Source organism: Eleutherodactylus coqui, chromosome 5 (assembly GCF_035609145.1).
Source record: "Eleutherodactylus coqui strain aEleCoq1 chromosome 5, aEleCoq1.hap1, whole genome shotgun sequence".
In the NCBI taxonomy this organism is placed as follows: Eukaryota; Metazoa; Chordata; class Amphibia; order Anura; family Eleutherodactylidae; genus Eleutherodactylus; species Eleutherodactylus coqui.
Genome location: NC_089841.1, coordinates 248,910,833 through 248,982,921, shown reverse-complemented (window position 1 = coordinate 248,982,921; position 72,089 = coordinate 248,910,833). Strand labels below are relative to the sequence as shown.

The window sequence follows — 72,089 nt, the reverse complement described above, 5'->3', positions numbered from 1 at the left end:
AATTTTGATCGGATCTGCGCCAACAACTGCCATGTCTGAATGCGCTTTTAGTCTGCTGTCAGACAAGCGTATTTTAACTCCGTATTTGGTCCGTGTTTTGCAGAATGTAACAGTGAAAAAAAAACTAATTGAAATAAAAAGCTAAAATAAAACTGCGCGACGTTTGAAGCATTTGGAAATATATACCGCTACGTGATTTTTAGATACGGCCTCTGAAATATTACCGTATACAGACCCGGCGCTCGCTTTGAATCCATAGGAAAGATGAATTCTTTGCAAGATCTGCAAATGTCACATGCATTTTTCCTCCGTCTTCCCTTTCCTCTCTGGTCTTGACGATCCCCCGCTGATTTCAGCTTCAAGCAGCTAATTTCCAGCCGCCACCATCTTTCTAGATATCCCTATGTAGTATTTTACCAGCGGTCTAGTGTGAGACCTTTAACAATCTGGCATGGGGCTACGTTTACTGTCTTATCGGCGCCGGAGCAACACGTTGTCATGGCAACCCCGACGCTCCAGCAGTCCAAACTTCCCTGCAGCTTAAACGCTCTCCTCCCGGCTCCGGTGCCACCAAGTAAGAACATTAGTCTTCCACTGCGAGAAGCGCAGTCACAAAATAATCAGAGCAGACATATTAGTCCCAACGTAATGTAATGAGGAGCGCGGCGACTGCAATAGGAAGGACATGGAAAAGGCAATAGAATGTTCTAGAGTAACGGCGTCACCGAGTCATTATAGTAGATACTTAGCATAATTGGGCTGGGCTCACACAGGCGGATCTGAATTGCAGATTCCGCGATTGGGGTCTGCGTGGGCGATACGCTGTAATACGCCGGCATTGAAAGGCATGAACTTTCGCCGGTTCACTTAGATTCTGCGAATGAAAGAAAAATTGCAGCGCGCTCTGTTGTAGCACAGAATTTACACAAATTGGCTCCATTGAGGTCTACAGGTGCCAGGGAAGCGAAACTAAAAAAGAGAGAGAACTAGAGAAAAAAGAGGGCAGCGCTTATCTTCCAGCGTTTTTTTTTTAAACTCCTTTGCTCTGGCGCTGAGTTTCAAAAGCGGGCGAAGGGGAAGACATTTCCCTCATTCAGGCGCAACTATGCTCCGTGCCGGCGAGGGTAGCTGCCCCTATGGCAGTGTGTTTTCACCCTCAAAGATATTGGCTGCAGATATAAGATTTACATTGGTGTGACTCCGATGTATTTGTGCAGCAATTTCACAAACAATATATCGCCTATATAATGCGAGATGAGCAGGACTGTCTTCTTATATAGCTAGTATGTCTGTTTTAGCCTAAAGAACACAGTGCCACATGATGCCAACAATACAGTGCCACGTGACACAGAGAATACAAGGCCACGTGATGCTGAGAATACTCTCACAGTTTTGAAGCACAATCAAACAACTAACAACCACTTGACCGTGAGTATGTATGTTTGTGTGTGGATGCTTCTCATGCTCCACCCATGGTAATGTTATTGCTCCACCGCTGGTGACATCTTTGCAAGTCCTACAACATATATAAAACACAGACCCTGACCGACAGAAGAACAACAAAGTTAGGGGAGTACAAAATAACAAAATGAGAATACAACTTAGCCATTATTATCTCAGACACAACTCAGTGGTCCTGACAGAAGACACCGACCTACTGCCATTATAGAGATCCGGTGGGCTGAAGGACCTGCAGTGATGTCATTGCTGGGGGAGAAGCCATTGTTCAGTTTGGTAGAAAGTACTGTATACTGGATAAGCCAACAGCAGCCACCAGGACCTGTGATGACATCACAGTCATGTGATCAAATGTGTGGGTGGAGTCAGGGATCACATGACGATGGGGCTGATCACTGTATCCAGGAGTCTGCTGAGCTGGTGATGTCTGGAAATCAGTATGGATGTACCACAGCTATGTGTGTGTGATGTGTGTGAATCAGAATGCATGTAGTAGAGCTCTGTGTGTAATGTGTGAGAATCAGGATCTACGTCGTAGAGCTGTGTGTGTAATGTGATGTGTGTGAACCAGGATGCATGCAGTGGAGCTGAGTGTGTGTGATGTGTGGGGATCATAATGGATGTACCATGTAGTACAGCTGTACTATAATTTCCCAATAATTACTAGTCAAAATACTAACGACCACTTGTCTGTTAATGATAAGTGACTGTGTGAGTTACATGTGATGATGTCTGTGATATAGAGATATTGATAAAGTGTCCCCCATCTATCCATAGCAACTTGCCGTTCAAGATACCGGGAAAGATGAATTCAATGTTTTAATCTCCCCTACCTCCCTCACACCTGAGAGGCCTCTGATATGCATTGGGCCTCAGGAAGTCTTTTGATCATGATAGCAATAAAATTAGTCAGTGACAGATAGATGTTATTTGACCCCCCTGACAGTGATGATCGACACCTCTGTTATTTCCCATAGACCAGCTGACGCAGAGGCACATTAATGGGAAAATCTTTTCATAAGGGTCTTAGTCGTGCAAAGATCCTATCCCAATATAAGTTATATTTCTGGAGTCGGGTGGGCCAGCTGAATGAAACACACCTACCTATGTTGCAGTACAAGCTCAGTATCACCCCCGAATGGTGTATCCATGTATCTAGTTATAATTTACGTGTTATGCTTGATGTCGCTGAATAGATAAAATCATGACCAGAAATATGCCGGGCCAATTTTCTAGATCAAAGGGCTTCCTTCTGAGATATGTGGAATTATGATTTTTTCAAAAGAGACGCATACCCCCACCCCAACCTCCTGAATGACATCAGAGAGGGCAAGGGAAGGTGTGTTCTGAGGAATCTTTTATTATTTAGGGTTCCATGGACCCCTATTGTTAGACTTCACAGATACGCCTTGGCATAAGGCTGCTCCCATTGCTTCAGTGACTCTGCACGGATCAGAATCTTGGGCAAAAGAAATCCTTGTTTTACTTTAAAATACTGTCTTGTTGTGTAAGCTTTTTGTATATCCTTTGTGTGTGTGTATATATATATATATATATATATATATATATATATATAGAGAGAGAGAGAGAGAGAGAGAGAGAGAGAGAGAGATATAGATATTATAGGCAGTTAAAGGGTGAAGTTGTGGATGGAGTATATCTCCCTCCCAGGCTTTTAGTCTGGACAGGGTGGCGGTCCAGTCCACAACTTCACCCTAGTTCTCAGGAAGCTTAGCTGTAGGCACTGACCCCGTTACTGGAGCATAAAAGACTGCAGCTCCAGGGAGTCAGTGCCTGACAAGCTGAGGAGAGAGCAAAATCCTGCTATGTGGACCTGAGCACCATGCGTGGTGCACCTTTTCGCTTATTACGTTGAAATGGACTTTTTCGGTTTGTCTTTTGAAATAAAATGAAGTAAGTTTATCAAATGTCTAGTCCAGAGTGTCTGTGCCGCCCCCACTCCCTGAAGGACTGTCTCACATATGGTACTCCGATGCGGGCAGCTAACTCCTAAGGGCAACAGCGCCCGGTGAATGTCCTGGATAAAGCCTACAATGGAAACGCCCACCCCAGCTAGGAGGAGCTGTTGGCACGGATGGACCATCTGACGGATGTCCTCCTCAAACATCCAGCCTTGAGGAAGGACGGAGCTCAAACTACAGCCAGGCCCAAAGAGACTGTGCAGAAATTTCTGCAAAAGATGACTCCTGAGGACGATATTGAGGCCTAGCTGACTGTGTTTGAAAGAACCACTGAACGAGAGAAGCTCCCCAAGGCTGAGTGGGTCGAGGTTCTAGTACCGTTCCTCACGGCGGAATCACAGAAGGCATACCACGACCTCAATAGTCACGAGGTAAACGACTACGCCAGGTTAAAAGCAGAGATCCTGGCTCGTCTGGGTGTTACAGCGGCGGTCCAGGCTTTGAGAGTGCATAATTGGAGCTACAGGTCCGACCAATCAGCCAGGTCGCAAATGTTTGACCGGAAGTTTGCACACACCGAGTGGTGCACCTTTTCGTTTTTTACGTTGAAATAGACCATTTCTGTTTGTCTTCTGAAATAAACTGAAATAAGTTTATCAACTGTCTAGTCCAGAGTGTCTGTGCCGCCCCCACCCCCTGAAGGACAGGACACATGAAATACCCAAGAAACAGACAAAAGTTTGCTCTCTGTGATCCAGTATTATATACAGCTGCAATGTCTCCTGTAACACAGCTGTATTATGGATCCGAATTATAGACGTGTTACACCCGTGTGAAGGAGCTCTTTAACTGGTTTCATGCAGATTATTTTGACAAAAAAAAATGCAAAGTCCAGATGTTAGCTGTAGGTCAATAGTGAAATATGAAATGCCCTAAAAAATATTGCATTCTGTGAAGTGGTGTTTTTTTCCCCCTCAATTTTGGTGCGTTTTGTGGGTCCATGTCATTGCTTGAAAATTGCACCTCAGTATGAAAAAAACCCAGCAAAGCAGAAACACTATAGAAAACACGCACAAGTAAAAAAATGGAGGCATCATAAAAAATGTTGCGTGCGCAATATGCAGAGAATAGAACCTATTGATGTTAGAAGGATTGTACACATTACCCTTTTTCTCGCATGCCTGGAAAAAAACATAGCATGCTCTACTATTGCCCTCATTTGCACACCAAAGGTCCCCATAGAAGCCTAAGTTTGGTGTGTAAATGTGCACGTATTACGTAACATGATGTGCAATACACTGCGCAATTCCCTTGGGAAAAAACACATCTGGAACTAATTAAGTTAAATGGCCATTTAAATCGACTGACGGGCAAAAAACATGATATGCAGGCTCAAAATTACAGTGAAATAGTTCCTGGTGCAAATACGATGCGCTGAGGCACACATACAAATCATGCACCCATGCGAAGGAGCCTTAAGACAAGCTATTAAGTGGCCTTCTGTTCTCGCTTCTAGAGAAGGTTCTTGATTAGAGGAACCCCCTCTGTGATGTCACTATGCCCAAACAGGGTATCTGAACAGGGATGGCCTTCTTAAGACAGCCCATCTAAACTGGTGGCACGTTGAGAGACTCGCCACAGTATAATTTTAGCTCCTGCATTTGTTCTCTGCTTTTATTAAGACAATTTTGCACAGATCAGAAGCCGTGCATACATTACTATCGAAATGATAAAAGTAAACAGGAAAAGATATAATTAGTTTAACGGTACATAATTAAGATCTGAGAGAGATATGACTTGGGAACCATCTTCTATAATTGCTTCTGGCTTGATTAGATGAACGACCCCCCCGCCCTGTTCTTTGCAAGGACTCTATCAGGATTTTTGCAGTTAGGTCTGGGACCCCATGGTCAATGAGACAGGGAGCGATGCCATTTGACTTTCAGAAGGGCATCATTCGAAGAGGACATGATATGGTGACAACTAGAAGGGCATAATTGGAAGAGGATATGATATGGGGATAACTAGAAGGGCATAATTCGAAGAGGACATGATATGGTGATAACCAGAAGGGCATCATTCGAAAAGGGCATGATTTGGTGACAACTAGAAGGGCATCATTCAAAGAGGGCATGATATGATGATAACAAGAAGGGCATCATTCGAAGAGGACACGATATGGTGACAACTAGAAGGGCATCATTCGAAGAGGACATGATATGGTGACAACTAGAAGGGCATAACTCGAAGAGGACATGATATGGTGATAACTAGAAGGGCATCATTCAAAGAGGGCATGATATGATGATAACAAGAAGAGCATCATTCGAAGAGGGCACGATATGGTGACAACTAGAAGGGCATCATTCGAAGAGGACATGATATGGTGACAACTAGAAGGGCATAATTCGAAGAGGACATGATATGGCGATAACTAGAAGGGCATCATTCAAAGAGGACATGATATGATGACAACTAGAAGGGCATCGTTCGTAGAGGAAATTATATGGTGACAACTAGAAGGGCATCATTCAAAGAGGAAATGATATGGTGACAACTTGAAGGGAATCATTCGAAGAGGAAATTATATGGTGACAACTAGAAGGGAATTATTCAAAGAGGACATGATATGGTGATAACTAAAAGGTTATCATTCAAAGAGGACATGACATGATGATAACTAGAAGGGCATCATTCAAAGAGGACACGATATGATGATAACTAGAAGGGCATAATTCGAAGAGGACATGATATGGCGATAACTAGAAGGGCATCATTCGAAGAGGACATGATATGGTGATAACTAGAAGGGCATCATTCAAAGAGGACATGATATGGTGATAACTAGAAGGGCATCATTCGAAGAGGACATGATATAGCGACAACTAGGAGTGTCATGTAAAGAAGATATAAAAGACTTAAAACAATTTCCTATGAAGGTGAAAGTTTGGATAACCAAAATTAACGCCTTGAAATAGGAAACAGTAAAGAAACTTAGTTGTTGTGTGCTGTTAGCTGTGACGTGTTCCTCTGATTTCGCATCTCAACATGATACCCAATTATGCAGTCTTTAAGTTGGTTATTATTTGTATGATTGAGAAATCTTTTTAGGATTGACATTTAGAGTGCTGTATAATCAGTGTCCTCTCTTAGTACAATTCCACATGTTCCTGTCAACCTGCTCTTGACTGTTAGTTGACAGTTCCTAGAACTATAGTGCTTTTACAGGGATTCCTGCATCTTTAGCGCGCACACTGTGTTAAAGAGTAGATTACAGAGGCTTAAAAGTTATTTGTTGCCAACAAAAGAGAACCAAAAGGATAACCCATATTTCCTCCTGCTCAAAAAGTAAAGCCAGTCTCACACAACCGGATTTGAATTACGGATTTCGTGGGCTCCATCCGACCGGGATAGTACGCTGTAGCACGCAGGCTATCAATTGCATTGCCTTATGCAGTTCCAGTCACATTAGCATGTCGGAATTGCATAACCCCCAGCGGAAAATAAAACGCAACATGTTCTATTTTACCACAGATATACGTGACATAGAGCGAATTATTCTCTATGGTCACATATATAATCACAGCCCATACACAATGACATTGCATATGGGCTGCGCGTATGTGCGTCATCACTGAGCAATGGAAATAAATACAAAAAACAGAAGACAGAAGATGTAGTCAGTGTGGATCCTGTGGTCCAAAATGAAAAAGAAAATGAACAGTTGCTCAGAGTTCAGGAGAAACTTTTGCAGATACGAGCTTGCACGTTTTTTCTTCTAGAGGCCCAGATGTGCAAAGAAGAATACTGTCAAGCTGAAATAGAAGATATGATGCACATATGGAAAAGGAAATTGCTAACCTGTGTCTACTTGGAGAAGAGGCCAAGAGACAAAGGCTACCGGTAGAAGAGGAAATAGGGAGACTCCAGAGGGAAAGAGAGAATGCTCTCAAAGAAACCACTGAGTTGAAAACAGAAAGTGTGATTGTTTTAAAGGAGAATGAGGTTGTTGCTGGAAGAGCAAACCACTCAGTGTGAACAAGACTCGAAAGAACTCAGACGTGGGAAGAAATATAAGACCTTTAGAAATGTAGCCAGAGATGAAGCTGATTGATGATTACGTCTGGAAGCGCAAGCTGGGCAGTGTGAACAGTGCTTTAAGAAAATGCAAATGATGATGCATTACAAGTCAGAAGAAGATTCTACAGATTTGTGTAATAGAATTGCAGAGTAACACTATGGAAAGCTTCAGACAGCGTGATTCGCCGGCGAATTACCGCTGGTGGAATCACGCCCGTGGACAGGGGGCCTAAAAATCACTGAAGATGACAGTGTAAAGGCAGAGCTGTCTGAAAAGGTGAACAGACTGCAGATGGAACTGGAAGCTCTGATTGAAGATTCCCAGAAATTGTTGCAAGAATTACCAAGAACTGGATGTTCCTTTAAAAATTGCCGTGGTCTTGTCGGGAGACATGGGAGTGAGTGCTTCAATCTTGGCTTTGCCACACTGCCCCCACTGATGGTGTGATGGTCTGGGGGGCCATCGCATACAGCATTAGGTCATAACTAGTAGTGATACGAGGGACAAAGGCAGCCCAGCGATATGTTCAGGACATCCTGCAGCTGTAAGTGCGGTCTCTCATGGCAGAGATTCTAAGAAGCATTTTCTGTTAGGGTAACACTTGGCCGCACACAAGGGTGTCACATGAATGTCCCCACAACATTGTCACACTACCGTGGCCGCCCGGTCCCCAGATTTATCACCAGTAGAACATTTATGGGACCATCTGGGGTGCCAACTTCTACAGCCTATGAGTTTGCACAATCTAGAGGCTCAGTTACAGCAAATGCTGAGCGATATGTTGCAGGATACCATATGGAACCTGTATGCCTCCATACCTGCATGTATCACATCTTGTATCCAAGCTAGAGGCAGTACAACAGGGTACTAGAGCCTCCATGTCCCCCATATCACACCTTGTATCCAAGCTAGAGGCGGTACAACAGGGTACTAGAGCCTCAATGCCCCCCCATATCAGATCTTGTATCCAAGCTAGATGCAGTACAATAAAGTACTAGAGCCTCCATGCCCACCCGTATCACATCTTGTATCCAAGCTAGAGGTGGTACAACAGAGTACTAGAGCCTCCATGCCTGCCTGTTCACATGTTGTATCCAAGCTAGAGGTGGTACAACAGGGTACTAGAGCCTCCATGCCCCCTGTATCACATCTTGTATCCAAGCTAGAGGTGGAACAACAGAGTACTAGAGCCTCCATACCTGCATGTATCACATCTTGTATCCAAGCTAGAGGCAGTACAACAGGGTACTAGAGCCTCCATGTCCCCCATATCACACCTTGTATCCAAGCTAGAGGCGGTACAACAGGGTACTAGAGCCTCAATGCCCCCCCATATCAGATCTTGTATCCAAGCTAGATGCAGTACAATAAAGTACTAGAGCCTCCATGCCCACCCGTATCACATCTTGTATACAAGCTAGAGGTGGTACAACAGAGTACTAGAGCCTCCATGCCTGCCTGTTCACATGTTGTATCCAAGCTAGAGGTGGTACAACAGGGTACTAGAGCCTCCATGCCCCCTGTATCACATCTTGTATCCAAGCTAGAGGTGGTACAACAGAGTACTAGAGCCTCCATGCCCACCCGTATCACATCTTGTATCCAAGCTAGAGGCAGTACAACAGGGTACTCGATTCTTCATGCCCACTCGTGTCACATCTTGTATCCAAGCTAGAGGTGGTACAACACGGTACTAGAGCCTCCCTTCAAGTAGTCAGTTGTCTGCATGAATTATCCTTTTGCTCTGATATTGTAATCAGTTACTTAAATTAACGTTACAATCACACAGAGGAAATTTCATCTGATTCCAACAACTCCTTCTGGTGATGGACTTTTTTTTGACAATGAGTGTAATTATATGTATATATATATATATATATATATATATATATATATATATATATATACACTAACGACTACTTGTCTGTTTGTATGTATGTGTGTGTGTGCTTCTCATGCTCTGCCCCTGGTGATGTCATCGCTCTGTCCTACAGTATATATAAAACACAGGGCCTGACCGACAGAAGAAAGAACAAAGTTAGGGATCTTGGAAGAGGAGGACAAAAATAACACAATGAGAATACAACTAAGCTGTTATTATGTCAGACACAACTCAGCGGTCCTGACAGGAGACACCGACCTACCTACACCACAGAGATCCAGCGGGCTGAAGGACCTGCGGTGACGTCACTGCTGTTGGAGGAGCCATTTTGGAGTTTGGTAAAAAGTACTATATACTGGATAAGCCGACAGAAACTATCAGGACCTATGATGATGTCTCCGCCATGTGATCACCTGTGTGGGTGGAGTCAGGGATCACATAACCAGAGGCTCATCACTGTATCCAAGAGCTGTGTGTGTCATGTGTGGGAAAGAGGATGGATGTAGTAGAGCTGTGTGTGTATGTGTATAGTCAGCATGGATGTATGTAATGTAGCAGAGCTGTGTCTGTGCCATGCATTTAATATAGCTGAGCTATGTCTGTGCCACACATGTTATGTAGCAGAGCTGTGTCTGTGCCACCCATGTCACGTAGCAGAGCTGTGTCTGTACCGCGCATGTCACGTAGCAGAGCTGTATTTGTGCCCTGTATGTAATGTAGCAGAGATGGGTCTGTGCCATGCATGTCACAAAGCAGAGCTGTCTCTGTGCCGCGCAGGTCATGTAGCAGAGCTGTGTTTGTGTCGCGCATGTCATGTAGAAGAGCTGTGTCTGTGCCCTACATGTAATGTAGCAGAGCTGGGTCTGTGCCGCGCATGTCATGTAGCACAGCTGGGTCTGTGCAGCGCATGTCATGTAGCAGAGCTGTGTCTCTGCCGCTCATGTCATGTAGCAGAGCTGTGTGTGTCTGTCACACACCCATGTACCAGAGCTGTGCGTTTGACATGCATGTAGCAAAGCTGTGTGTGTGTGATGTGCATATAGCAGAGCTATATATATATAATGTGTGTGTGTGTGATTGGGTTGGTTAATACATTTTATGCTTCTGTAGAAAGCAGTATACGAAGTATGAGAAGATAAAAGACAATACACACATTAATGCATTAGTCTTAACTCTCCAGCCATTCTTCCTAACCTCAGTGCATTTCATTACTTGACTTGAACACTGTGTATCTTGCTTTTAATTATCCCTCTGCTGCTCTGCAATCCATTGAAAACCCTCCCGGCAGAGATCATTGTGATCTTCTATATCAATGTCTACAGTGACATTCTTTCCAACAGACAGCATAGTGAGATACAGTATCCAGCGCGGCTCATTCAGCGGATCATCTCACATCCTTACTCTCCAACTAGTTCTCCTTTTATGTAAGTTTCAGTAAAATGCACAAGGTCAACATTGCTATTCTCTCATTTGCCTCAATGGTTCCCTATAGCCGCTTTACTTGGATCTCATTTCATGTATAATGAATTGCCCACATTAGAAGAAATCCATCTGTGCAGTCAGTGATAAAAGACATTTATTATGGAAAGTCTGCATATAAAGATGGTCACATGATCAGAACGGAGTGTCGGTCTAGTAGGTGACCTGCTGCTGGAGGCAACACAGCAAGTCCCCGACCTCAGGAGGGGCAACATGTGACAGTAATGAGGGGACTGGAGGAGGATGTGGGGGCCGCAAACAACAGACATAACTAGTCGCAGAGCTTTCAATGCAAATCTGCGTCAGAAGTGCAAGCTTAAACACGCAGATTTCTGCCACGGTTTTCCTTTGACATTCATGGCAGATTTTTTGCAATGTTGATTTCCCGTGTGAATGTAGCCTAAGGCCGGGGTCACACGGGGGGATTTGTATTCCAGATTCTGCAATCGCCGTCCACATGGGCAATCTGCAGTAAAATGCAAACATTGAAAGGCATGCATTTTCATTTTTTTGTTCACACCTGCAAATACGAATTGCGTATTTCGTGAGCGGAAGATAAATCACAGCATGCTCTATTTTGCCATGGAATCTGCGTGGACGGCAACCATTGATGTCAATAGAGGCCATACGTACCCACATCATTGCTAAGCGACGGCGCAGGAAATACAAATAAAAAGAGAAAAAAATCTGTGCTACGCATGACCGGCTGCAAGCCTCCGCGGTCATCCAATGTCCAGTTAATAGAGGTACGCAGGGTGACTGGCCAGGCTTATAGCCGGAATTAACTGCGGACCTCCCACATGCATAATCTGACCAATTCGTGTTACAGTACTTTTTGTGATAGCAAATTGTGTGCATTTGCGTGGACAAAAACATGCAAGTATGTTCCCATTCATTGAAGTGAGCGCAAAATACGCTTATGTGAACACACCCATTGAAATCAATAGTATCTATTCATATGCAAAACACTGCGCAATACATTCATGTGACACAGGCGTAAGGGTAAAATTTCCATGTTAACCTAATCAAACTGGGTGCTTGTGCATCTTGTCTCCACCAGAAGTATGGGTGGAGACATAATGAGTGACTGTATCTGCCCTTTAACACCCACAAGCTCCTGATTGGTTAGGGTAGCGGCTTGCGGTGGCTGGAGAGTTACGGTTAGGGTTAGGCTAGGGTGGGTGTTTGCCATGGCTGGAGAGTTACGATTATGCTAGGGTGGGTGTTTGCCATGGCTGGAGAGTTACGGTTAGGGTTTGGATAGAGTGGGTGTTTGCCATGGCTGGAAGGTTAGGGATGGCCTTACGGTTAGGCTTACAGGCATAACGGCACTCACGTAGGCAGCCGAGAAGCACTGCTGCGGCAGTGGATTGCTGCTGGCCCATGGAGGTTTAGAGCGCTGTTGCCGGCGGCAACACTGCCAGCTGCGTAAGGGACTGCAGGGTCACAGCTCTGAAGAAAGGGCTGACAGCCGCCTTCTGGGACGCGGGTACGGCATTAGATCTTGCAGAGAGCCGGGTGGTAACAGTGACAGCAGGGAACTTGTACGGAGCCCGGCGATGACAGTCACAGGGGGGGACGGCTGCTTGCAGATGAGAAACGAGGGCATCAGGGAGTTGATGCCAGAAGGATAACAGTGGAGACAGGAGACCAATCGAGACAGGAGTCCAGCCAATCGGCAACTGTGGGTGTAACCTACACCTCCCCCAGCACAATCCCAGGTCTCCACCCAGTCTTTTGGTGGAGACAAGATGAACCAGAACTGTCAAACTGGTAGAAAGAAGGAGTTGAGGACGTAGCCTGTGGCAACCACTAAGATTCCACCTCTCATTTTTCATATGCGCTTTGGAATAAAAAAGCAGCAGTATGATTGAACGCCACAAGCAAGTGCTGTACTTTCCCCCTCCCCCATTATCCCAGCTATGCAGGAGTGTATATCTGCTTAGCAGTGTCATATATGCATCTGGAACTAACGAAGACTATATAGTTGGTGTTTGAAAAACGTCTTAAAGGGCCACTACGCGAAGTTTTATTTATTATGTAGCTATCCTCCCAGTATATATAAGTCGGCTAGTGTTACCTTGTTACTTATTTCATTCTGTCTAAAAACCTGACCTCTTTTACCCCAGATGGTCATGTGATCTCTGCTCTGACCAGCTCAGGTCTACTTGGTGTTATGATCTAGTCCTATCACAGTTACTGCTGATGATCACACAGCTTCTGTCACACAGTTATAGTAGAGGAGATCACGACTCAGCCTCCTGACTGTAGCTTATTTAGCGGAATATAGAAAGTAATAATAATTCAACTATTCCCCCTGAAAGCAGAGTGGTATAGCCTCAACTAATGCTGTGCTGATGCATCATGGGATGGATGTGAAACTGAAAGTTAAAAGTTAGCATCAATATGATGGCTGATATTGGGGCTGCACTGCAGGGATGTGACTGGAATACACAGAGGGGACCTCCAGAGTGACAGGCAATCAGGTTAGGGAAAAAATGTTTTATCAGCAGAGTGTCCCTTTAACCCCTTAACGCCATATGACGTAAGGTTACTGGGTACTTAATGCAACATGCCGTAACCGTACGTAATGTTAATAGCACGAGATCAGAAGAGATCCCGCGCTGATATACGGCGTCTCTCTCTGCAGGGAGAGGAGGCTGGAAGAGCCGGGAACAGTGCTCTGAGCTCCCGCCTCCCTGCACTACTTGCAATGAGGGGGCGGGGCTAAGTTCCGGGAATTAGCTCTGCCCCGTCCCGCCTCCCCTTATTGCAAATAGTGCAGGGAGGCGGAGAAGGGGTGGAGAGTTGGCAGAGAGGGGGCAGGAGCTCAGAGCACTGCTCCCGGCTCTTCCAGCCTCCTCCCCCTGCAGAGAGGGACGCCGTATATCGGCCGGCGTGAATACGTGGCCGATATACGGTCGTCTGAATAACCCCTGAGGGTGCATTCACATGAACGTATATCGGCTCGGTTTTCACGCCGAGCCGATATACGTTGTCCTCGTGTGCAGAGGGGGGAGGATGGAAGAGCCAGGGCCAGGACCTGTGCTCCCGCCCCCTCTCTGCCTCCTCTCCGCCCCTCTGCACTATTTGCAATGGGGAGAGGCGGGATGGGTGCGGGGCTAATTCCCGGACCTTAGCCCCGCCCCCGTCCTGCCTCCTCTCATTGCAAATAGTGCAGAGGGGCGGAGAGGAGGCAGAGAGGGGGCGGGAGCACAGTTCCTGGCCCTGGCTCTTCCATCCTCCCCCCTCTGCACACGAGGACAACGTATATCGGCTCGGCATGAAAACCGAGCCGATATACGTTCATGTGAATGCACCCTAACACTGTAAAAGAAAACAAGCAGAATTGATGCGTTTTCTCTCCCTGTGATCATAAAAAGATTATTAAAAGTTTTACAATATCGTCTATGTACCCAAAAAAAACACTAAAAACTACAGTTCGCCACACAAAAATCAAGCCCTCATGTGGCCGTGTGGACGGAAAAATAAAAAAGTTATGGCTTTTGAAAAGTGTTTGCACAATGGGTGTTGCGTATTTGCGAGAGCTTGTGCGTGTTTTATGACACTTTTTGTACACGCAAGGAAACACGCAGTCACGCTCCTATTCATTAAAACAGGCAATTAGTGTAATGAGTTCAGTATGTGCTCTTTCCCTGTGCAGAAAAAAAAAGTACATGCTGTGTAGGCACGCATGCGAACAAACCCGCTGAAATGAATGGGTCCTATTCACTGTGTATTCTGTGCACAAATACCTTAGGCAGCTTTTACACGGCCATGAAAATTGCGCAAGATCTGTGAGGCGCTGAAATATGAACCCCATTCTTTTTCCTGCATCGTTTATATAAATGAGCGATGCAGGAAAATAAAATCGCAGCATGTTCTACTAGGCGTACCGTCAGGGGCCACAATGGCGACCGGGCCCCTGCGTCATATATACATGCATATTCAGTGCATTACCAACGGGTCGCACTGCCGGGCGCGATTGATGCGATGCAAATGACAATGCGAGCCAGAGAGGAAGCCGAAGCAGAGGAGGGGGAGGAGGAGGAAGCACGGTACGAAGTGTAGCAGGATGATGATGTCATCGTCTGCTGCTCTCCTCACACAGAGAAGTGGTCCGGGGTAACGACTGCCATTGATTTCATCTCCATGTATATACTGTATATAATTGCACACTTTACACGCAATTAAAAAAAACACATCAAAAACACGCAGTTTTTAATAGTTTATGCAGTTCCTTAAAAACATATGAGGTCTTCGAATACCGCATGTAGGTTTTTTTATGTGTTTTCCTTAATTGTGATTCAAAAGTACAACAAAAAACATGCACACACCCTAAGGATGGATTCAGACGACCGCATATCGGCTGGGTTTTCATGCTGAGCCGATATACGGTGTCCTTATCTGCGGGGGGGGGAGGATGGAAGAGCCAGGAGCAGGAACTGAGCTCCCGCCCCCTCTCCGCCCCTCTGCTATAGTTGCAATGAAAGGGGGCAGGGCTGAGTGCAGAGAGTTAGCCCCACCCCTGTCCTGCCTCTCCCCATTGCAAATAGTGCAGAGGGGTGGAGAGGAGTGGGAGCTCAGTTCCTGCTCCTGGCTCTTCCAGGCTCCCCCCCCCCCCCTGCAGAGAGAGACAAGGTATATCGGCTGGGCGTGAAAACCAAGCCCATATACGGTCGTCTGAATCCAGCCTAAGGGCCGCTCTCACATATGCGTTCAAAAAATGTGGCATTTTTACCCCACTTTCGAGAGGCGTTTTTGAACATGTTGACAGTGTTTTGTAATGCACCTCATCATTGTGACGGGTGAGGAGGTGCGTTAAAAAATGCAAAAATCATAGGGGGCGTTGTACCACGGTCAGCACGGCGCTCAGGACGGCGGTGGGCGTGTAAGAGCGGCCGAAGGGGCTACAAACCAATTTTCATATAGTGCAGGAAACGCGTCACGTTTGGAAGGATTACGCCAAGGGGGCAGATCACGTATGGAAATTTGTTTTGCAGCTGTATGCAGCACAATCTAGGTACGGGTACAGGTACAATGTATGGGTACGGGGGAGCTGAACTTTTGCACCCAGGCCCCTGAGCCATTAGTTACTCCCCTGCAAATCGCCCATAGTTTTCAATGGGCCAGTAAAGCACATGGCACGGCGTGGGGCGCGATGCGATGCCAGGTTCCCCATTGAAAACAATGAGAAACACTTGCTGATCCTCTGATGATCATCAAAGCCGCGCCGGAGGATCACAACTTCAGCAAAGTAATGGAAAGCGTTTATTAAAGAAAGCCGCGGGTCCATCGCAGGCGCCTCCATTCACTGAGCGATCCTCGTTGCTATGGGAGACAGCCGACAGAAACATTGGGTTATAAATACTCCTAATGATAAACTCCCTCGTTGTTGAGCCCACAGAGCCGTCTGACACCCCAACTACCCCGGTCTGTAATGTAAGCGGTGTCACGTCATTACAGTCGTCCGTCTCACTCGACTGCCTGCACCAACATGGCGCCTCCGCGCCGTCACACTCCTCCAGTACATACACCCGACCTTCCTCCCGGCATGCACAGCCCCGCAGCCCCAGAGGTTTGATTCGATTGGCTGGCGCTCTGCCGCCGGAAGTCGCCTTTGTTGCCCGGTAAATTTAAGAGAGTCCCGTCAGCCGTGCGAGAGGAGCTGCTGACAGGTCGGTGGCCGCGGCTCCGGGACGGTGCTGGTCTGACCTGGCAGGCGAGCCGTTGGTGTGTGCGGTCTGTAAGGTGGAGTCACCAGCTGCAGCCCTCAAGGATCCCAACAGGCCGGGCTGTCAGGATATCCTGCAGTGAGAAGCCTGTAATACTGAGGGCGACCTGACCTGTCGGGGGGACTGGAGGTGGAGACCCTGCTGTACGGTGCCTGTAGACCCATGTATGATGCCCCCCTGGAGGGTGCTGTAGATGGTGCCTGTAGACCCCTGCATGGTGCCCCCCGGAGGGTGCTGTAGATGGTGCCTGCAGACCCCTGTATGGTGCCCCCTGGAGGGTGCTGTAGATGGTGCCTGTAGACCCCTGCATGGTGCCCCCCGGAGGGTGCGGTAGATGGTGCCCCCTGTAGACCCCTGAATGGTGCCCCCTGTAGACCCCTGCATGGTGCCCCCCTGGAGGGTGCGGTAGATGGTGCCTGTAGACCCCTGCATGGTGCCCCCCGGAGGGTGCTGTAGATGGTGCCTGCAGACCCCTGTATGGTGCCCCCTGGAGGGTGCTGTAGATGGTGCCTGTAGACCCCTGCATGGTGCCCCCCGGAGGGTGCGGTAGATGGTGCCCCCTGTAGACCCCTGCATGGTGCCCCCCGGAGGGTGCGGTAGATGGTGCCCCCTGTAGACCCCTGCATGGTGCCCCCCGGAGGGTGCGGTAGATGGTGCCCCCTGTAGACCCCTGCATGGTGCCCCCCGGAGGGTGCGGTAGATGGTGCCCCCTGTAGACCCCTGCATGGTGCCCCCCGGAGGGTGCGGTAGATGGTGCCCCCTGTAGACCCCTGCATGGTGCCCCCCGGAGGGTGCGGTAGATGGTGCCCCCTGTAGACCCCTGCATGGTGCCCCCCGGAGGGTGCTGTAGATGGTGCCTGTAGACCCCTGCATGGTGCCCCCCGGAGGGTGCTGTAGATGGTGCCTGTAGACCCCTGCATGGTGCCCCCCGGAGGGTGCTGTAGATGGTGCCTGTAGACCCCTGCATGGTGCCCCCCCCCCCCCCCCGGAGGGTGTGGTAGATGGTGCCTGTAGACCCCTGCATGGTGCCCCCCCCGGAGGGTGTGGTAGATGGTGCCTGTAGACCCCTGCATGGTGCCCCCCCCCGGAGGGTGCTGTAGATGGTGCCTGTAGACCCCTGCATGGTGCCCCCCCCGGAGGGTGCTGTAGATGGTGCCTGTAGACCCCTGCATGGTGCCCCCCCCGGAGGGTGCTGTAGATGGTGCCTGTAGACCCATGTATGATTCCCCCCCCCGGAGGGTGCTGTAGATGGTGCCTGTAGACCCCTGCATGGTGCCCCCCCCGGAGGGTGCTGTAGATGGTGCCTGTAGACCCCTGCATGGCGCCCCCCGGAGGGTGCTGTAGATGGTGCCTGTAGACCCCTGCATGGCGCCCCCCGGAGGGTGCTGTAGATGGTGCCTGTAGACCCCTGCATGGCGCCCCCCGGAGGGTGCTGTAGATGGTGCCTGTAGACCCCTGCATGGCGCCCCCGGTGGGTGCTGTAGATGGTGCCCCCTGTAGACCCTGCATGGCGCCCCCCTGGAGGGTGCGGTAGATGGTGCCCGTAGACCCCTGCATGGTGCCCCCCTGGAGGGTGCGGTAGATGGTGCCCGTAGACCCCTGCATGGTGCCCCCCTGGAGGGTGCGGTAGATGGTGCCCCCCTGGAGGGTGCGGTAGATGGTGCCCCCCTGGAGGGTGCGGTAGATGGTGCCCCCCTGGAGGGTGCGGTAGATGGTGCCCCCTGGAGGGTGCGGTAGATGGTGCCCCCTGGAGGGTGTGGTAGATGGTGCCCCCTGGAGGGTGTGGTAGATGGTGCCTGTAGACCCTGTATGGTGCCTATTTGAAAGAACAGGGTTCATATTTGTGCGTCTTGCCATGTGACTTCCTCTGCCTGTGATGTTCTGCGCACCTCCTACCGTATTCTGCACACATTTGCGCAGCCCCATTGACTTCTACGGGGAGTCTTACTGTGCAGGAAAAACACAACCAAAATGCGTCATGTAGACAAATCTACTGACATCAATGGTTTTTATTCTCTGCGTATTGCGTGCGTGAATACACCCGTGTGAAGGGGGCCTAAGGGTGTATCTACACGGGCGAGCGGGTTAATGGGGGGAGAGACATGGCCTGATGCCGTGTTTGTGACACTAACTGCAGGCGAGCGCAATGTGTGCTTTTGCTTTAAATCACTGAGGCGCGTGAGAAGATGGTAGGTGGCATCAAGACTTCAGTGGTGATAAATGACGTCATGTGACTGCCATACGATTTTCTTTTTTTCTTCGAAGCTCCCGTAGAATATATAATGGCGCCTCTGTCTGAGGACTCGCCCAAAAATGAGACGTGCAACAATTTTTTTTATTCTCGCAGCATCGCAAATGTGAGTAAACCCTCAGTCATTGGCTGCAGCAACCTGTGGGCAAACACCGGGCAAGGGGAACTGAGCAGATGCCAAGAGAAGCAAGTATGCCAGGCTGTGGCATGGGGCACAGGGTTAAAAGAAAAAAATCCATCTCAGACAGCGCCTTAAGTGTAACTGCATTCTAAAAACTTGGGACGTGTCAAAAGTTTTGATCACTGGGGTCCGGCTGTTGATACTCCGCTGTTGCTGGAACGAGGCGGGTGACGTGCTGGCCCGCCTGCTGTCACTGCTCACTAGTAGAAGGCTTATGAGCCCAGCTTCAGCTAGCGGGCAGTGACAGCACTCAGGCCAGCGCTTCACCCGCCTCGCTCTAGAGATCAGCGGCCGGACTCCAGCGATCAAAACGTTGCCGATGAGCATGAAGAGTCCACGAGGGCCGGGTGCCACGTGGTTACATCACAGAACAGGTCGTTCTCTGCAGGGACTTCATGGCAGAACCGAAAATCTGATCCACTAGTGTCTCCCGGCACTTGGGGTGGGCACTCTTCCTGGCATGTGTTGTGTTTTTTTTTTTTTTGTTTTTTTTTAACTGGGGGGGGGGGGGGGGGGTATTTATGTAGTCATTTTCTGGCACTCCTTACTATATATTCCCAATCTACAGAGATATTACAATATACATATACAGCGGTGCCTTGACATACGAGTTCAATCTGTTCCGAGATGGAGCTCTTAAGCCGAAAAACTTGTATGTCACAGCACTTGTCCCCATTGGAATGAATAGAAACCCCATTAATGCCTTCCACTGGGGAAAGTAACTGCAGGTAAAACAATACTCACCTAATGACATTGAATGGCTGTGACTGGTAAACCCAGCGCCAGCTTTCATTAGCAGACGCGGCACTGAGTTAACCAATCAGAGTATTAGCTTGCTGGAGGCGGGGCATTTAAGCTCCGCATCCAGAGAGCATTGCTCTATCGACGCGGAGGAGGGCGTGACAGCCTGCAGCAGCACTGCAGACTATCGCGAAGACGGAACGCCGGTGATAGGAATAGACCACGCCCCTCCTTGAGCTTCGGCTTGTGAGTTTTTTTTTTTACTTGCTAGCAGGCTCGTAAATCGGAGCAAAAATTTGGGAGAGAGCCTGCTCACAAGTCAAAAGACTCGCAAGCTGAGCCGAGGTACCGCTGTATACTATATACCAGTCTCTGCAGCTTGCTGTGTATTGTTTGCACTCTTTGCTATGCAACGCTGAGACTAGTTTTAGTTGTAGATTTGTGGCGCGGGTCTCTTTCCTGGCTCCTCCAACATTGCACTTTAACAAAAAGCCCTATATTGTTACTATGTAGCTATTACCATGGGGGTTATTAATCTGACGCGAGAAGAGATCTTGTTTTCGAGAGATGACTGGGTGACCAAGCGGAGCACCGGTGGGTGGAGAGGGAGGCTTCCTGCCATACCGAGAGGAGGAGCATCAAGCCGGGGCTGACAGGTTCAGACTCCAAACAGTATTGTGGTGTCAACCCTGATGACTGTCCGGAGGTGCGTAAGACCAGCCTTGTGGGTGGTGAAGGGCTGGTACTACCCTGTGGTTAGAGGATGACTTTTTATATCGTTGCCCAACTTCTGTGACCATGGGGAGCGGGCGCTAGACTCGTTGAAGTCCAGGACCTGGTTACAAGGTGACAAGAGCTTGGTTTGGATTAAATGGTTGCTTAAAGACTTGAGATTGTGAAGGACTGCCCCCACACTTGGCAGAGGTGTGACTATTTGTAGCCATTCTGTAGGTTTTCCTGCCCGTGTTCATTCGCCTGCATGTACCGCTGTGAGATCTGTAGCTGCAGAAGAGGGATATTTATAGCACAAAAGTGTTAAAAATAGATTAAGAATGTTCTTGTAACTGTTTTTGTGTCACGTTGTGAGGTTTGTTTATTCTCTATGTATTGGCAGTATGCTGGTTGCCTGTTTTCCATTTTCTTAGACTTCCTCCTAAGGCCGCCTGCAGACGAGCGGGTCGGATCCGGCGGCGAGAATTCTCACCGCGGGACCCGACCCGAGCGCCTGCAGAGACCAGCGCGTACTCACCCGCGCCTGGTGGCCCCGGCTCTTTCATGTGCCAGCTGCCGGCGCATGCGTAGACCGGAGCCGCCGGCTGCGTGAGTGATGTTTCTGCACAAAAATAGGACATGCCGCGCGAGATTTCGAGATTGTTAACGCAATCCTATGCAGGCTTTGAGCGGCGGAAATCCCGCCGCGGGATTTCCGCTCGTCTGCAGGCGGCCTAAGGCTGCCTGTCCACGGGCGTTGCGGATCTCTGCCACAGTAGCTGCCGCCCAGGAGCAGGAGCCAGCAAACGGATCTCCACCGGTCAGCCTATGTGACAGGCTGACTGCGGAGAATTGCGGCAAATCGCAGCATGCTGTGATTTGCTGCCCGCGAGCGGAGAATTGCAATGATTCTCCGCTCATGGATAGGAGGGAGCGCTCTTCATAGCAACGCTATGGAAAACATTCACCGCGTTCCTCGTGGCCAGATTATCGCCGCGGGGAACGCAATGAAAACCCGCCCGTGGACAGGCAGCCTTAGCAAGCTTCCAGTGCCGGGTCTGTGCTTTTGCAAGATGCACAAAACGTGCATGGAAATGAACCCCATCGTTGTCATTGGGTCTGGTTACATTTGCTATTTACTTTTTTCTTATTGAAATAACATGCGCTGTGTATTTTTTCTTTCAAAATCTGTTTATTGATTTTCCACTCACTGGGGAGAGTGAGCTTTCACCTGTGTCTGAACAACGAGTTGCTAGTTGGGGCGAAGTAGACTAGGGTGGCGGGTTTCAGCCCCTCGTGGCTCTCGTCCTGTTTCTTCATCACTTTCTACACGGATCCGTCGACGAGCCACCGAAGGAGAGATGGTGAGCTCCGGAAGTCCACCCAGGGCGCCCATGTGTCCCTTGTGCCCCGGTTAGACTCGGTCTCGGAACTCCGAAGGTCCTCCATGTATTTAATGTGATCTACTGCCTCCACCCATTTTGTCCTCGGGATCGCCCCCTTCTGTCTCCAGTGCTGTGAAATGATATGGCGCATAGCCATGAGGAAGTGTCTGAGAAGCCCTTTTTTGACTTTAGTGATGGGGCCGGGCACCATGGAGAGGAGGGCGATCTCGGGAGTCATTACAACCTGCGACATGCTCAACTTTCCATGAACTCTGGCGATGTCCCCCCCCCCCCCCCCCATAGGGGAGCGATTAGCGGACAGGACCACCATAGGTGAAGCATAGTTCCCACCTCTGCACAGCACCTCCAGCATTCGTCCGTGGTGTCAGGGAAGATTCTGTGGAGTCTGTCTGGCGTTCTATACCAATGTGTGACAATTTTGTAGTTAAGTTCTTGTGCCCTGATAGAGATAGACAGCTTGTGAGTTAACAGGTAAGACTTGCTCCAGAGCTCCCCGGAGATCTGCCTGCCCAGTGATTCTTCCCATCGCGTCTCCCATGGCAAGTGAGTCTCCCCCATCCGCTCGTCGAGCAGCAACCCGTACAGCAGAGATATTGTGTGAGGCGGAGCTGAGGACGCGTCGCACAGCCTCTCAAACGGGGTGAGGGCTGCACTAAGCGGTCCCGGATCCCCTAGTGAGCCTAGGTAGTCCCTCACCTGGAAGTATTGCAACCAGGCTCCCGGTCTCAGTCTGTGACCCCCAGCGAGGTCGCTCAGCGGGCGTATACCTCCCTTATTTGGGGCCTGTGTCTGTCTGGGAGGATTGGAAGCTTAGAGACTGTCCGTGTGGAGGGTAGTTGGGGGTTTCCTGTGAGTGGGGTTAGGGGGCCTGGGATATTTGTCGTCTTACCGCTCTGAGTTACGCGCCTCCATGCCCCTAGCAAGTGAATTGCTAGGGGAGATGTCCCCAGCTCCCCCCAGTCTACCTTTCCTGGGACCCAGAAGGCCCCTCCCAGGTTTAAGTTGTTCTGTTCGGTTTCTAAAGATACCCAAGCTTTTTTGTCTGAGTTGTGTATTATGTCCAAGATGCATTTCTCTATTGCCGCCTTATGGTAGAGCTCTAAATCTGGCAATCCTGCTCCTCCTGTCCGCCTAGACCTGGTTTGGGTCTTGTAACTTATTCGGGGTGCGTGACCTCTCCAGACAAACCTTATTGAGGCTCTCTGTAACAGGTTGAAGAAACTTTTGGGGATGTCGTAGGGCACTGTTTGAAAAATGTAGAGGATTCTTGGGAGGATGTTCATCTTCAAGGAATTTATTCTGCCAAACCACGAGAGATGCAATTTCGGCCATCCGTCTAGTTCTGATTCAAATATGGATAATAAAGGTCTGTAGTTTAGGTCGAAGGTGTCTGAGGGGTTGGCCGGGATGTGTGTACCAAGGTACTTTAGTGAGTCTGTCTTCCAAGTGAAGGGATAAGACTCTTCTAATGAGGTGGCCATCGATGGCGGTAAGGTTATGTTTAGGATTTCCGATTTTTGAGGGTTTATTTTGAAGTTACTAAGCGACCCATATTTGGTTAGCTCTTTTATGATCTCAGGGAGCGATGTGTCAGGATTTGTGACGTATAGTAATAGGTCGTCTGCGAAAATTGAGATTTTGTGTTCGCCGCTTGTCCCTGTGATACCTTGTATTGCTGGGTTTCCTCTCAAGGCTGATGCCAGGGGCTCCATTGCCAATATATATATATATGAGGGGAGAAAGAGGGCAACCTTGTCTGGTGCCGTTTCGGATCTGGAGGGGCGCTGATAGCAGTCCGTTGACTCTGATGCGAGCCGAGGGTGAGCTGTATAAAGCCATTATCCTAGACAGGGTTTTTGGTCCCAGGCCCACGTCCCTCAGTGTCAACTCCAGAAAAGACCATTTTACCCTGTCAAATGCCTTCTCGGCATCTATCGCGAGAAGGCACATGGGGATGTGAGAGCTTCGGGCCTTGTTGATCAGGGATATAGTTTTGATCGTATTGTTCCTGGCTTCTCTGCCGGGGACAAAACCTACTTGATCCACGTGTATCAGGGAGGGGATATGGGGGTTTAACCTGTTTGCCAGAATTTTTTAAAATATTTTGAGGTCTCTATTTATGAGGGAGATCAGTCTGTAACTCTGGCACAGGAGAGGGTCCTTTCCTGGCTTCAATATCACTGCTATGTTAGCCTGCAATGCCTGGGGGGGGGAAGGGACTCCCCTGAGAGACCGTGTTAAACGCTGTCAGCATGACTTCTGAGAGTTGGGTCCCAAAAGTTTTGTAAAATCTTGGTGTGAACCCGTCTGGGCCAGGACTTTTCCCTAATTTAAGGTCCTGTAGGACTTGTGATAGCTCCGTGGGAGTGAAATCTTCCACGAGAGCTTCTATGTTGGCTGGCGGAATAGTAGCGTGTGTGTTGTGGTGTAGATATCGTCGGATTTGTTCATTTAGGTTGGGGTCATCTGCCTCCTCTGGGCATGGAATGTTGTGTAATTGGGCATAGTAGGACCTGAAGGTTTCTAGTATCTCGCTCGGTGTGTGTACCTCCTTTCCTGAGGGGTCGAGTATAGACTTGATGTTCGTCTGGGGGGCCCTAGGTCGTAGGTAGTTCGCCAGCCACTTCCCACTTTTGCCGTATTCGGAATGTCCTGCCCGGAATCTGTCTCTGTGTAGGGTTTTTTGGTCCAGGATAGCTAATATCTCGTGTCTAATGTTGATTATTTTCAGTAATAATGTCTCTGATCTCAGGGTTTTATTAGCCGACTCACGTGCCTCTAAGTCCTGGAATAGCTTTTTGAGTTTGTGTGTTCTTTCCTTCTTGAGTCTTGCGCCGTGGGCTATGAAGACCCCTTTCAAGGTGCATTTTAGTGCTTCCCATTTTATTGGCGCTGGGGTCGGGTCTGTGTACTTCTAGAAAGGTCTCTATTGTCTTGTGTATGTCAGCTTTACAGGTAGGATCTTTAAGTAAGTTGTCGTTAAGTCTCCAGTTGAACCCTCTGCAGTCTTGTGTCGCTGGGTTTATTTCCCCTAGGATTGGAGCGTGGTCTGACCATGTGAAGTTTCCCATGGAGCATTTAGGAGCTCCATCTAACAATCTATGTGAGACAAAAATATAATCTATTCTGCTGTACGTGTTGTGCGCCTGCGAGTGACAGCTGAAGTCCTTGACGGCCGGGTAGAGGGACCTCCACAGGTCAACAAGGTGGAGACTTACCAACATTTTCCGTAGCTTGCCTATGGTCGAGCGAGGGGTCGAGGATTTCCCGGATGAGGTGTCCAGGCGAGGGTCCATCGTGACGTTAAAGTCCCCACGGGCAATGATGGTCGTGTTTCCCGCGAATTCTGACAGCCTCCAGAGAGCTCTGGAGCCAAAGGAAGCCTGGCCCTGGTTAGGGAAGTAGAAGTTAGCGAGGGTGTAAGTAACATTTGACAGTTTTAACTTCAGGAATAGGTACCTTCCCTCGTCTTCCCTTTCGTGGTCTATGATCTGCGGTTTTAGGGATCTATGGAAGGCTATGGAGACCCCTCTGACTTTACGGTTGGGGTGGGGGGCATGGTACCAGTATGGATAATACCTGTTGTGACAACTAGGAGTGCTAGCCGTGGTGAAGTGGGTTTCCTGAAGAAAGGTTATCAGCACCTTCTTTTTGTGGAAGTGATATAGGATTTGATTTCTTTTCCCAGGGCTGTTCAGGCCTCTGGCGTTAAAAGAACTTATTGTTAGGGGGGCCATCACTCAGGGTCCGGGGGAACATCGTCCAGAGTATCTAGGTGGAAGCTCTGTGTCTTGGGGTATGAGTGCCCCGGGGTACTTGGATTTGGGGGAGAGGGGTGACAAGAGGGTGGGAGATAGAAAAACAGAAAGAGAGAGACAAAACATGCTATAATGATGATAAACATTTAGGGACGCTGTCTTAGGCCAAGAAGACCTCGTTCCCTGATTAAATGTTCACGTGGCAACCGGCCACGGAGTAAGAAGTTTAACTAAATTGCAGCAACACGTGCTGCTGGCCTAATTGGGGGGGGGGGAACTGTACCGAAACGCGGTCAGCAGCTCCCCCCCCAAACCCTGGCAACTGGGACTGAACCCAAATACGGTATGTTGCAAGGCATCCACGGACTTAGATTGGAGGAATTTCAGTGGTCGCGGTCGACCAGGGCCTGACAGGAGTATGGCCACACAGGGAAGGTGCCACATCCCATCAAGGTTAGCGTGTCCCTGTTGGGCTGACCAGGTGCCATTCTTCTCTCGGGGGTAGCGGGTCCGGAGCTTCGACTTTAGGCCAATCCGGGATTGCGATCATCGGAAGTTCTAGTTTGGCCAAGAACTTTGGGAGGTCGCCGAGACCTCTAAAAATAGCAGTGGACCCGTCTTTCCCTGCCTGCAGCTGGAAGGGGTATCCCCAACGATGGGGGATGTTCTTTTCTTTTAGCGCCGAAGTAACAGGTCTCAGTGCTTTCCGGAGTTGGAGTCCTCCTTGATAAGTCAGGTAGCACCAGGAGGGTAGAGTCCTTATAGGTTAGTGGGCCTTACTCGCGGATTTTCCTCAGTAGTTCCTCTTTTTCTTTGTAGAAGTGCACTCTACAGACGACATCACGGGGTCTCGCTGGATCAGAACTTTTGGGGCCGAGTGCTCTATGAATCCTGTCAATTAGCACTGGATTGTCAGCAGGGCGGTTGAGAATGTCGCCGAAGCACTTCGTGGCCCATTTTTCTAGGCGTGCTGGTTCCACGTCTTCGCTTAGGCCTCTTATGCGGACGTTATTTCTCCTGTTACGGTTCTCTAAATCGTCCAGTTGGGTTATGATATTAGTTATTTGTAATGCATGGTCATGGAGGATATGGTGGTGTTCGGTGAGTTGTGAATGGAGTTGGCTCTGCGTTTCCTCTGATTCGGCGACTCTGTGCCCTATGTGCTTTATTTCCGCCTGCAACATTTCTATTGCTTGCATTTGTGTACTAGTGGCTTTAGTTAGCAGGGCGTCTATTTAGTTTCTTGTGGGAATGCTTTTGAGGTGTGCTTTCCAATCCCATGTGTCACCTTCGTCTTCATCAGGATCTGGGGCAGCGGCGCTTAGAGTGCTTGCGCTTTTATTAGATTTGGAACTTTTTCTCGGCGGTGAGGGGGTTAGAGCATAGTTGGTGCTGTGAGGACTGTATGTGGACTCATCTGGGTCTGTGAAGCCCTGGGAGTCTCTGGGGATCTCTCCCTCCACACTTGCTGGGGACATAGGCCTGCTGTGTGTCCCTTCTCCTTCTGCTGCCCTATCAGGGGGCCTGACTGTTGCCCCCCCTTCTCTTCTACAGCTCCTGGGTGTTCTGCTGCCAGGTAGTGGTCTTCTGTTGGCCCCGGGGTCGCCGCGGTGCTCATTTCAGGGGGGTTATCAGCTCCTGTGGGGTTCGTTAGGTCTCCCCTGGGGCCGCGGGTGGTGGTCGGCCTCTTAATAATGCCGGCGGCGGTGGGCGGGGCCTGGCGCGGGAGGCTTTTTGCGCTTCTGACCTGCCTCTGGCGCTGGGGAGATAGATGTTCTCGGGGCTCCGGTGGACTGGTTCGGGGCGCTGGGAGCATGGTTGGGAGCGCCGCTGCCTTTACAGGGGCTCCAGCTTTGGTGGAGGAGGAAGCTCCGCCCCCTTTCCTGAGCGGCGGCGCCATCTTGGAGCCCTCCGGAGCTGCCGGCCGCCGTGGGAGATGGTTGATGTATGCGTCCAGCGGTCCTGAATCTTTGCTTCCTGGCTTCCCCCGGTCTCCTGGCTGCCTGATGCGCCCCATAGGGCAAGGTAGGCGTCCGTGGATGCGGGTATGCTGCTTGCCGGCCGGGGTTCAGCGGGAGCGCTCCGGAGATGCGTCCTACTGCCTCATGGATCAGGCCCCCCCCCCCCGGTGTGTATTTTTTTTTATTTTAAATGCGGAACAATCACATGTTCAGTGGTGCAATTTGTGACAAACATCACCTTGCAGTTGCAGTGAATAGAGCATTTTTACAAGAGTGATAGTGGTCCGACTTTCTCCAAAATCACACTTGGGCCGCCTGTCCACGGGTGTTGCATTTTAACACCGCGGGAGAACCCCAAAGCCATCTCGCTTTTACGCGCTTTCCGTAGTTATCCTATGGATAGCGGTCATTGCGTTACCGGCGTGTGGGTTGCAAATGTGTGCTGAATACGCAAGGAGATGCGTGAAACTTTTATTCTTTAGGAAAAGAGAGAATCTGCAACCAACTAGCCAGCCACTTCATTCATTGCGTATCTTTTATATACCATGCATAGCCCTCGAGTGCAGAAAAAGTACAGTAAAATACGCAAATTGCACGCCAAAAAGCATTGTTCATTCAGCAAAAATGCTACCCTCCAAGTCGCGCAAATATGTATAGACTTGTGTGACTCTGGCCTTGGTCCTCCTTCACACGGGTGTGTTTTCACGCACATGAGACATTATTTCAGTCTTTTGTATGGTCTTGGCGAAGTCAGTCTGTAAACTGTGATTATTCAGTTTCATGTTATATTGCAGTTTTTCTCTTGGCTACAGAACTATAAGCATGGCGGTTGATGATTATGAGGAGCTGCTGAAGTACTACGAGCTCCATGAGACCATCGGTACAGGTAACCTTCTAGACTTCATTCTTGCAATGCTCTATAATGGTCAATTCTCTAGCTACCAAGTACATGTGGTCGGGCTCCAGGTGCTCCAGGCTTTGTTATCCCCATGTGCTTTAGTATAAACTGCATATCCAAAGCCCCCCACCTTGTATAATCTGCGCAGATTATTGAAAGCACTCTTTACAGTAATCGCCCATATCCAGAGCAAGGCGTATGATCTACACGCCTGCACCCCAGTACTTCCAACTAGAGCTTACACCCTCAGCACACTTGCTAGATACAAGGAGATGTTTGCTCCCTCCCATTAGAGCATGCTAAGCAAGACTAGTAGCAAATGACGACAAGATTTTTATAAAAATCTTATCGCCATTTGCAAATCTTTGTCAACATTCCAGTCATCTGGAGCTCTGTTTTGGGGAATTGTGTTCATCACTTGTTAGAATCATGGTTGTGAAGGGAAGTTGCCGGGTTATCGCACTCTTCATCGCTTACGTTTGCTTATGGAGCACAATACAGAACTGCATAAAGATAATTCTACAAGTAATTGAATAAAGATAAGATGTATTTTTGGTCTGGCTTTCAGGGTCTTCCTGCTGTCTTACATCATGAGCAATATTTGATTACTTGGGAGAATGCATTTCACTAATCCACTAGGATATGTATCCCCAGACCAGGGTGTGCGATAATGGTGGTCTCTACATTTACCATATGGGTAAATAAGCCTGTAATGGTGAATGCCTTGAGAGACATAACTGTATCACTGTTTACAGAGTCGCATATGTAATGATTACGTCGAGGATCTGGCTTAAGTTTTCTTGGTTTTTTTTTTTGGTTTTTTTCTCTAGTTTTTGTGAATAATCCAACCTTTTGTCTCGCTGTGTAGGAGGGTTTGCTAAAGTCAAGCTTGCAACGCATCTTTTGACTGGTGAGAAAGTGGCAATCAAGATCATGGACAAAGAAACCCTAGGGGTATACTTTCTATTATATCTGTATTATGTATTAATGAACTGCTTCTTAAGGCCCATTTACACTAAAAATCACTCAAAATTAGATCAAACGACCGTTTGAGTGACAGTTTTAAGCGATCATCTTCGCTTAACTCAAAGTAGCTAAATGGCTACTAAAGAGTTAATGCAAGAGGAGCAGGATACCCTTGCGATGGCTCTCAGAACAATGCAGCTGTTCTGTATATGCAAATAGCTGTTTTGTTCTCGGCACTTTCCGCTGGTGTCCCGCTAAGAACTGCCAGCGGGATACCAGCTAAAAGAATACTATCAGCACCACCCTCTGAGAAAATCAGCCTGAACTGCTTATAAGGCTCATCGCTCATTTCTAGCTGGCTACAAATGAGCGATGAGCTGCGCATTTAGACGCAACGATTATTGCTTAAAAGATGGCTTTTAAACGATAATTGTTGCCTAAATGGGCCTTATGGCGCCAAAAGGACAACCTTTTTCAGACCATTATGGCCAGTTTGAGATGGTGTATACAGCAAGTGCCTCGGCAGGCACATCAGCCCTAATAACAATAATTAACACCAAAATTACCCAAAGGGCAAGAAATTCCGTGATTTAATACCCTCACAAAAATCTAACTTTTATTGAACTAAATTTAATATACTAAGACATGGCAACTAAAAATACAAACCCCTGGGGGCACTGAGCCACCTCTAATATACAGTATATCATCCAATACTGCGCTTTATAGAGCTGTCGTAAATGGCGACTACTAGCTATATAAGGTCACTGCTGCAGACTAATAACCCTAGTAATCAGAGACCCCTCAGAACACTATTACGTTGGTGAAACGCGAAGTGGTGGGCAGGAGTTAGGTTTCGTTTTTTCGGCTCAAACATGCACATCTGGCACTCATGAAGAATTTGGTAATTTCAATGGCTGGGAGCATTGAGCAGCGCTGCTAAGGAGTCTGTCCATTATAGAATTAGAACGGGCGGACTACTTGGCAGCGGTGACTTTCTGCAGGCGGCCTAAAGTGACCATTTCTGGAGCCCCATTGTAATGTGGCTGTTGGGCCTGAGCTACACGGAGACTTTGTCGTGTGACTTTCCAACTGTATTAGGCTTGGCTGCAGTCCAGGGGGTACTGAGAGTTGTGTACAAACTGAATGCACGTCTGTGGACTGCAGCTGTCACTCAATAGTTACATTTGGGAAGTTGCACTCCAAAGAGTCCATGTAGCCCAGGCATTAGGATGTATATACATGACCGTATATACTTGGCTGTGTCCCAAAACCATCTGAAGCATTGGATTCCAATGTATCCTTTCAGATAAATGATTTTTGGGCGCTTAAAAGAAAAAATCGAGTCTAGAAAAACAGCACGTCGGCGATTGTTTCTGGTCACCTTTTTTTTTTTTTTTTTTTTTAATACGTGGAAAAGACCCATAGACTCCTATGAAAGCTAATAAAAAAAAAAATACATAAAAAAAAAACACGGGAAGGAAGTTTTGCTGTGTTGATAGCTGCCTCTAGTTAACCATTAGTAGCCATTCCGAAGATTTCTGCTGACCGAGGGATTTTCATGTTGTACCGTTTTTGTTTTCTTTTCTTTGCCGTTACGCTGTGGCCGCCCGTGTGAATGGACGAGAATACGCTAATTAAGATTGGGACTAGATCACGGCTATTCATCATTCATGCAATATTGCAGTGCAGTCGTGTTAACGTAAAACGCATACGTTCGTGTGACAGGGGCCGGGGCCTTAGTTGTGGTCCGACCTCCCACAGCTGGCTGATCTTGTTCAATTGTACTGTTTTTGACTTGCTATGTAAACTACTTGTTGAAGCCTTAATGTGCTGGAGAATATTAAAGGGGTTGTCTCGCAGCAAACATCAAAATTTTACACTAGCCCATTCCCCCTGTCACCCCTTCCTGGCATAAAATAGCATTTTAAAGCTGTTTTTAAGCCGCTTGCTACTCACCGATGTGATGAAAGATGAACTTCTAAAATTCTTCTCCCAAGATGGCCGCAGGTCCTTTCCCAGGGATGCACTGCAGTTTTCTCCCATGGTGCACCGCGGGTCTTCTCCCATGGTGCTCTGTGCGTTCCATTGCCGATTCCAGCCTCCTGATTGGCTGGAATCGGCACATGTGATGGGGCGGAGCTACGCGATGATGCATAGAAGGGGGCGGAGCCAGAACGCCGCTTGTGCCCGGACCGTCCAGAAGGGAGAAGACCCTTCTGCGCAAGCGCGTCTAAAAAAGCAAGAAGACCCCCGAAATTAGACGGAGCCATGGAGACGGGGACGTCAGCAACGGAGCAGGTAAGTGAATAACTTCTGTATGGCGCATATTTAATGCACGATGTATATTACAAAGTGCATTAATATGGCCATACAGAAGTGTATAACCCCACTTGCTTTCGCGGGACAACCCCTTTAAGCAATGAGTCCTGCATGTTTATTGCTGTACTTTTGACCACCTTGCCCTTTTATTATAGATTCATTTGTATGTCTTTAATTGAAGGATGATTTGCCTCGTGTCAAAACAGAAATTGAAGCAATGAAGAATTTGAGCCATCAACACGTTTGTAGACTCTATCATGTTATTGAAACTACAAAGAAGATATTCATGATTCTCGAGGTTAGTTTCATTTTGTGCAAGGTACTTATTCCATGGAAAAAATGCAAACTAATCTATATTTTCCTGTTCATTGATATGATCCAAGGGTTCTTTAGATAACTTAACGCTCCTCTAACGCTCCTCTAGTTATCTGCTACATGGAGAAACCTTAGGGCACCAAAGGCCACTGCTGATGTCTGACTAGTTGTGGTCTTAAATTCAGCACTTGCCTGCTATAAATATTGACTACTTTCCTACTTTTAACTCTTCATTATATATTTGGAGTTTTGTGGTTTTTCAAATTGGCTCACTTTATAATTAAAGGGATATTGGTCTCGGTGAAAAAAGTTGTGCAGTTTTACAATGTTCTCCCCCTGCCCCTTCAGTTCCCCAGTTTTGAAAAACTTGTCTGTTGTTCAGTAGGGATCTTCATTATTTCCTTAGTGGATAAAAAAAATCTGACCAGGAGATATTTAGGCCACTGTCACACGCCCGTGAAAATGGCACAAGATTTGCGTGTTGCGAGACTGGCTAATATGAACCCAGGGGAACAAATTGTGGCGTGTACTAGTTTTGCCTTCCTACATACGGCTGAGTGATGTCCCTGTGGATGAGGCGTCTGACAACTCCTCCCATCACTTCAGCACTGTTGCACTCCTTTGGTGCGGTTTTTAGCCGCTCTGGTGGATCAGCAAGTGTCTCGAACCCCCCCCCCCCCTTTTTTTTTTCTCTAGTGGGAGACCACTTCACACTCACGCGCACATCGCTATCTGTGCGACGTGTTATTCGGCCCCATTAAAACGATGGGCATGCTTTCCAAGGGAACGCCCAAAGACGGAACATGCTGTGATTTTTGTTTTTTCTGCACCACGGGAAAAAAAAAATCACTCATGTATCTGACCCCATTCAGAATGGGGTTCATATTCGTGTGAGATTTGTGCGTCCCGCAATGTACATCTAGTTGAGCCCTAACACAACCATGTCAACAGAAAGCTAAAGAAGTTATGGTTGCAGAAGGGGTTCCAGACAGTTCATATAATGGATATTCGGCTATTTTGGTTGTCGTTTGAGTTGGCTTCTCAGTAAAGTGCCGTTTTTTTGGATAAATGTGCTGATTTATGTTGCACAGAGCTGTAAGTCGGACGCCGTATTGTAGGGTTTTTCTGCCCAGTTTGGAGTTGCGGTGTATTACAAAGGTATTCTCAAGCAACACTAATAGGGAAAGTTAATGCGCTGTAGTACTTGGTGTGCGCTGTAGGCCTTGTATACACTGCCCTACCATCCCTGCGCACACATGTCTGGAACAAATGGAAGGGGACCGCTGGCCATACATGCATGTTACTTGAGTGTTGCCCGCTTGTTTTCTCTTGCAGTACTGTCCGGGTGGGGAACTCTTTGACTACATTATTGCAAAAGACCGGTTAACTGAATGTGAAGCCAGGATGTTCTTTCGCCAGATTGTATCTGCTGTTGCATATATTCACAGCCAGGGATACGCACACAGGGATCTGAAACCAGTGAGTCCATCATGTTTTCTATCTTATACTTTGTATGTTTTTGCCAGTATACATGCAGTATGTTTGTGCTTAGTTTTTTTTGTTTTTTTGTTTGTTTCGCAATTTCATTTTCTTTTTTTGTTGCAGGAAAATCTCCTTATTGATGAGGATCAGAACTTGAAACTAATAGACTTTGGACTCTGCGCAAAGCCAAAGGTATGAAAGTGCTTTTTGGTGACGGTGGCAAATTACAATAATCCTCTTTTGTGGTGATTGAGTGCTAACAATTTATTTTCATTTTTTTTTCTCCTTATGACAAACCACTTTTTTGTATTTTGCTTTTATTCTAATTGGTAGATTTTATAACCGGTTGTGTGAACACTTGCTCCCTCTACTGCTGAGCTTGATGATTGCAACTGCATTCTCAAAACATAACCTATAAAATCTCTTCAAATTGCAGGGGTTAATTTAAAGGTTCCCCCCCCCCCCCCCTCCCCCCAGGGAGAATAGTATTAATGACTTCTCCTCAGGATGGGTCATCAATAGGTGCTCAGCTGTGGTCTGTCGTTTGGGACCCCGACCGATCAGCTGATTATGGCACTGTCAGCAGGCACACAATTAGGCCTCATGTCCAGTTCCGTGGGCGGGAGCCCCGCTACGGGATCCCACACTGCCCACAGCATGAGGACAATACTCACCAGTCTGAATGCGTGCGGGTCGTCCGGCGTCTCCTCAGTGCATGTGGGCAGGTGCGCCGACATGTGGGTGGGCCTGCTGGCCGGCATGCGCCCCCCCCCCCCCGCACGTGCGCAGTGATTTATTTTTTTAAATCTCCTGCTTTGCCACGGGACCCACAGCACACCCAGTGACAGTACCAGGTGTGCCACAGATCGGATGGCTTCCGTTGACTTCAATGGAAGCGGGACACGCAGCAAAACGCAGCATGCTGCGATTGTTTTCCAGACCAGAAGGTCCAGAAACCAAACCCGCATGCTTTAATTAGGCCATGGGCGCCCATGAATAGTCTATGGGTGGCTTGAACTCCAGATCATCCACCAGGATACACCATGTGGATCCTTAAATTCAAACCCGCCCATGGACATGAGCCCTTGCACAGGGGTCTGAGAGGGTCTCTGCTCTGACCTCTGAAGTGGCCAGCGACTGTAACTGCAGGCATGCCTTGCGTTGATTTAAATGAGAGCTGCACTTGCAGTTACAAGCACCGGCCGCTACACAGGTCGTGCAGAGGCTCCCCTCCAACTCCTGTGTAATTGTGCGCCCGCCAACAGCGCCGCAGTCAGCTGATTGGTTGGAGTCTCTGGATTGGAGGTGGCTGCGGTTAGATTACCTGTTGTGGTAAAGTATAACAAGAAATAATACATCATGGTTTTCTTAAATGCACTACATGGAAGGAGAGCAGACAGGTTCACACATGGTGTCTACACTGCAAACTTTAGATTTTTTATTTATTTTTTTTCCCCCTTGTCCTAAAATAAAGCCACTCTAATATCTTAAATGGGTGCTCCCCCTACTAATCTTGTGACTTCACAATTTTGCTTTTCCCTTCTATCTATAGGGTGGCATGGATTATCATTTAATGACCTGTTGTGGAAGCCCAGCATATGCAGCTCCTGAGCTCGTACAGGGAAAAGCTTACATTGGCTCCGAGGTAAGTCACTGCACATCACCATACACCGGCACTGTGGGCGCAACTAACTAACTCCGTACAGACTAATTTATTAGTGGAGGAATACAATTTACGATGTGTGTAAGGCTTCCCTCACACAGGGCGCTTTCAGCACGTTTTCAGCCCTGTTCTAAACGCTATACATCACTCCCATTCATTTCAATGGAGCTGCTCACACAGGGCTGAAAACGCTGCTTTGAAAAGCGCTGCATGTTCTATCTTTGGGCATTTTCAGCTGAGTCTCCCATTGAAATGAATGGGCAGCGTTTTGCAAACGCCCTGTGTGAGGGAGGCCTAAGTATGAGATACTGTGTGGATTGTGCTAAGCCTATTGTACAGCTGCAAGAATAACTTTGTATACTTCTAGGCGGACATATGGAGCATGGGAGTGCTGATGTATGCCCTAATGTGTGGCTACCTGCCTTTTGATGATGACAATGTCATGCTCTTGTATAAAAAGATAATGGTAAGTTGTGTTTTATGAACATTACTTTCACCTCCACTATGTTTACTTTTATTAAAGGGGCTTTTCAAGACTTGGAGTAACTGCACTTCTCACAAACTTTGAAATGTTAGGGATACATGTCAAAAGTTTTGATTGGTCTGGGTCCCGCTGAGACCCCCCCCCCCCTTTCCCCGTCCCTACTGCTTTTTGGCTTTGTTCGGCAGCTGAAGATTGGGTGAGCGCAGTAGGCCCCTCATTCTAGTAATCTGGGATCTCGGCACTGATAAAGTGCACTTGCTCTTTACCTATTCATGACCTATCCTTGGGAAAGGCCAGAAAGTGTTGATCGGGGAGGGGGATGTCTGCCGCTTGTGATCTTTGCTGCCCAGCTGTTCACCGGGCATGCTTTCAACGCAGACAGAGCTGGAATCCAACTGCTCTTTCCACAGTTGCATCAGCCTGTGTTGGTAAGGCTGGCATAGCTCCCATTTGAATTCAATAGGAAACCAACCTGCTCTGCTGCAACATGGACAGAGCGGTCTGCTGGAATACCCCCATCTCTACAGGTAAAGATGGCAGCAGTCACGTGAATGAGTCCCTCCTGAGATTTAGGTCCTTTTCACTGTTTGTACCTGAACCATACAGAAGCCGACAGGCAGTCAAGTTATTTAAATCGCGTGACTGGCGCCATCTTAACTTTCCTGCACAGTAGAGCATCGCATCCAATGTCTTTGTAGGCAGTAGGGACCTTGAGATAAGGAGTGTCGTAAGCAGCTAGGATTTATTGTGTCCACTGTAGTAAAAGCCTTTAGAGCGGAATACAAATTTTAAGAGTTGCTAATCCCTCTTTAAAGGTACAGACACATGTAGCATAAACTGTGCAGAGAATCTAGTCTTACAGAACCAGCAGTGTAAATGAGATTTCAAGAAATGTCCTCCGGGTGGGCTTCACATGGGGCAGATTTGCCACGGAACTTCATTGTGGCCCCTCCTGTGGCCTCTACAGGAGCAGCAAAGTGGATGAGCTTTTGAAATCTTGTCTACAAGCTGCAGAAAGTGACTTGCGTCCATTTTATCACCCTTTCCCCTGTAGAGTTGCCTTTCAATGAAAACCGCCGAATTCTGCAAGTTTGGAGGCAGGCTTTCCGTGGCTGATCTGCTGCGGTATGCCCACTGCCCCCATGTGGACCCAGCCTCAAACTGCATAAAAATTTTCAGTGTAAATCGACTTTTAGTGCGGGTTTTAAATGCACAACATAAACTGACATGCTGTGTATTTCGCCCTTTGCAACACTTGGGGTAAATCTGCATCGTTGTCACACTGCAATCTATAGCAAACTGCAGCTAGCAAATTCGCTGTGGAAAATAGTATATTCGCCTCACACGGCTGTAACCTAAAAATGTGTTCTCTTTGCAGAGAGGTAAATATGAAATCCCCAAATGGCTTTCACCTGGGAGTGTGCTGCTGCTTAGTCAGATGCTTCAGGTAATGATATGGGGTCTTATCCTTGTACTCTTATGTTAGGAAGCTGCAACCACCCTGGATTTTCATGGTAAATTGGCAATGTAATTTAAATCTATTTGAAAATGTGTTGTAACCTTGTGACAGGAGGACATGGTGGTCCTAAACCAAGAAGATAGATTTTATATTATAGATTTTTTTTTTTTGATTGTTATCCTACCCATAGGTGGATCCCAAAAAAAGAATTTCAGTGAAGCATCTTCTGAGACACCCATGGCTCATACAAGGTTACCACTGTCCTGTGGAATGGTATAGTAAATGCCCGGTGAGTTTGCACTGCAGATGCTGGAAAGACTTGCTGCTAAATTAACTGTTTTTACACACCTTTTTATACCTTCCTCCTTTGCGTTGAAAAGGAAGTGGCACAGTTTCTGTAAAATATGCCAGGCAGCGGGTATCGTAAGGCAGGACGGTGTATTAAAATGTTTAGCAACTTGTGCCTTCTGTATGGTGACTTCTAGCTTCCCCTTCAACATGGAGCAGTAATTTGTGTAGAATGCTTTTTAACCCGTACAGCCAGCCATGTGGACGAGATTCCTCAGAAATCTCATCCGCACGGGGCGGCGAATCTGCCTCGGCAAAGCTGGCGCTGCAGCGCGGATTCGCCGGCCGCAGCATTTATTTATTTATTTTTTCCTGCGGCCGCGCACTCCTCTATTAAAGCGCCGGCCGCAGTGGAAGAGTGTGCGGCCAGGCCACTTCAAGACCCGCGGCTAAGTGCCGCGGGTTTTGAAGCAGCGGGTTCCCAGTGAAAATCTCGCGTTTTTTCGCTCCTGCCAAACCGCAAGCTTTCCGCCAGGAATCCTCCAAGTGTGAACCCAGCCTTACACCAGACTGATGGCTCTTGCCTTTAGGTGGAGCACCATTTTGTTAGTTTATATGACAGACTTAGGCTAAATACACTAACAAAATGGTGCTCTATGATTAACTAAGGCTAAATTCACAAAGCACTCCATGCTGACATTGCGCTGAAAATGTGCAATTAAATTGTAAACCTATACAGACGCATTCTGTCCTTTTAAAAAAAAAAATAAATAAATAAATTGTGTTTCCAAATATATAAGGCTTGTGACGGGTGGCATGCCGCAATCATAAAGTGAGGAATTGAGAGATTCTGTATGTCAGTTTTGTATCAGCAAACGCCCCTCTTTTACTTCAGACGTGTGAATGTCGCAATTCTAATTTGGTTTCCATTGAAAGAGCCTTTAGTGCCCATCTTAAGGGGTTAAATATATGAATGGCACACTGGACATGTCAGGTCCGCCAATATGTCCCAAAGCCACTAAGATTGGTCCTACATTTTGTGTGAAGTGTAATGTACACTTTGTGTTTAAAAGGGGAAAAAACCCTACAAAACTGGTACAAATTGCTTAGACTCCCCCCGTATGTTCCTGAAGTAGAGATGAAGCGACGCGCTTGTCCCCCCACCATGGACTCTCGTAGAGCGCTTACAAGTGTTACCCCAATGACTGTTGTATTCTGCCCTTAGCTCGGATACATGGATGAAGACTGCATTACAGAGCTGTCCGTATATTACAAGAAAAGTAAAGAGAGAATGTCTCGTCTCATCGCTGAGGTACGGAATCTTACATGCTGCTATGTCGTCTTGTTGCCATCAGATGGCGCTCCAGTATAGATTAATCCTGCTGTTTTATTCTTCGAATATGATTTTAAACTTTCCCTGTTGAGGCTGTGAGGGCCTGTTTTCGCCCTAGACCAGTGATGGCGAACCTTTTAGAGACCAAGTGCCCAAACTGCAACCCAAAACCCACTTATTTATGGCAAAGTGCCAACATGTCAAGGGGCGGGGCTTATCACGACATATGATTTTTTTTTATTTTTTACCCCTGTCGTTCTAAAAACAGGGCCGCTTCAAAATAGACTGTGCAGATTTTGACTGCTTTTTTGGATGCGGAAATGCTGCAGAATGTCCTCAGCGGAAATTTCTGTGGAAAATTCTGCAGAGTTTTCCACATCCAAAAAGCCGCACCCTGTCTATTTTGAAACAGCCCTGCCCATTACTGCCACATGTAAACATACCGCAGCGGTAATGACCCCAGAGTGACAGCGACATCCCCCAGCATGATAGTGACACCCCCCTTCCCTGAGACCCATATACTTACCGGCTCCCCCTCTGCTCAGCGTTGCCTCTGGCACTGATCCCGGTGCACACTGACGTCTGTGTGCTGCCGGACGCCTCCTCCCCTGCTCTTGCAAAACTAAGTAGTAGGAGACGTCGGGGGAGGGGGAAGGAGGATCCCGGCTGCACACTGACGTCACGGTGTGCGCTGGGATCAGCACTGCTAGCAGTGCAGCTGAGTGAATTCAGGCAGGGGAACCACGGCCCCTGCCCGTATTTACAAGCGGTGAGTGGCAGATGGCGGCGCGTGCCAGCAGTGAGGGCCCTGTGTGCCGCCTCCTGGCACGTGTGCCATAGGTTCGCCACCACTGCCCTAGGGGGACCACTTCTGGCACTGTAGATATATATGATGCTTAGCAGTTTGTGTATATACTTTAAAAGAAAGTAAAGGAAAACCAAAACCATTCTCAGTTGGTGCTCTGCTGCTCTTCCTCTGGCTTCGGTTATGTCCAGGATTCTGTGAGGCATGGGCTTCACTAATGGTAAAGGGGGAACAGATTGTTGGAACACATGAGGAACTGCACAGATATTTTGGGCCCACTTTACCCATTGTGTTCAAATGAAAATCCACAGATTTCCACAAACTACAGGATGTCCTGCAAGAAATGAGCCCACGCACAACTATGTGAACGCAAAAATAGTTATTAAAGCACATTGAAACTGTCCCACTTTAACAAAGATAGCAAATTCCAGGTTTCACAGTGTGACTGGCAAGTAGTCACTGGCTCAAATAGCTTCAACATTATTAAAATGTGTTTGTATTTTTTTTTTTCCCCTGAAATGTTTATTTCCAACTTCCATTCTAGTGGGATTATGATCACACTACGGCCACCTATCTGCTGCTTCAGATGAAGAAAAGCCGCGGAAAACCTGTTCGTTTGGTGCGCTGTACAGCTGCTCTGGAGCCCTCTGGTTCAAGCTTTAAGGACCTCAGGGTATGTGGAACTCTAACTATAGGTTTTTCTGATACATTTTGGCGACGTTCACCTACGTGAGATGTAGGGGTGCAATGCTCTAGACCCAAACTTACTTTGTTTGGAATTCGAGATGAGTGAACGTACTCGGATAGGCACTACTCGTCCGAGTAATGTGCTTTATCCGAGTACCTCTCTGCTCGTCCTGAAAGATTCGGGACGCGCTGCGGAGCGGGGAGCTGCAGGGGAGAGCAGGGAGGAACGGAGGGGAGATCTTTCTCTCCTTCTCTCCCGCCCGCTCTGCCCCGCTCCCCGCTGCGACTCACCTGTCAGCAGCGGCGCTCCCCGAATCTTTCAAGACGAGTACAGCGGTACTCGGATAAGGCACATTACTCGGACGAGTAGTGCTTATCCGAGTACGTTCGCTCATCTCTATTTGGAATAGTTGAGAAAACAAAGGCCTAATAGAGGCCAAGAGGACACTTTTTTGGCTTTCATTGGGTGAATGGCGCCTCTGGATATGTATAGTTGGGAGCTTTCTTAGCATATACATTACACCTGCACTGTGAATACTCTATTGCCCACTAAAAGCTCCCTTTTTTTTTTTTTTTTTTTTGACTTGAGCATTCAACAATAAATTTCGCTGTGTCCTAATCCTTTTAGCCGTGGCGGTTGCTATAATTATACCTTTTTCCTCTGTACTTTCAGCAGACGCAGAACGCTTTGAGCTTTGAAGAGGCAGATAGTGGTGAGGTCCCATATGTTCTCAGATCCATGGAATTCTCAGACGATGAACTATTTTTTGAAGACTGCTCATACGGCGCCATAGAGCCAATCAGCGTGACAGAGGTATGGAAATGGTATATCTGGGGAAAATGGGATTGTGGGTTACAGTGAGGATCTGAGTATCCATTATTGTTCTGGTCTTGTGTAGTGCGCTACATCGCATGCTGAATTGGATAGTGTGAATTCTGCACCTGCAACACCAATGAGGCATAAAGCCCAGTTAAAACCAAGGGAAGATAAGGAAAATGCACATGCCAAGCTATCGAGGAGCGACAGCCCATTCTTGCATCCAGCTCCATGGACTCCCCTTACTAAGAAGGGCGTACTTACCACCCCCAACAACAATACTCCGGCACCAGGAAAAGGTAATGGTCTCTACAATGACTGCAAAGGTTTCTATATACTTGTACCCTGCTAACTTCTAAGTATTCAGAAGTAATTGCACACTGAATTAGTTAATGAATGGCCGCCTTTAGTGTTCAATATACAAGGGGGTGCTGAAAGAAACGAGATAGGAAGATGAAACGTTAAATTTCTTCCACATCCTCTCCACTGATGCCAACACTTCTTACATCGGGATTCCAAGTTCTGTAAGCCTTGCAAAAAGGATTTCGGTTGCACCTCAAACCAGTCATCCGTAGCAGCCATGGCATCAGAAATGGGGTGAAATGTGGTACCCTTGAGGTGTTTCTTCAGGTTTGGAAACAGATGATAGTCGGAGGGAGCTAGCTCTGGGGAATAAGGTGGGTGGTCAACCAGCTGGAAGTCTAGCTCCACCAGTTTTGCCACTTGTGCAGTGTGAGCGGAGGCGTTGTCCTGCAGGAACAAGATTCTTTTCGACAGCTTGCTGCGCCTTCTGGTCTTCAGAGCTGCCTTCAATTGGTCCAAAAGTTCAATGTAATACCTTGCATTGATGGTGGAACCATTGTGAAGGTAGTCCACTAGCAGCACGCCCTCGTTATCCCAGAACAGACGCCATCACCTTAGTGGCTGAGAACCACTGGGCCTCCACTCTGACTGCTCCCCCTAGTGGTGGCTGTGTATATCTGTATGTAGTGAGCTCCCCCTAGTGGTGGCTGTATATATCTGTACACAGACGCCATCACCTTAGTGGCTGAACTTCTTTGGGCGAGGCGAACCACTGTGCCTCCACTCTTCTGACTGCTCCTTGGTTTCAGGGTCATACAAATAAATCCAGGTCTCATCCATAGTGACCAGTCGATCCAGGAAGTTCTTATCAGTCCGGAAAGTCTGACAAATGGACCGGGAAGTTTTCACTCGCATGCTTTTCTAATCTGTGGTCAAACATTTGGGGACCCACTTTGCAGATCGCTTCTTCATGGATAATGACACAAACACGTTCCCCAGAAATCCCCATGATGTCTGCTATTCCTGCAGCTGAGATTGGCCGATTCTCCAGTATGAGGTTGTGCACAGCATCGACGATCTCCAGAACAACAACCTCTCTCGGTCATCCAGGACGTTCCTCATCATTGGTGCTGAAGTGGCCCGTTTTAAATTTGGCAACCCAGTACTTAACAGTAGACTATGAAGGGCATTGATCCCCCAATGTCTGCCACATATCACCATCAATATCCTTCGCGGACTTTCCTTGCAGAAACCAGAATTTTATCCCTCCTCTCATTGGCTGTGAATATCGCCTTAGATTCCGCCATTGTGTTTTCCGCGTGCCGAGATCACTGTTGCCATAAGCTACAAACACAACATTCTGAAAACCTATATTAGACATGTAAGGCTTTCATGTGATGTAACATTCGTTACCATAGAAACAAAAAAAGAACACAAAGCCAAAGACTATCAGCAGACCCTCGTATATGAGGTGCGACCTCATTACTAAAGATTTGGATTGTGTAATGTGGCAATCTGTGTACAAGATCCAGTTCAGTTTGTGTCTTGTCTTAATGAGGGCCTAACTTCTGCTTTCACTGTGCAATTCTTAATTATATAGTGTCATTTAATGCACTGTAAGTAATGCTGCCCTCCGGGGCCTCCTTAACACAAGCGCTGGTTAGGAGCGCACAGAAAGCACTTCTATAAGAAGCCATTGTTTCCTATAGAAGCGTTCACATGCAGGAATTGTAGCCGCACTAAATACTCGCCTGTCACGAAGATAGAACATGTGAGTGCTGTGCCCGCCTCTAGCTCTGTGCAAAGATATCTCATAGACTCCTATGGGAGCTGGAGAGCTCGCGCCACGAGCCGTGTGAACGGCGGCTTCAGGCAGCTTGAATTAACACATTCACGTGTTGTGTTTTTGTTTTTTACAACTGTGTAGCCGTTATCTTCGCTCGCGGCTATACAGCGCGGGGGACAGCGCTCATCTGAAGAGCCCTTATCGTGCCTAAACCCCCAGCAGCCTGCGCTCTGCATGCTACATCATGGAAAGTAACCCTGATGAACAGCATATATTCCTGAAATCCACTTAAACGAAGTCTTGTCTGTCTCGCCCTGATTGCATGCAGGGTGGAGCTTGGGAGCCCTCTAGTGGCCGTATTCATTTTAGTCTCAGTAAAAAGACTTGCAAAGCCATATTTTCAGAGATTAGGCATGTTTTTTAAAACTTGATGTGAATATTAAATGGAAGCAGATAATTGTATTAGAAAATGATGTAAAATGCGATAACCGTGTATAAAGTAGGAACCTGCACCAGCGATCTGCTGACATGGTAAAATCTTACTATAAACAGTCTGAGTTTAGACAACCACTAGGCTCCTAAATCATGGAGCTGTGAAACCTTTGTCTAGAATATCTGGCAAAAACTTCTACACTCCTTGTATAAAAGGAAGAAGAAAGTGTTCTTCCCCGGAAGTTGTTGGAATGAAACTTTCTCTGTGTGATTGTAACGTTGTTATAAGGGATTACAATAGCAGAGCAAAAGGATTATTGTGGAGAACTGACCCCTGCATGGGGGCTCTAGTACCCTGTTGTACCGCCTCTAGCTTAGATACAAGATGTGATACAGGTGGGCATGGAGGCTCTAGTACCCTGTTGTACCGCCTCTAGCTTGGATACAAGATGTGATACCGGCGGGCATGGAGGCTTGAGTACCCTGTTGTACCGCCTCTAGCTTGGATACAAGATGTGATACGGGGGGCATGGAGGCTCTAGTACCCTGTTGTACCGCCTCTAGCTTGGATACAAGATGTGATACCGGCGGGCATGGAGGCTCGAGTACCCTGTTGTACCGCCTCTAGCTTGGATACAAGATGTGATACAGGTGGGCATGGAGGCTCTAGTACCCTGTTGTACTGCCTCTAGCTTGGATACAAGATGTAGTACTGGTGGGCATGGAGGCTCTAGTACCCTGTTGTATCGTCTCTAGCTTGTATACAAGATGTGGTACTGGTGGGCATGGAGGTATACAGGTTCCCTATAGTATGCTGCGTCGTATCGCTCCACTATTGCTGTAACTGAGTCTCTAGTTCATACAAACTCGTAGGATGTTGAAATTGGCGTTCCAGATGGTCCCATATGTCTGGTGACCGGTCAGCCACGGAGGTCTGACAATGTTGTGGGGACATTCCTGAGACCCCCTTGTGTGTGCGGCCGAACGTTATCCTGATGCCTCTTAGAAGCCCCCATGAGAGGAACACATGTGGCTGCAGGATGTCCTAAACACATCGCTGAGCTGTTGTTGTCCCTTGTATTACTAGGGGGGGACCGACTGTCCCATTCGATGGCCTATCAGAACATCGATTTGACCATCCAGCTCCTCACATCCCAATAATGCGCCCCTCTCAGACTCTGGTAACGGGGTGAAATCTCTTCTCTGCATCATAGGAGTCTAGTGGTCAACAAGCTCTACACAAGCGGAAGAAGAGGTCACTACACACAAGGAGCCTCCGAGAGCCTCTTTTGGGCGAATCGCCCCAACTCATCATTTACAGACCTGCCTGAGATTGAACTGCAGTACAGGTTTTACAGAAAAACAACTTGTTAGGGGCAGGATTTTGTATTTTTTTTCTTTTCTGTTACAAAGGCCATTTAAATCCATAGTAACTTCCACCTCCGGCACCCTCTTGTGCCAAGCACTATAGACTTGGTGTCTTTATAGTTCCCACCTAAATTTGCTGGGAACTCTAGAAATTCAGGAGGGTCTTTGTTTTCTGCTAGAGGTGAACCCGGTCAAGACTTCTAATAGGAAATGAGAATAATAAAACGATGGTTTTTATTTTGTGGTGGACATAATGCAAATATGGAGAAGGTGCCACAAATCACATGGCACGATGCAAGTACAATCTTGTGTCATTACCCTCCTAGTGGTAAGGAATGGGGCTGCATGCCAGGTCTGGCTCATCTAACAATTTAGGAAATTCCCCTGGTTATAAAAACCTATAGCAATTTTAACAAAGGTTTGTGACACTGTTCTATCACACCCCTAACTGTGGTCCTCAGTGGATGATCACACATTCCACTATTTGAAGTGACTGCTAGCACAGAATACACAACGGCTGCAGTGATGGCCCAATTGTTGTGGCCCAGTTGGCACTAATGTTGGTGCACTCCTGTTGTATGCTGCTCCAGGGTTATTGCCCTTCCAAGAATCTGCTTTCAGGACTCTCTTGTCCGTGTCCCTCAGTAGGACCCGTTACTCCCTCCAGAGATGTAGGGAGGATGGCGGTCCTGGCTGCTGGACTCAGCACACTTCAGGGAAATGTGGCCTTATGCCTGCTCGGAGTGCTTGGCACCAGTGAATGGCATCTCCTGCACCCAGTGTTCCCCCTTCATAAACTTCATCTATAAACTATCTGTATAATAGACAACACTTTGGCCGCAGCTGGTGAGGCTTTCCTTACTGGCTTATTTAGGCAGCAAATCTAGTAACTCTCCCCCAAGTGGTTGGTATTTAATGTTTCTGCGGTTGATTAAAATAACGTACTTTTTGTTTTTTGTGTTCTATTGCAGAAAAAAATTCCACGAACAAAGAAACCCCTATAAAGAAAGCTGTTCATGCCAACAACGAGTTGTTCTCTGTAATAAGTCCAGAAAGACGGTAAGGGGTCACATAATTATAGGTCTCTTCTAGAGTGTTTTGTCTAGGACCTTCTTTTCTTTTTTTTTTTTTTTCCCTCTCTCCTAACTTTTACTACTGAACATCAAATTTCAAGTGCCTGCTGCTAGGGCTCTCCATTCAGCACCTTTGCAGTCCACTGCCTGTCATTGGGCATTTGGCTTCTTTAGTAAAAGGGATATTCGGACACTGCTAGTTACTACAAGCAACAGAGGGGAGGAAATTTAGAGGCTTTGCAGCACACTGGAGCATTGCATGGGAAGTATGGGCGAGGAAGTCCCAGAATGCAGTACTGGCAGAATGGTTGCTTAGGACTTCCCCCTGATCACATATGAGTTGATTGCAAACAAAAAGGCAGCAAAAAATAGAAAACAAATCTACTGAATTCATACAGCAAAAACAGGGCAAAAAGTAAGGCACTCTGTAAGATACTCTGCCTTATCTGCTATGCTCTCGTAGAATATATATGCATTTAAAGGGACAACGTCTGCTGCCCTCTGAAGTATCCACATCACTCAAGCGTTGTATAATTGGCCCTTGATTTCAGTGGGTGCCATGTAATGCTTAATTTCTCCAATGTCTTCATTCAACCTAACATACTATGTCCATCTAGTTTCACCCCCCCCCCCCCCCCTTCCCTCCTCATTGGTCTAGAGGAAGGTATGTAGCCCATATCTTCATAGGCAAATTACTTGTACTTCTCAATGTGTTGGAAAATCAAAGTTGGATCGTGAGTAAGAAAAAAAAAACAAAAAAACACTTGTCCAAGGTTTTGAAAAACACCTTTGTGGATTCATTTACTCATCGCGAGTAACTTCTTGCTTATTTTGGGACACTGGCGTCACGACAATAATCCAGGACTGATCTGTGGTAATTAAGTCTGCTAAAATCTTATCTCTCTTGCTAGCGACTGAGCTGGGCTATACTTCAGCCTTTGGAGGAAGGAGATGGTAGAGCCACCATGAACAGCTGTCGTCTGAAGGCCTGGTTCTCGGTCGCTGCACTTTCAACTAGGGTCGGGCGATTTATTAGCCACTTTAATGCACCACGATTCATAGTTTCCTCGGAACGTTAAACTAGATAATAGCCCCGTCCCCGTGGGAGGGGCTGGTAGCAGGTGAGGGATGCAGGTTGTGTGTTCTGCAGCGAAGGCCATCTAGGAAGGGGCATGCAGTTGCTCCTGGCAGAGCCTCCCTTTACCAACTCCACTCTACACACGACTGAGCTGAATAGAATGGAGTTGCCGGTGGTCGGAGCTACCAGGAGTAATTCCATTCTAATCCAGGTGTAAAATGGCTAGGGTGGATTTGCATTAGGGAGGACCTGCCAGGAACATCTCCATTCTAGACATGGTCCTAATTCCACAGATGACTCGAACAAAATGTCACAAAGCCAAAAGCTTAAGAACGCAACCATTTTGGCCAATTTTTTTCATCTTCATTTTTTAAGTCAGAACTTTTTACTTTTCCGTCGATGTGCCCATGTAAGGGCTTGTTTTTGAGTGTCGAACTGTAGTTTTTATTAGTGCTATTTTTGGGTACATAGACTACATTGTAAAACTTATCACAAAAAAAAAAATAAAAATAATAGGAAGAGAGAACGCATCAATTCTGACAGATTTTAGTTGTGTTTTTTTTTTTTTTTTTTTTTCTTTTTTTCTTTTTACAGCGTTAATCATGCAGCACAAATGACACAATCCATTTTTTTATTTTCTGCGGGCCGGTACGATTACGATACCAAAATTCTTCTTTTTTTCTTTTTTTAACTTACACAATTTGTGTCCCCCTGGGGGACTTGCAACATTGCACTGGTGATCGCTGTGATATGGTAGGGCTACTCCATGCCTATTGCTTATACAGCAGTCACAGGCTATGGCAAATACAGGACGCCGGTATCTGGCGTCTTGTTGCCATGGCAGCCAGCCGGGCTCTCTGCAATTATATCACGAGAGCCTGAACCCTTCCTATGCCGCGATCTACATAGATCACGGCAGGAAAGGGGTTAACAGCGGGGAGCGTATCTCCGATGCTCACCCGCTGTTGCAGCAGGAGGCCGGCTATGACTGACAGCCGGCTCCCGCTGCGGGATAGCACAAGATCACTTATGATCTCACGCTATCCCCAGGATGTAAGTTTACGCCTTGTTGTGGGAAGTACCCCGCTGCCAGGACGTAAACTTGCGCCCTGGAGCAGGAAGGGGTTAAAGGGACCCTATCCTCAATTCCCCACAGTCCAAGAGAAAACAGTTGTGTTGTGATATCTTCACTGGTTATCTTAGATCTTGTGTCGGTGGGCAGCTCGAGGCAGGCACCTAATGCCGCAGTCATGCATCGGCTTGCACTAAGTGGCGCTTTAAGTAGATATTGGAAATCGCAGCATCTTGCGCAGTTGAGAGAAGGGTTAAATATGTATATTGGTTTGGCGGTGATGTGAATGCATCAGTTCATGGGAAGGATGGAGGACTCGTTTGGCACAAGCCGCCATGATATCTGGTACTGGAGAAGATCTACAGATGGTAAGGTGGGCAGCTTGTAAAATGCATGGGCCTGTGTGGTCTGCCTCTGTTAAATCCGATGTCACACGGGAGTAAGCGCCATGTATTTGTGCAATGGGCACTTGCTGTATTTTACTGTATTATTGCACATGGGCTGGGGGGGGGGACTTACAACCATGCCCCCATGCATTGAAATCAAACTTTTTTTCTTTTTTTAAGATTTATTTATTTTAATTGCCTTTCAAGCCCTGCCACATAAACCGCTATATACTGCAGCACTGAGAGCTTTTGGTAGGCTCCAGGATGCCATGCTAGCCCATCGGCATGTGGTGTTGGTGTGCGTTAATAGCCCCCACTCCACTTTCCTCCTTGCTGACACCTTAAACGTGCGGTCAGCTTTGACCGCAGCATCTAAAGAGTTAATAGCATTGATCATGGCAATCTCTGATCACAGCAGCCGTTACCGGCGGCTGTTAGCTGATAAATAGCTGACAGTCACCGCCTATGTAGTGAACCCTGCTCCGGAGCCCTCTATACACCCTACATGACCGCCCGCCGTAAACATCAGTGGTTGTGAGGGGGGTAAACCATTTTACACTGTATGAGGCCATTGTGTTTAAAACCGGATACTGCCCCATTACCCTCAGTAAGACCCCCGGCACCCTGTAAGCAGCTAATGCCGAGAGCCGTCTAGCACTGGGCTTTTTGAATTGGACCTGTTGGAAATCTTGCTTTATAAAACTCCACTTGCCAAAAGCCGTAGAAACCGTTTTCTTGTACAGCAGAACTACAGGAGCTTTGGAAGAACAGTAAACTCTACAGAAGGGATGATGGGATAAGTTTCTGCTTTTTGAGCGTTGCCACCTTTTAGAAGTTCTAGTTGTGCGCTGTGATGTGAAATCCCCCACCTGATCTTTAAATGAGTGTTTGGTTTTGGTAGATTGCAGTAGATCACTTTGTCCACTAGGTGGTGCAACATGGCAATAAAACAGAAGTTTCTCTATTGTATGGCCATTAACTTTTTTTTATGTTAAAGCTGTCGCTCAGTGGATTTGGACTTGAATCAAGCACATCTGGATAGTGCTCAGAAGAAAAAGGGACCAAAGGTATTTGGAAGTCTGGAAAGAGGACTTGATAAAGTAATAACCATGCTAACGCCAAGCAAACGGAAAGGAGTGACCAGAGATGGACCTAGAAGGCTCAGGGTAACGCTTTAAAGCATGTTTGTGGATCAGAACACTTGGTCGCACCTGGCATGTCTTCTGTTATAATAAACACGGACTCTTCTGTATCCTCTATAGGCTCATTACAATGTCACCATGATCAACATGCTGAGCCCTGAGCTGCTGCTGAACGAGATAGTCCGAGTGCTGCCGCAGAAGAATGTCGACTATGTACAGAAGGGGTAAGTCCATCTGGCAAACCAATGACACAACCCGATTCCAATATTCCAACATATTTTATGTTCCCAACAGTCACATTAAAACTGGAAAATTCCTTCTGAATTTTTTTTTTAAACTAACTAATCCTAGCCTTAAGAACCAGTAAATCCTTCTCCTCCCCCCCCCCCCTCCCCCCCTTACGTATTTCAGCAGTCCTAATAAAGCTTTAATGTTTTCATTCTGTATTTTGTGGGAGTTCTAGTTTTCATAGGAACCATTTTGGGTACGTATATCTTATTGAATAACTTTATTTTTTGTTTTTTGTTTACGGCATTGGTCGTGTGGTATAACTATTCCTTACCTGTATTCTAGGAGTCAATATACAACACAACTTTAGAAGTTTTATTGTGCTTTGCCACTTTCTTGCATGATATACAGTTTGCGTGGCATCCCATTCCAGGACCAGAGCACTCTTAGTTTAGTCCACAGATCTCCATCGGGGCTGTTTTGTGGGACAGTGTGTTTTTTATTGATACTAGGAGGCATATGGGCTTTATTAATTTTTACTCCTGTTTTGAGAAAGTGAGATGAGCAGACCAGGGATCTTGGCGTTGTTGTTGTGTTTTTTTTTCTTTTAATATTTAAAGCCTTGAAGCCAAGAATCTTGGCTTTAAAGTGACATCAAGAAACGCGTTGCTTAGAACTGGAGTTACAGCAGTTTAAAGTAGAACAAGCTCTGTTCTAAATGTCCGAATGGTCATGTCCTTTTCCTTCATAATGCTGGATCCAGTTTGAGTAACTCTTCTAGTACCGTCTTTTGTCCTTTTATAGGTTACAGGATGTCTTTCCCTGCCCCCCCCCCCCCCCTCCCTACATTTTATCTATAATCATTTCACCATTGTGTATGGGCAGTTTTTCTTGGTTTGTGCAAATCCAGGGTTTCAGGACAAAACCTCCACAGGTGCCCTGTCCATACCTGCCCACTCATTCTATGTGCCCCATCGACCATGCGGCATTCCACTTGCCCAGCCTGCTGTTAGTATCTGACCTTTCACAGGAGCAGGACCGTGCATGCAGGCACAGACAGAGGTCAGCGGTCAGACTGCGCTACCGCCACCGGACCTACAGGCTGGCAGAGTGGAATATCTGTAGGGATGCTGTCTGACCAGATGCCAATAGGAAGGTTGCTATTACTACTGGTACTAAGTGGGTCACTTATTACTGGCCAAGACAATGTAGGGGGTCACTTTATTACTGCGGTTCAGAACCTCCATTTCGGAATTCCATTAAGGGACAAAATAGTGCCGCATATAATGTAGTATAAACTTCCACACGCCGCACTTCTGCACAATAAAACTTTTTCCAAGGGAGGAAATTTATATATTGTTAAGCCCCAACTCTTATTTTCCCATGGGCAGAGCTCTGTCAGAGCTTCTTGTGTGACGAGTTGTAGTTTTTATTGGTACCATTTTTGAGATACACTTTTTTTGTGTGTTAAATGTCCCTGTAGGGGACTTTAACCCCTTCCCGCTCCTGGACGTACCTGGTACGTCATGGCAGCCTGGTACTTCCCGCAACATGACGTACCTGGTACGTCCTGGAGATGGCACGGGATCACATGTGATCCCGCGCTATCCCGCAGCGGGAGCCGGCTGTCAGTCACAGCCGGCGTCCCGCTCCAACAGCGGGGGGGCATCGGAGATGCGCCCGCCGCTGTTAACCCCTTCCCTGCCGCGATCTAAGTAGATCGCGGCAGGGATAGAGTTCACAGAGGGATCGCGATCCCTGTGTGTCTCCGGCCGGAACTCGCGATGTTATCGCGAGAGCCCGGCCTGTCACCATGGCAACAGGACGCCAGACACTGGCGTCCTGTATTGCCTGTGCCTATTATCGCTGTACAAGCGATAAGGCATGGCAGAGCAGTAGCTCTGCCATGCCTTATGACAGCGATCATAGGCACAGTGATGTAAGTCCCTCAGAGGGACTCAAATAGTATTAAAAAAAAGAAAAGTGTAAAAAAAATAAAAATGTAAAAAAAAAAATGTAAAAAACCCCTTTTTTATGCTTTTTCTAATAGCATAAAAAAAGGGAAAAAAAACTAAAACCCCACATATTGGGTATTGACGCGTCCGTAACGACGTGTACAAAAAGTTGAACACGCTTTTTATTTTGTACGACAAAGCGTAAAAAAAAACGCTAAAAAACAGAGGCAAAATGCTAATATTTAGCATTTTGCCTCACAAAAAATGCAATAAAAGTGATCAAAAAAGCCGTACATTTCCCAAAATGGTACCAATAAAAACTACAGCTCGTCTCGCAAAAAATAAGCCCTCATAGAGCTCCGTACATAGAAAAATAAAAAAGTTACAGGACTTTGAATGCAGCTATAGAGAAAAAAAAAAGATTTCCAAAAAAAGGGGGTTTTATTGCAAAAAAGTGTAAACCTAAAAAAAATATAACAATTTTGGTATCGTTGTTACCGTACCGACCCGCAGAAAAATTTTAGTGTGTCATTTATGCTGCATGATTAACGCTGTAAAAAAAAAAAAAAAAATCTATGGCAGAATTGATGCGTTTTCTCTCCCTGTTATCATTAAAAAAAAAAAAAAAAAAAATTTACGATATTGTCTATATACCCAAAAGTGCCACCGATAAAAACTACAGATCGCCACGCAAAAAACAAGCCCTTACACGGCCGCGTCCACGGAAAAATAAAAAAGTTATGGCTTTTGAAAAATGGAGATGGAAAAATACCAAAAAATCGCTTGGTCCTCAACGCCAAAATAGGCCATGTCATTAAGGGGTTAAAGGGGTTGTCTCGCGAAAGCAAGTGGGGTTATACACTTCTGTATGGCCATATTAATGCACTTTGTAATATACATCGTGCATTAAATATGAGCCATACAGAAGTTATTCACTTACTTTCCCTGCGCTGGCGTCCCCGTCTCCATGGCTCCATCTAACTTCAGCGTCTAATGGCCCGATTAGACGCGCTTGCGCAGAAGGGTCTTCTGCCTTCGGGTCTGCCCGGCAGCAGCGACGTTCTGGCTCCGCCCCTTCTACGTGTCATCGCGTAGCTCCGCCCCGTCACGTGTGCCGATTCCAGCCTCCTGATTGGCTGGAATCGGCACACGTGACGGGGCGGAGCTACGCGATGACGCGTAGAAGGGGCGGAGCCAGAACGCCGCTGCTGCAGAACCGAGCCGAAGGCAGAAGACCCTTCTGCGCAAGCGCGTCTAATCGGGCCATTACGCGGCGCCATGGAGACAGGGACGCCAGCGCAGGGAAGGTAAGTGAATAACTTCTGTATGGCTCATATTTAATGCACGATGTATATTACAAAGTGCATTAATATGGCCATACAGAAGTGTATGACCCCACTTGCTGCCGCGAGACAACCCCTTTAACTATTATTCACAGATCACTATAATAATGCAGTGCAATACTTCTTAACTGCAATGCCTTATCTCTTACAATGGCAATCAGACACTGATCGCTATTGTGACAACCCATCAGCCCTCAGCAATCGTCGTGGAGGACTGATGATGTCAGAGGGAGTTTGCTCCCTCTGAGACCTCCTTGCATACCTCTACCCTCTACATACCATCAATATATATTAACAGGGGGGGTCTCTGTTCACATCGATCCTTGTCATAAGTCTTCCCACTGCAATCGGTCACAGCTTGTCCTCCTGCGGGATGGGCTCACTTCTGCGTTAAGTGCCCCCAAGCAAAGACGTAAACTTGCTTCCTGTGCAGTTAAGGAGTTAAAAGGGGCATGTTATACTGTAGTCAGTGGAGCTGGTTGCTTAGCCCTGCAGCTGTGGCCCCTGCTGACTATTTCCACTTTTCTGAATACTTCCCTCCATTCGCCTCAAACTTGCACTTCATTTAAATCCTGATACTTGGAATCTGTCAACTGGGTGGCCCCCATTGTTCATGGTCAATTAGTACAATATTCCTGGTTGACTGACTGTCACTCATTGACAGTGAGCCGTGGGGTACCGCCTACTTGACAGATTCTAGACGGAGTCAGATCTAAGTAAGAGCCTGTAGGGGCAAGTGGAGGGAAGTATGGACAAAAGCAGCAATGGCCAGCGGGCCACAGCTGCAGGACTATGGTACCAGCCCTGCTGACAGTGCTTCAAGAGGATCTGCCATATTCTAAAGTTCTGTTCACATCCGTGTTCTGCCTTCTGTTTGTAATGAAAACCATGCTTTATACAATGGATCCTGGCAGTGCCGGATAGTGCCCACTGACTGATGCTGTAGCAGAACCTGACAGGCCCCATTATAAGTCATGTTAATGGGTAAACTAGCACCATGCGCCAAATCTACGGCGCCTCCGATGCAGATGTGAACGGGGTCTTAAAACTAAGTTTATTTTAGCTAAGAAGTACTTGGCGTCTTCGAGGGTTTACTGGGGTAGGCTGGAGGCCATTATGTCCTACAACGTTAGTAGTGGTTGGTGCATAACAAATGGGAAGAACCAGCTTTCTTCCAACATCTTGGTGTTGAATTTCTTCTTTTTAAGAAATAGAGATTTTTTTTCCTTTTTAATATTCCAGGTTTAGATTTATGTATGATACGTTGGATATTAATGACAATACTTTATGCAAGTTTTTTAATACAAGTGTATTTCTGGACATTGCTGTAATTCTCTGGTCTGCTCCTAGTTTGTTCAGTAGGGAAGAACATGCTGACTGGCTCTTGTTAAGAGGGAAGTACAGGTTTTTGGCTGTAGTACGAACACAGCGGTCATCAATATCAGTATAGACAATGAGTGAGTTATTAGTATTACTGTATCCCTGGCTGTCTTGGAGATCTTACAGCTACGATGCTCATGTGCCCAGGGCCATTATGGACCCACTGCAGACCAAAAGTTCAAGCTAGAGCAGGACAGGATTAGGTAAAAACAGAATTAAAAAAAATATATAAAACATTTATACATCTAAGTAACCACTTAGAAAGTTGTAGCTCCTTATACTCTAGCAGCTCTTACAGTAAGATGGGACCTACAACCTGCCAGGCCTTATCATAGGCTTCTCATGTAAGAAAGTCCTAAAAGTGGAAATACCAGGGAAGGAGCGTCAATCTGTGCTTGCACTACTGTTTTCTGTAATGGCCATTAAATATCCATAGGCGGCACCCCTGAGCCCATCTTATTGCATTGGACACAGTTGTAGGGCATTTTGTACAAGGACCTGTTTAACTTCTGGAATTTGTGTTCCTTAGGTATACCTTGAAATGCAAGACGCAGTCTGACTTTGGGAAGGTGACGATGCAGTTTGAACTTGAAGTATGTCAACTAAACAAGCCAGATGTAATTGGGATCCGAAGACAGCGGCTTAAAGGTGACGCCTGGGTGTACAAGAGACTCGTGGAGGACATTCTCTCCAGCTGTAAGGTTACTGTGGTCTAGCGACTATTGGGAGTTTTCAGTGTACATAGAAGCTCTACATAACTGTTCTTGTTCTATACTAGAGTCTGTAAGATAAATGTTGATAGCCATCGGGATCAGAGCGGTGAGTCGTTGTAAAGTAACAGATTTGTTTGTTTTTAAATTATGACCTTTTTCAAGGTTTTCTCATTTGTTGACATTTAAAATAAAACCATTTTAACACTATTTTTGAGTATTGTGTATTCTTGTTCTATCCCCCTCCTACACGGCTGTAGCATCGGACATCTCGTCGTCCTGAACATGAGAGGTTTACTAGGACATGGGTGTTGGCGAATTTGCATAATTCTTTTGCTGTCTATGGCTCTTAAGTAGGATTTATTGCGGTCGTTAATTAAGCCACAGCTGTGGTTATAGAGTTAAACTGTGTGCGCAATATGTGGAGGGGAATGGGATCGACTCCAATAAATGTATTCTTTAGTCAACAAAATGCCAGGCTTCCAACTACGAAGCTGAATACTTTGTAATGAAATGTAAATTCATTACTTCCGTCTAAGACCAACGGGTAATGATCGGAACTGTGAATGCTGCTGGCTAATCCCTTTGAAAGGTCATCAAAGCCTTCACGTTGGTATCCTTGTAGTAGTTGTAAAGAAGCATTGGGGGGTTTAATATATAATACAAATGATGACACCGATATAAAAGGCATAATCTTAATATGTGAAAGGACAGGTTGAGAACCTGGTCTACAGCTGGTGAGAATTATTTGGGATTGCGAATCTCAGATGGCGCCGACCGCCTCTAATGTTGGTCCCTCTGCCAGCTTTCTCCACGTACAATTTCATGCTTTGTGTACGCTTCACTTCTAACTTTGTTGCTTCCTTACTTGGGAAGGTGGTGATGTTGGTTCCCCAGTATGAGGACTTTCAAGTTCTGCTCTATAATCCGGAGGGCTTTCTTCAGCTGGTAGGTATGTGACACCTCTTTTTGAAGTTGATTGCCTATGTTCTCGGAAAGTTTACTTGTGACCAATCCCATGCTGACTATGGTGGATTCATGAGGACTTTATGGCTGTTTGGTTAAAAAAAAAATTAAATATACAGCTTCAGGATTTTTCAAATAAATGAAGCCTTTCCCATCTTTGGTAATAAAATTTTGATCAAGACTTCAAAAATCAGTCAAATCTTAAAACACCAGTTTAAGGAAAAGTACCTAGAGGTCATTCAATCTGCTTATACGGGTGGAGATGGAAGGGAGAACAGCGAGCCTGCAGAGGTCTGGAACAACTAGTGACCATAACCCCGGGTGCTGTTCACTTTCCGTTTTAACTCCCAACACTTCCAGTTGAGGCCATTGTTTAGGGGAAAAAAAATTGGGGAATATTATGTGGGGATGAATTGCTGGAATACCCCCTAGTGGTGGTCTGAAAAAAACAGGGCCCTCAAGAACATTGTGGTTCCCTCTTGCCCCTGTAAACTCTATACCCTGCAACCTTTCCAGGGCATTATGGGGAAACCAACTGCGGCACCAGCTATATTATGTCCATGCGGCCTACTAATTATATATATATATATATATATATATATATATATATATATATATATATATATATATATATATATATATATACCGGACCATCAGTGTCCTCAGGATAAAAGCCAATGAACATCGTTCCGAGATCCAGAAGGGTCTCATGCAACATAGTTATAGTGTGTCTAGACATTTCTGTAGTCCCCACAACGGACGCCTCTGGTATGCTTATAACTCTTGAGAAGATTCCTCGGGGGGAATTTTGCAAACTAAAATCAAAGGAAATGTTCTGGCTGTTTTAGCTTGAACACACGGAGTCCTAATGGCTTCAATGAAGTCCTTGAAAAGATTTAACCTCTGGTCCTCATAGAAAAGCCCTACTAAATTTGACAAATTTTAATAAAGTTTTTTTAATGATTCTGGATTTCCTTGAACTGGTCCGTACATAAATGAGTAGGGGTTTTTTTGTGTCCTATACCGCAGAATATTTTATATAGCAGTATTTGCCACATAAGGGTTTTTTCCTCTTTTATTCTATTTTATAATACAAATATAACATTTTAGAATTTCTTCTTTAATTGCACAGAATGTGTTTTTTTTTTTTTTTGTTTGTTTTTTTTATACACATTGTATAAACATGAGATCTAGATAGATCTATTTTTATATATATTTCTCATCAATCTTTTTATTCTTTAATAATGTGTATTCATCCATGTTCCCGAAGGATACAGATGAGAAGTCCATGCCTATAGCTACTGCTGCTAGGAGCCAGACCCTAAGCAGAAAGTGTTAGTGCTTGCAGAAGGGGTATAGCTCCTTCTAGCTAACCAGGTTTAGCTTAGTGGCTGTAGGAGGCAGACTTCTTCCCTTGATCTTTAGTGATTTCTTCCTGACTTTGGTAATACAGTGCTGGCATTAGACACTTCCTCTTGGTCCACCAAGGAGGGCAAACAGACTGGCGTTTACTCTGTTGCTAGACCAGACCTCCAAAAGACAAGGAGGCAAGATCACTTAGTTTGGCCCTGACCTGCCAGCCATAGGGGCCCCCCACTTTTGAGCACTCTCTTGCTTTCCAAAGACATGAGAGCACTGGGGCATGTGCTGCTGGACTCCTTGAACTTTACCTCTTGGGGCAGAAGGGTAAGTATCTCTACCCTCCCTATTTCTCCTGCCACCACTATTTGGCCCACAACCCCTGTCCTAGCTCAGCATACCTCTTGGTATGCACCAGATCTCAGTCACCTCCTTCCTTTATTGGTCCTTCTCATCGGAACCACTTGGGGGTCGGGATCCTTGTGGTTGTGGTGGCTGCTGAGGCCACTCGTGGCCCGCTGGCAGCTCTCCAGGGTGCATCTCGTGCTGTGGGCAGACACCTATTTATATGCACTGGGTGTCCCACAGCTGTCTCCCTTCGGATGCGCAGCAAGCGCCATGCTGAATTAGCATCCATGGGTGCAGATCCTCCTGCAGTACTTTCTGCGCCTAAAGCTACTTTAGGCCCCGGCTTCAGGCTAACCTCTCGTACGTCCTCCAATCTGTGTTTACACTGATTGCAGGCAGTCTTTCTGTACTCTGTCTTCTACCTGCCTCTCTCCACATAACCCACCCTCAGATTCTGTGTGTTTTTTTTCTTTTTCCGTTTTGTTTTTTCTTACACTACGTACCGTGGTGTGCTGGGACCAGTAATGCACCACCCAATGCTCATCGGCTAGTGACATTTCAGTTTTTCCAGCTCTGTTTGCAGAACATCTCAGGATCAGGTAAGTGCTGCCTATCATCTAGATCCCCCAACTCGATCCCTTCTCCTATGTCAATAGAAGTGGACTCCTTTTATGATCTCTAGTGACCAACACAATATTTGGTGACATATTTGCCCCTAAGGCTGAAGACTCCAAACAAGGCCCGCCCAGCCAGTCACTCACTTTGTGTGTGCAGTAATGCCAAATTTCCCTCTGACAGTCTGAGCCTTTAAGAGCCCTGCCTTGCGTAAAGTTGGGTGGCTGGTGACCCGCCATCTGTCGCGCGCTTCCTTTCTTGGGCAGTATCGCATCCATCACCGTCATGGACAGACTGGACTGCTCTAACAATCATGATTTTTGGCATGTATGACCCTCCACTGGGTAGATCCTAAAAGCTGACTGACTTTTCTGTTCTAGGCAATCTCCCATCTCATTGACATCCCCAACAATCCCTGTGGGGGCATGTGCTGAGCTCTTTCAGAGGCAAAGGTCACTTCAACGGGGAACTTTCCAGTCTGCACAAGGAGCAACTACTGCATCAGCTAAACAATTATGTCCAGACCTTCTTGCTGGCTCTCCTCAATAAGAATTGGGCTAGGCAGAGAAGTTAATCTGCTGGGCAATGACCGCTATCTGTGAAGCTCTTTTAGATACAGCCAGACTAACTGAACGACCTTTATTTCTGAGGTCACTGGTGGGAAGGGTTTGCATCTACCGCAGAACAAATCTAGCAGTGCAAGAGAAACAACCAGCTTTTCATTTTCTTTGGAGGCTCTCTTAAACTATGTCCTTTCTGGCGTTCCCACCGACAATCCTTCAGCTCCTGGATTCCTAGGTCCTCTTGAAAGACCAAGTTTTGAAAAATGCTCACACGCTCGGAGGGTGAATCCTGCTGTATGACTGATAATCCTAAAAATACTCCAACCCACCCCCCACCCCCTATCAATCCAAGGACACATGGAACAGGCTTGAAGAAATGGGTTCACGCCAGGTGCTGGCATTAAAGGTCAATTTTAATGCACAATAAAGTAGAATAACGTACAAATAGAAAAACTACATATGCATAATATGAAACGACACATAGTTACTGTGATCTGTAAATGCTCCATTGAAACCGAAGTGTGATAGGCATCCTTTATGTCAATGGATGACAATTTTCATGCTCCCCATTTGGCAAGCGCATCAGGGTTTTCTTTGCTTCGTCATCTAGTTCAATCACTATCAATTTACGACCCTTTCATCCATCTGCCCGTGGCACTCCTACTCTTAATAAAGGTTCTGACATCATTGATGGCTCTCCTCCACTACCAGAGGATGTGGAATGGGCACTATCTTGACAACATCATGGTAAAAGACCTGACCAGTTGGCCAATCTGAAGGGTCTCCACATCAATCTGAACACTGTATACAGGTTTGCATAGCGCATCAATCAACCCAAGTCTTCGCTCACAATCCCAACATCTGGCCTTTCTGGGTCTATTCATTGACATTAGTAGTACATGGGCCAGATCAGTATTAAACTACTACTCCTTCAGAATCAGATGCGCTTGCTGCAAACTCAGAATCCTCTGATAATTTGTGACTGTATGAGTGCTGGGTCTGATCTCCTCCTTTTGTGATTCTTTCCAGCCAATTTCACGCTCAGCCTCTACAGTGGACCATTCCTCTAAGGTTGGTTTCACACAGCAGAGATTCCCGTGCTGTGAGACGTTCAAATTTTGCACAAATATGAATGCCCTTTTGCAGATCAGCTGTGACAGAGGATTGCAGCTTCCCTGAAGTAATGCGAGGTGGTTTTGATACAAAAATGCCCTGCATCCGTAACTAAAATTTAGTTCTTGCCCATGTGAAATAAATCTATGGAATCTTTTGATCAGAGTACCGCTGTAGCTTCAGTGCTCCCTTCTATGGTGGCTATATCCTCACAGATCCATCTGGGATGCTCTTTTCTCACGCTCCAATGGCAGATACTCTCCACGAATGCCAGTCTCTTCGTCTGGGGGAATACTCCAAAATCTAACAGTGTTAGGAAGTTGGACCAGAAAGGAGACCACAATACTGATTAACCTGTTAGGACTGAAGGCCATTTTCCTGTCAATTTGTCACTTCATATCTCAGCTGACAGAGTTTCTATTTTAAAAACAATGCAATGGCCATCACATGCAGAAGTCATCAAGGTGGAACTCGCACCATGAAGGCCATGGCAGAAGTAGCAAAAATCTTGACATGAGCTGAAGATCACCTTCAGCCCTCTCAGCGATCCACATGCTGGGAGTAAACTGCTGGATTGCCAACTTCCTCAGCAGGGTGACTGCCGTTCTCCTGGATCTACTGCTACATTCCGAAGTCTTTCGAGAAATTTGCAGAAGGTGGGATTGACCGTGTGTTGATCTCATGGTGTCCAGAATCAATTGCAAGCTCCCAATCTTATGTTTAGGTCTCAGAAACCCTTAGCACCTAATCTTGTAATTCCATGGATGGACTTCCAGTTCCTGTGTGTCTTTCCCTCCTTTCCACCAATTTCATGACTTCTCATGAAAATAAAGATGAAACACTTCCTGGTCCTTCTCATTGCCTCGGATTTCCTGTGTCATGTATGGTACACGGATCTTAACCTGCTAGCAGACTCCGTGGCACCTTCCTCTTTGAAAAGATCTTCACCCAAGTTTGCACACTTTTTTTTTTGTTTTACGACGTAGCGGTTAAAGCTGCAGTCCTGAGAGCCTGTGGTTTTCTGGAATACGTTATTAATGAAGACTAGAAAACTCTTTCCCTCTGGCTTATCGCGTTTGGAACTTTTTTTTTGTCCTCTCTTCCCCTTCTGGTGTGAAGTTTTTTTATTATCGCACTTTCTTTTCTTCCTACAGGAGTGCCTGGAATTGGGCTTGAGCCTTAGTTCTCTAAAGGTTCAGATATCTGCACTATCCATACCTTCTCTAGCTGCAAAGTCCTCTGTCTATCTTTCTACAGCGGGCCGCTCACACTGCCCCCTCCATACTATTAAATGCTCTTAACAAGCTGGCCACCTCCATTGCCATGCTGAACCGTAATGTAAATTACACACGGGCGGTTTGAGTTTTGCAACCTGAAGAAAATGATACACTGTATATATTCCCGTGCCTGAATGCTGCACATAGACTGCCTTCAAAGGAAATATGGAAAAGTGACTAAAAGTACATTGGCTACTTGTCTTTATTACTGAGAGAGGGAAGGTTATAAATGGGTAATGAATGGGGATGGAATGCCAAGCTGTAAATCAATCAAGGATTTCTGAACCTATAATAGTAAAACTTCAGAGTTTAGTAATAACTCCGGTGCCTGGAGGCGAATTTATGACTGTTTTAGCAATCAGTTCCTAACTATTCCTGGCTTATACATTGTCAGAACATCACTGCTAAGAATTAAGTCATGGGAACAGTGCTTGTTGACCATAAACCATTTTGCAGTATTACTTGGCAGCTTGGACAACTACAATAATGTAATTGACCTTTTGTGCTTATAATGCATAGAACTGAGCTTTTTACCCATTTTGGAGCTTACTAGTAATTATTAGGAAACTATAGTACCAGGGTTTCTCTGCTACATGCACATTACACACAGCTTCTGGTACATGGGCGTGCGACAGACACACACAGCTCTGCCACGTGACATGTGCATGTCACAGACACAGCTACTGGATACAGTGATCAGCCCCTGATTATGTGATTCCATCCACCCAGGTGATCACATGATGGTGACCTCATCACAGGTCCTGGTTGTTTGTCGGCTTATCCAGTACTCTCTACCAAACTCCAGAATAGCTTCTCCCATAGTACTGATGTCACCGCAGGTCCTTCAGCCTGCCAGATCTGTGGTGGTGGTAGATCAGTGTTTCCTGTAAAGACCGATGAGTTGTAGCTGACATAATAACGGCTTAAAGGGGTTGTCCCGCGGCAGCAAGTGGGTCTATACACTTCTGTATGGCCATATTAATGCACTTTGTAATGTACATTGTGCATTAATTATGAGCCATACAGAAGTTATAAGAAGTTTTTCACTTACCTGCTCCGTTGCTAGCGTCCTCGTTCCCATGGAGCCGACTAATTTTCGCCGTCTAATGGCCAAATTAGCCGCGCTTGCGCAGTCCGGGTCTTCTGCTGTTCTCAATGGGGCTCCGTGTAGCTCCGCCCCGTCACGTGCCGATTCCAGCCAATCAGGAGGCTGGAATCGGCAATGGACCGCACAGAAGCCCTGCGGTCCACCGAGGGAGAGGATCCCGGCGGCCATCTTCAGCAGGTAAGTAAGAAGTCACCGGAGCGCGGGGATTCAGGTAAGCACTCTCCGGTGTTCTTTTTTAACCCCTGCATCGGGGTTGTCTCGCGCCGAACGGGGGGGGGGGGGGGGGGGCTGGGTTGAAAAAAAAAAAACCCCCCGTTTCGGCGCGGGACAACCCCTTTAATTGTATTCTCATTGTGTTATTTTTGTCCTCCCCTTCCAAGATCCCTAACTCTCTATCGATCAGGCTCTCTGTTTTATATGTACTGTAGGACCTGTGATGTCACCAGGGGGCAGAGCATGAGATACATACAGACAGACAAATGGTCGTTAGTAGTTTGACTAGACATAGTGCATTTAAAAGTGAAAACACCCTTCTTACACATTTCACAATTAAAAAGGTAACAAAAAAAATCGAGTAATGCCGTAACTGCTATTTTACTTCACTGGTTTTGCACTGATTTTAAGACCGGTTTCATGTGTGCGACAAAAATCGCGCAATTTTCTCGCGATGCAACAGTGCTACAAATCACATGTATGTGAAGCCCATGCTTTCCTATGGGTTCCTTCCCATTAGTGATGTTTTTGTAGGCTGCTAGATTGGGAGAGAAAAAAATTGCGGCATGCTGAATATTGCTGTGATTCGCTATATTTTGTAGCCCAGATTACCCTATGGAGCCTTCCCTTGTGTTGCATCGCATGAAAACGCGGTTTGCATGCAGTATGATGCAACAATTACAGTAGGAAGTCCTAATGTTTGTCCCTAAAATAAGCCCTAGCTACATAAAAAAAAAAAAGGTAAAAACCTCACCTAACAGCCGCTGTCAGGTCCACCGCACTTGTTTACAGTCTTCTGTCAGCGCTTCCTGGATTGGAGGTTCAAAAACCTCGCCTCCAGGAAGCACTGGCTCTAATTGGTTCTCGAGCCCTGCAGCTCAGCCAATTGCAGCCATCGCATTTCTTCTCTTAGAGTTCCGTTAGACTATTCAGATTTCTGAAGTTTGCAGACATTAGCATGACGAGAACTATTTAAAAAGCTCAACACAAGTCTAACAATTGGTTTCTTCAAATTCAACACAAAGTACCATATTTAGGCTGAATACACAAGGCTGGGGCGGATTCCGCATGCAGGATCATACCCTGTGACCCCTCTTCTCCCCCCGCGTACCTGTCTGGATTAGTCTTCTGTGTGCTGCGGATGTGCCGGCTGGCACACATGTGCAGTGCAGAGAGTGTCGCGCCGGCGATGATGCAGATCCGCAGGGATTTCAAAATTGACATTTTGGAATCGCCGCAGGTCAGACAGCTTCCATTGACTGCAAGGGAAGCCATCCGTGCGAGTCCCACTCGAAAATAGAGCATGCTGCGATTCTTCCTCCATGAGTGGAAATCACAAGTGATTTTCGCTTGTGTGCGTGGAAGAATAATTTTACATTGCATGCTATGGACGGACATTGCTGCGGAATTGCCGTGTGCATTGGGCCTATATGACTACGGCAGTCTCAGAAGTCCTTCATGATAAGTGTTTTTAGTACTTAGTAGAACACCCTTTTGCTGATTATGACACGGTGCACAGCCAGACATCACCATCTTGGTCAATGGTCTGCAGTTCACACAAACCCAAGAATATTAGTTCTGCACCTGTGTTCCAATGCATCAGATCACATGGCCGTATTCCTGAGACATAAAAGTGCCCGGTCGGCCAATATAGCGCCGGGTGTTTTTACATCGGGCCCAAAAGATAGTCCTGGAACTATCTTTTGGCCCGGAATACGTCGGCCGCAGCATTGGCTCCTATGGGAGCCCAAGTTTGCGGCCGCAGGTAGGAGGGAGTTAACAGTGTGGCTTGCAAAGAACGAGCGGGGAGGAGATGAGAGGTGAGCCTGCGATGTGGAGGCAGGAGAAATTTGCGACGGCATGGTTAGCTCTATGCATATGCACCGGACCCCATGCCGTGTGAACGGGCGCACAAATGTTAGATTTGTGCACCCGTTCACAAGCTTCTATGCCCCAGATGGAAGCGTATATTGAAAACGCGGCCAATATGCGCTCGTGTGTAAGAAGCCTTAGGTTTGTCAAAGTTCGAAACTTGTAGCCGTTTGCAAAAAAATAAATCTGCAATGGATTCTGAGTAATGGTGAAAGCAGCTGTATTTACAGTCTGATCCACAGTATGCGAACAATACAAGATGACATATATATTTTAAGTAATTCCTCACATAATCCCCCACTTATTTGACCATGCACAATAAACACTAGTCAGGACTTTATGCGTGTGCCCATTCCATGCATCATCCACTCTTTCCCTCCTTGGAGAGACCAACGGTAAGATCTCCCTCCTTCAATCTGCCTGAATGAGGTACCTTCAATCAGAATGAGGTAATCTCAGAAACTGCCTACTTTTAATCATTCATTGCCAAGTATGAGTTCCTACGGGACAATGGTCTACTATATGTGGCTGCACCGTACGGCAAGAGAGGCGGCACTAGATACCTATTCCTCTAGAGGAGGGCTATTGTCCAGCTCAATCTCTGCAGGGATAATTGGTGCCTTTTCGTTATGTATTAATGAGCGCCCATCATTCATTTTTCATTATGTTTCATTTGTTTATCAGTGTCTTTCAGTCCGCTTAAAATCCATCGTTCGGCAGATCGCTTTTCATTTTGGTTTAAATGACATTCGTTCAGCGATTTAAGGGGAGTGTTTAATCATTTGGCGGGGCGATTGGCTGTCGGGAGGAAAAAGCTTCGACACGCCCACCTAGTGCTCAACCATTGGCCGTGCCGTAATGATGTACCCTGCCAGCAGCAACCAAGACCATTAAAAAATAAACGCACATGCGAAGGTCTTGGAAACACAGAATATGTTTATTTAGGCTCGCGCAGATTTCGTTACTAGATTTTAGGTCACTTATAGGTCAATACATAAAACTACATGACACGAATGACCAAGAGATTATTTATAGTCCAATGACTAAAATACTATGGTTTGCACCACCTAGTTTTTGTTTTTTTTCATATAACTCTTTCGCAATTCCTTAACATAGGTCGCCTGTAATAGGCCTCTTTTTTGACTTTTATATTAAAGCCATCTAGTTTCTTTCTGTCACTGCTACACAATGTGTTTGGAACTGGAAATGGTCTTAAAAAATATCTATGGTATATAATAGTTAAAGAAAACTTTGCAGTACAACTTACTGTGCTATTCTGTATTCGCAACTCTCATTGACCTCTATGGGGGTTATGGAAACAGAGTGGTAAAACCCACCCAGCTGTTTCTGTGAGCCCCGCAGCCACCATACAGGTGGGTATGCCCTGAGCGTCTCCAATGGAAATACCCATTTAATGTCTATTACTCATGAACAACAAAAATATATATTGATGGAACCAACTTGTGACAAAAACGGGACATTCTGTAGACCTCACTTCTGAACATCTGACTACATACTATAGACCTGACATTCAGGACCTGATTCGTGTATCGGTAAGGGCAGACCATCACGGAACATGCAGACAGATCTCTTCTGTAAGCTCATTTTGAACTCTGTGTTCGAATCACCTCCCTTGGAATTCAGAAGCTTTTACCCCAAAGCAGCGAGGACATCAATGTCTCTTGTATAATACATTTTGTAAATCCTGAAGGAACACGTTCTGGGATCTTTGTTCCCACTTTGCATTCATATATGCACAACATGTTTAACATAATCTGTGAAAATATTGCCACCAGGCTCTAAACTGTGAGTTGCTTTTGCAAATCTGATAATCCCTGCTCCCTCTACCACATCTGTTAATGAAGTACAAGAGCCAGAAATTAAACAGGTCAGCGGTGGGAGTTTCATTATAAACGGGTTACCTGTTCAGTTCTGCGCTACTAAGGAACCAGATAGTTAAACCCGGATCTCCTTGGCGGTGGGGAATAGTTTGCTCTGACCTTGTTGGACTTGAGAGGCTTCTCTTTCAGTTTCAAAGCCTTTGCAATAATTGCCTGATGTAAATGCACAAAATGCTCAACAACAGAAGAACGGATAGAGCTCCTTCACACTGGCGAGGTCCATATCAGGCCGTGAAGCATGGCACGATATCGCCCTCTCCATCCGTGTGAAAGCCATGGATGCGAAGCGTTTTCACGTGCAAACAACCTCGCATAACTGTGAGTATGAAGGAATCCCCCAGAGGATCGCGGAGTTCTCCCATTGTTATCAATGAGGCCGGCGCTGCACGTAATACACAAGGAGATGCGTAAAGTACTGCAATGCCGCTGGAAGAGCAACACATCTGGAACGCGTTAAAACTAATTAGCCATTTCAATCGGTGCATCTTTGTTGGCCACACGCAAATAAATGTCTTGCAGCCACCAAAAATACAGTAGAATACACCCATACGCACACAAGGAAAAGCATTGCTCAGGCGCATCTAAATACGCAAAGGCTCAAGTGGCGGGGAGGAGGCACCTACCACCTTTATTGTGTACCTCCCGCATGTCTGATGATCTGCCAATGTTGCCAGCTCTCTGTTTTCACGGTGTGGGTCCAAAGACCAATTTCATCATTGCCTACTTAAACGCTGGGTAGGGTGGGAGTACTACCTTGGAAAACGGATGGGTATTCAGTGAGAAGGGTGACAGTGATGGTGCATCTGATTTTTTTCAGATATGCCCACCTATACTACTGTTTGGTACCATAGTTTTTAGGATCCTTGCCGTTGAGTCCTTTGACGTGACATGCCATCACATTAGTTGGTGCCACCCATAGTTCTGTGGGATTGTTTATCTGCTCATGTTTTTACTTAGGCACCTAAATAAAAGTTAGGTTTTAGATCCGCTCTGTGAATCCCAAGTGAAGCCTACGGCTGCCTTCTCATAGGCAGTAAACACTACGGAAATTCTGCAGCGTTTACGGTACAAGACGAGTGAGCTCTTACAAATCTCCTTCACACTTTGCGGATTTTTTTCTACTGTGGAAAAGTAGGACATTTTTGATAAACCCTGTGGTTTACAAATCCACAGCATGTCTATTAATGTTGCGGAAACTGGGTGTTCTCCATAGAGCTCAATGGATGGCATTCCACATGAATTCCACTTCTAAAGTCTGTGCATATTTTTGACCTGTCTCCATATTTGGAATTTGCCCTATCAATGGGTAAAATTTGCATGTGGAATTTCGAAGCGGGAACTAAAAAAAAGTGCTGTTCCTTCTTGATATGAAAATTCCGCATGCAGATCTGCGAGATAATCTGCATTAGAAAGATGGGGATTTTAGAGGCGGAATTCTCATGGAATTTTTCCCAGTGTAAATTCTGCCATGTGAGCGTACCCCAACTGCCCTCCTGCAGAAATGCTACGGAAATTCCACAGCTAATACGTTGCATTGGAAGACAAAGTAAAAATCGGGATAAGTGACCACTGATAGATCACTCCATTCACCCCATAGGCAAGAAAAAGTCCCTGGGTATTCTTGTATCTTGTCACCACCAGGCTGATGGGTGGAGAGGGGCTGAGGTGAAGGGAATGCCCAGAGCTTCTTATTGGCAGTCACATACACACCCTCACTGCTGTGCCCAGAGCTCTGTGCAAGCTGCTGATTGGCTGCTTTTATACACACCTTTATACACACAGAAAAACGTTTCTCCACAATCGTTAGCAGGAACTTTTTGGTTATCTTCGCGGTATTCCGGGGTCGTTAAACCCTTAGGACTCATGCCCACGGCTGTGGTGGACTCCACCAGCGGCATATTGCAGCAGAGTCCCACACAGTGGCCCACAAGACCCCATACTCACCTCTCCGGTCACATGCTGTGTTGGCGGTGGGCGGTGATGCATAATCATGCGATACTTCCAGTGTTCACAGCGGAAGTATCGCGCGACGAAGGGCTTCCATTGGCTACAATAGAAGCTGGCCACGTGTTTTTCCAGGGTACTTCCGCTGTGCTCACCGAGGAAGTATCCCGTGACAGACAGTTTCTATTGAGTACAATGGAAGCCAGCTGTGCATTTTTCCGTGGCAATTAGAACTTGCCGCGGTTTCTTTCACACTGTGGAATTCTGCAGCATGAACATTGAGCTATTACAAGACCCCATACTCACCTCTTTGTGTCGCATGCCGCACCGGCGGTGGGCGGTGATGCGTAATCATGTAATACTCATGCTGTGCTCACAATGGAAGTATCGTGTGACGGACGATTTCCATTGACTACAATGGAATCCGGCAGGGCGTTTTTCCGTGGCAATTAGAACATGCCGCGGTCTCTATCACCCTGCAGAATTCCGCAGCGTGAACATTGATCTATTAGACCGGATGCCCACGGCCGGAGAGGGATAATGCCCCTGCAGGGATAAACAAAAAAATCCCCGCTGGAGATGGCGGAATAACGCGCATTATTCCGTGGTCACTGGGAGGTCTCCATTAATACTGTATTAATGGAGACCCACGCCCCGGAAAACTCGATAGAATAAAACATCCCGTGATTTCTTTACCACGTTAGAATCTCGCTTGCGGGCACCGAGCTATTAGGTTCAATACAACATAATAGCATGGGATACCGTCACGGATTTCCACCGCTTGAAACACGGCAGAAATCCGTCCGTGGGAATTATAAGGCCCCCTGTCCATGGGAGCAGGGGGGAGAACTGACAGGTCTCCGTTGTGAGTCTATCTGATAGATAGGGCTCACTGCGGAGAATGGGGCAAATCGCAGCATGCCGCGATGTGAATTCTCCGCTCATGGACAGTGGGCTGCGCTTTCCATAGTAAAGTCTATGAAAAGCGGTCACTGCGTTACCCGCGGATAATGCAGTAACATATCGCCTGTGGGCAGGAGCTTAAGAGTGCAAAAAACCCCACAAGAATCAGAGAACAAAATAAATATATATATACGTGTATAAATAACTTTTTTAAAAACTTTCCCCCCTATTTTTATGTAACACATTAACCATTTCAGTAAAACCCCACACATGTGGTATCGCCGCGCCCGTAACGACCGGTACAGGAATTTTGGCACACTTATAATCCTGCGCATAAAAAAAGAGGAAAAGAAGAGGCAAAGTGCCTATTGTAATAATTTTACCTCCTAAACAGCACAATAACAGCAAGCAAGAAGCCATGTGTACCCAAAAATGATACAAATATAACCTAAAGCTCATGACGCCAAAAACAAGCCCTCACAGAGCTCCGTCCATGGCAAAATAACAAGCGTACGTCACTTTCCATGCGACGCTTCAAAAATAAGTATCATTTTAGAAACAAAAGGGTTTTCTGCCTGCAGAAGAGGAAAAAACATACCAAAATTATAAATTTTTTTGTATAGTTATGAAGCCCATTAATGTCACCAAATTTCCGTACCCGGTGCTATATGGTGTTGCATAATGCCCTCTACAGTTTGTTCATTTCGTCGAAGGACGTGGTACATTGGTATTTCTTGAGTGCCATCAGCCCGCCTCCACACTATTCCAAAAATCCAGGGCCCAACTACACATTTCCCGTAATTTTGGTGAGCTAATGGCACAGAATTACCTAGACGCGAACGCGCTTTGTTGTATTTTTGTCGGCCTGTCATCACTTTGAACAATTCACCTCGGACCTCCCATGGGTGCCGCTTCATTAAAGGGGTTGTCCCGCGCCGAAACGGGGTTTTTTTTTTTCAATAGCCCCCCCGTTTGGCGCGAGACAAACCCGATGCAGGGGTTTAAAAAAAAACAAACGGATAGTACTTACCCGAATCCCCACGCTCTGGTGACTTCTTACTTACCTTGCGAAGATGGCCGCCGGGATCTTCACCCTCGGTGGACCGCAGGTCTTCTGTGCGGTCCATTGCCGATTCCAGCCTCCTGATTGGCTGGAATCGGCACACGTGATGGGGCGGAGCTACGAGGAGCAGCTCTCTGGCACGAGCGGCCCCATTCAGAAGGGAGAAGACCGGACTGCGCAAGCGCGTCTTATCGGGCGATTAGACGCTGAAAATTAGACGGCACCATGGAGACGGGGACGCTAGCAACGGAACAGGTAAGTGAATAACTTCTGTATGGCTCATAATTAAAGGGGTTGTCTCACGAAAGCAAGTGGGTCTATACACTTCTGTATGGCCATATTAATGCACTTTGTAATATACATCGTGCATTAAATATGAGCCATACAGAAGTTATTCACTTACCTGCTCTGTTGCTAGCGTCCCCGTTGCCATGGTTCCGTCTAACTTCGGTGTCTTCTTGCTTTTTTAGACGCGCTTGCGCAGATGGATCTTCTCCCTTCGGCTGGTCTTGGAAGCATCTGCGTTTTGGCTCCGCCCCCTTGTAACGTCATCGCGTAGCCACGCCCCGTCACGTGCCGATTCCAGCCAATCAGGAGGCTGGAACCGGCACACGTCATGGGGCGGAGCTACGTGATGACGCGTACAAGGGGGCGGAGCCAAAACGCAGATGCTTCCAAGACCAGCCGAAGGGAGAAGATCCATCTGCGCAAGCGCGTCTAAAAAAGCAAGAAGACACCGAAGTTAGACGGAACCATGGCAACGGGGACGCTAGCAACGGAGCAGGTAAGTGAATAACTTCTGTATGGCTCATATTTAATGCACGATGTATATTACAAAGTGCATTAATATGGCCATACAGAAGTGTATACCCCCACTTGCTTTCGTGAGACAACCCCTTTAATGCACAATGTACATTACAAAGTGCATTAATATGGCCATACAGAAGTGTATACCCCAACTTTGTTTCGCGGGACAACCCCTTTAAGGGACCTTTGGCGCACTTCGCGGATGTAGTTTCTCCAGTCCACAAATGTTCGCATTTGAGTGACCAAACCGCACATCATTTTTGAAGCATGTATAATCGACAGATCTTTCCCCCAAAGGTAAATCACACAAAGCGCATCCTTGATGGAAAGCTTTGTATGCGATCTGGAATCCACCGCAACAGTTGCAAAAAACAATACTTTGGCGTCTACCTCATCGGCTCCTCCAATTTCGCCCTCCAGCGTTTTTGACTGATCTGAATGTCTTGCATTTTGAACATCGAAATCCCTCCCAGGTCCTCCCACCCCTAGCATAGGTTCTCTTGTCTGCCGTAACTAGGCCTGCGCATCCCATTGTTCCGAGAAGGCATTGTTCTGGCTGTTCGTGATCTTGATGATGTTGGTCAGCAGAGAGCAGTAGGCCAGCTTGCTTGGCAAAATTAGTAGCAGCTTCTTCACTGGAAGTTACAAGGCAAAATTCGTACATATTGGGATCAGAAGCCATGATTCTATCAGTAGTAA

The 72,089-nt window shown here is 46.7% G+C and overlaps 1 protein-coding gene across 8 annotated transcripts; it reads left to right on the top strand.

Annotated features, from left to right (window-relative positions):
• Positions 1-16,419: 16,419 nt before the first annotated feature.
• Positions 16,420-55,548, top strand: MELK (maternal embryonic leucine zipper kinase). Of its 8 annotated transcripts, none has more exons than XM_066604469.1 (18): positions 16,420-16,500; positions 28,379-28,452; positions 29,333-29,418; positions 31,931-32,047; positions 33,400-33,543; positions 33,670-33,738; positions 35,099-35,191; positions 35,577-35,675; positions 37,072-37,140; positions 37,343-37,441; positions 38,666-38,752; positions 40,123-40,251; positions 40,942-41,079; positions 41,165-41,381; positions 45,943-46,030; positions 49,578-49,746; positions 49,843-49,946; positions 55,158-55,548. In XM_066604469.1, the coding sequence occupies exons 2-18, from the start codon at positions 28,389-28,391 to the stop codon at positions 55,342-55,344; spliced, it is 1,959 nt and encodes a 652-aa protein (XP_066460566.1). In that variant the 5' UTR covers positions 16,420-16,500; positions 28,379-28,388; the 3' UTR covers positions 55,345-55,548. The 8 variants fall into 8 exon arrangements, with proteins under 8 accessions (XP_066460566.1, XP_066460558.1, XP_066460563.1 ...); XM_066604461.1 differs by having other exon boundaries at positions 40,939-41,079; XM_066604466.1 differs by having other exon boundaries at positions 16,431-16,452; positions 40,939-41,079.
• Positions 55,549-72,089: the final 16,541 nt, after the last annotated feature.

Bases quoted from the DNA above. Each gene is read 5' to 3' on its own strand.
- MELK (XM_066604461.1), top strand. From the start codon at position 28,389: ATGGCGGTTGATGATTATGAGGAGCTGCTGAAGTACTACGAGCTCCAT. The intron at 37,141-37,342 runs GTAATGATATGG...TCCTACCCATAG, and splicing joins TGCTTAGTCAGATGCTTCAG to GTGGATCCCAAAAAAAGAAT. The intron at 49,747-49,842 runs GTAACGCTTTAA...TATCCTCTATAG, and splicing joins ATGGACCTAGAAGGCTCAGG to GCTCATTACAATGTCACCAT.